At 43.3% G+C, this 72,089-nt stretch overlaps 1 protein-coding gene across 1 annotated transcript; it reads right to left on the minus strand.

Annotated features, from left to right (window-relative positions):
- Positions 1 to 15,159: 15,159 nt before the first annotated feature.
- GBX1 (gastrulation brain homeobox 1) lies at positions 15,160 to 44,473 on the minus strand. The gene is made up of 2 exons (XM_063450873.1): positions 44,046 to 44,473; positions 15,160 to 15,671 (listed from the first exon to the last, which is right to left on the minus strand). Exons 1-2 carry the CDS (start codon positions 44,467 to 44,469, stop codon positions 15,160 to 15,162), a joined length of 936 nt encoding a protein of 311 aa, XP_063306943.1. The 5' UTR covers positions 44,470 to 44,473.
- Positions 44,474 to 72,089: the final 27,616 nt, after the last annotated feature.

Here is a 72,089-nt window from a genome sequence, read left to right on the forward strand (position 1 = left end):
TACCTTTTGTGGTTCTACACACAATACATTTATTGCACTTAAAAAACCCTTTAGGCCTAGATAAAAAATGTTCTTTGTGGGGGCGGAGCCTGGGACTGAACCCGACCAGACGCCATCTCTGTCAGCTCCCGTCCGAAACGAGTGAAAACGGCAAAAAACTGCCCACCAACCTGCAGCAAACTACCTCCGAGACCCCGCACCGACTCAGGGCACAGCGGGGAACGGGCGGATGCCCTTCTTTCAGCCCCCAAAGACCGGGAAGGCAAAGCGCCGAACCAAGGCCTGCTACTCACCGGCCCTCTGCTCCCTGGAGACTCTCCTCGACGACTACCGGGGTTACCACGATCCGGGAGACGGAGAGGTGAGCTCAGCAGTACCCACATACACCTCTGCGACAATGAAACGCCGCACACAAAAAGGTCAGCAGCACATGCCGGCAGAACAACCCGATATCGGGGAAATGCTACAACGCCAGTCGCAATCCAAGATGGCGGCGGCGGCAGCCTCCCATACACCAACGAGGCCTATTCCACCAGCCCCAACCTCGGCCTTGCACAGCACTGATCTACCAGCCCTTCAAACCATAGGGGATCATAATTTGGCTACTAAACAAGACCTCCAACAATGGATGCACGAAATCCAGGCATTGTTAGCCAAAGATATAGGCACTATAAAAGCTGAAGTGCGCCAAAACACTGAAAATATCGATGCAGTGGCAGAGAAAGTAACGGCAACCAACAACGAACTCACCCAGCTTAAAGAGGCAGTGCACACCCTGCAAGCAGCCCACCAGGCGCTAACGGTGCAAGTCTCAAACCAAGGTGATCGCCTGCGCCGCAACCACATAAAGCTCCGCGGAGTGCCCACGACAATCACTCAGACCGAGTTACCGCACTTCCTTAGGAGGCTATTGGCTACAATCCTAACACCAGCGACAGCCCGGAAAATCACATTGGAGAGTTTCTACCGGCTACCAGCTGGACCCAACTCACCACTCACAGAAGCAAGAGACATTATCCTGTGTTGCGCCACGACTCAGGACAAAATCACTATTATGTCGGCAGTGAAGGGCAAGACGCCCCTGACATTTGAGAACGCACAACTTCTTTTTTTCCAAGACCTGACTAGGGCAACGCTGCAGTGGCGGAAAACTATGTACGAACTAACTAGCCGCCTGAGACGTGCTGGAATACAATATCGCTGGGGGGCACCCAGAGTTGTGACACTCACCCACAATGGCAACACCTACAGGGTCACATCCGAGACCGAAATCCCCACTATACTCACCTCACTGGGACTTACCAACCTACCCACACCTGGAACAGCGAGTAACTCGTCTCAGATGGGACACCCTGCCACGACGAGCCCATTTACACCTAGATCCCCTGGAAGCGCATCCACAACACCTTGACAGGGACTGCATATCTCGGCTAGCCATAGCCGAAACAGCCTCTCAGGACTCAGAGAGAGATATAGGGCACTGATATGTCCCCCGTGACAAATGCCACAGAAGTTATCTAAATGTTATTTGTTTTATGTTATATGTTTGGCTCATACATGTCCACATGCAGTAGATAACAAAGTCGGGTTCACCAGTCAACTCGTACCACACTCTACCGAACTCACTCCCCCCCCCCCCCCACATGCCCCCTGGGTTAAGGGCAACCACTAACTTGTAACTGCACTTTAGCCCCCCAAATTTTATACATAGCACGGCACTCTTAGCTCACACAAGTGCACACAGACAAAATATCCCTCCCTCGGCACTTACACCACTACAGCCAAATCTAACAACCACGCAACACCGGAGGAGCCACGACACCAACACAGGGTAACACACCATCGCTTACCACACCTAAAGCTAACAGAAGAGAAGCACGCGCTAAAACTTGTTCTACTATTGTAATGTAACTTGTTTAAAAAATTATAAAATGTGTGCAAACCTATGTGACAGAGGAACTAACCAATTTTCTATTCTACCAGGTACAATGCATAACTCTTGTCGCTGATTGAAATGTAACCAAGCACATCTAAAATAAAGAATAAAAAAAAAAAAAAAGTTCTTTGTGATGTACGTTTTTTTTAGTGTCATTTTTAGTTAGAATTGATCTAAAATTAGGGGCTCCTCTAAAGATAACCTTAGGTTTGTCTGGAACTTGATCCTTTAAAAGGTCGTCCTGTTTCAAGATGTGCCAGTGTTTATTTATGATTTTTTTTAAAATTGTATTCTTATTATTAAAATCTAAAATGATGGGGAGTTGTGGAGGGTCTACTTTTTTAGCTTTGTATTTTAAAAGCTCCGTTCTGTCCTTCTCTTTTACCACCTCTAATGCTTTATTTAGATTCCCTACTTCGTAATTTTTTTCTAAAAACATATTTTTTAATGAGGTAGATTGGACATCAAAATCGGCAGTTGTTGAACAATTTCGATGGAGGCGGAGAAATTGGCTTTTTGGAATGCCGTCCAACCAAGGTTTATAATGACAGCTTGTTTGGTCTATTATTGTATTGGTGCAAACCTCTTTAAAAAAAGTTTTGGTTCGAATGCATCCATCTTGAATAAAAATATTTAAATCTAACAAGTTGACTGACACATTGCTAAATTCTGATGATAAAACAATACCCCTATCATTGATGTTTAAGTGATCTAAAAACAGTTTAAGAGACGTATCAGAACCTTGCCAAATAAAAAACAGATCATCGATATAACGAAAGAAGACAAGTTATTACCTTTTACAGACACTCATTCTTATAAACAAAACACAGTCCTAATACAAAGCAAAATCGAAAAAGTGGAAACAGACACAAAACATATCAAAATAAAAAAATATGTTAGAGATAAACAAGATTACAGTAATGATCAAGTGAGGACATATAACTTCAACAAAAAATACACTACTGACACATACACTGTAAGAAACAAAGACTTTGAACACACTCGTCACGTTAATTCCCACCGCTATAACAAACCACAACATCACTTTTCCCCACCGCCACCACACCGTCACCGTCAAGTAAATTACTATCCTCACAACAGACAAAGACCTTCCACGTATTCACATAAAAATAATGACAGGAGACACTCTTCACCGAATAGACAAAGAGTATCACACAACTACAAGTCATCTAATTACCAAACTCACAAACATCACGATTCACCTGACTACCAAAATTTTCCTCACCGCACTACTACAAACAAATTTAGTTATACCCAACCTTCAACACCTACACCCAGACCGCAGAGGCCCAGATTTGGCCACAAATACTCAGACATTCCTAAGTCACCACCGAATTACACCCACAATAATAGATACCAATTATTGTCTATCGATTCAGAGATTGAGGAGAATTTTTTAGACATACGCACACAGAATCTACCTCACACACAAACTCCATACCTACCCAGAGCAAGGAAAAGAAGCTTAAGTATAGAGGAGGGAGAGGTGGCAGAAGACTACTAAAGAGAAAGGAAGGAAAGACAATAAGTACGATAGATGAGAAAAAATTCTGAATTTTTAACCTCTCTCATAAAGTTTTAACCTCTACCCAGATTCTAGTTTTAAGCAAAGGTCTAAAATATGCTCCCACTAATTCTTTCAAACCCTTCCAAGCATTTCTGGACATCAACAAATTTGTTAGGAAAGCTACTATAAAAAGATTTTTCACTCAACATAATAATGTTACCACCACATCAAATCCAGTTCCGCAAATTCAGAATTCAGACACCTCTACCGAATGCCCTATAACACATACTGTTTTAAAAAATCCCTCTAAATTTTATCCTTCTAATTTTAAGTCAGGGCCCATAGAAGTCTTTGAAAAATTGGTCCTAAAGGACTTCGAAAAGATCAAACACAATAAGTATGACCCACAGAACCTTACCCAGAAGGAATGGAGAGCCCTAAAGGAACTCCAAAAAGATGATGAAATTGTTATTAAACCCGCCGATAAAGGTGGAGGCTTAGTCATTTTATCAAAATCCATGTACACAAAAGAAGCTAATCGTCAACTTAATGATCCTGAGGTATATAATAAATTATCCTCTGACCCCACCTCCAATATTAAAGAGATTTTAAATGAATTCCTACAAAAAGGACTAGATAAGGGTATTCTAACCAAACAAGAATTTAACTATCTTAATATTCTTTATCCCAAAATCCCAGTAATTTATTTTCTCCCCAAAATACACAAAAATGCAACAGAACCCCCTGGAAGACCCATAGTATCTGGTAATAATTCTGTTTTATCCAATCTCTCCGAATATATTGACATTTTATTACAACCCTTTGTCAAAGAAACTAGGTCATATCTGAAAGACTCCCTTACTCTCTTATCCTTTTTAAGTGATTTTAATTGGTGCCAAGATTACATACTAGTAACTTGTGATGTGCAATCACTGTACACCATAATTCCCCACAATATTGGTTGCCAAGCAGTTGAAAGGATTTTAAAACAAAACAGTTCAATTCCAAATTCTCAAATTGATTTTATTATACAAGGTATTAACATTATACTCACCAACAACTATTTTTGGTTTTTCGATTCATTTTATATACAAAAGAAGGGTACAGCTATGGGGACCAGGTTTGCCCCCAGCTATGCTAACCTCTTCATGGCAGACTGGGAGTCTTCGGCCGTCTGGGGTGATCATGGTTGGCGGGCAAACCTGGTCTCATACTTTCGTTATATCGATGATCTGTTTTTTATTTGGCAAGGTTCTGATACGTCTCTTAAACTGTTTTTAGATCACTTAAACATCAATGATAGGGGTATTGTTTTATCATCAGAATTTAGCAATGTGTCAGTCAACTTCTTAGATTTAAATATTTTTATTCAAGATGGATGCATTCGAACCAAAACTTTTTTTAAAGAGGTTTGCACCAATACAATAATAGACCAAACAAGCTGTCATTATAAACCTTGGTTGGACGGCATTCCAAAAAACCAATTTCTCCGCCTCCATCGAAATTGTTCAACAACTGCCGATTTTGATGTCCAATCTACCTCATTAAAAAATATGTTTTTAGAAAAAAATTACGAAGTAGGGAATCTAAATAAAGCATTAGAGGTGGTAAAAGAGAAGGACAGAACGGAGCTTTTAAAATACAAAGCTAAAAAAGTAGACCCTCCACAACTCCCCATCATTTTAGATTTTAATAATAAGAATAAAATTTAAAAAAAAATCATAAATAAACACTGGCACATCTTGAAACAGGACGACCTTTTAAAGGATCAAGTTCCAGACAAACCTAAGGTTATCTTTAGAGGAGCCCCTAATTTTAGATCAATTCTAACTAAAAATGACACTAAAAAAAACGTACATCACAAAGAACATTTTTTATCTAGGCCTAAAGGGTTTTTTAAGTGCAATAAATGTATTGTGTGTAGAACCACAAAAGGTACTACAAACTCCAAATCTACTAATTTTTCTTCCACCAAAACCAAAATCTCCTACCCTATTAAAGATTTCATTGGATGTAACACTAAAGGTGTTATATATCTTTTGGAATGCCCATGTGGACTACAATACGTGGGCATGACCAAAAGATGCCTTAAAGTAAGATTGGCAGAACACTGCCGTAACATTAAGAGAGGCTATGATAATCACTCAGTTTCCAAACATTTCATCAGTCACAACAAAGACCCGACACTTTTAAAAATGATAGGGATAGAACAGGTTACCCTCCCTTGGAGAGGTGGAGATATTACAATCATTTTAGGAAAAAGGGAAATGTATTGGGTTTTCCAACTAAAAACTCTTGCTCCAGAAGGACTTAATGCTGAATTCGACCTTTTCAACTTCTTATAATAGTCATTTTTTTTACTATTTTTTAATACTTCTGTACCTTTTTATCTTACTTTTTTAATTTTATTTTTATTTATTATAATTTCTCTTTTAATATCATGTTTTAATTCTTTTAAAAATACTTTTTAATTAGTCCATCATTTACCATCTCTCCATATATGAATATATATCCCATACATTATCTTTTTATTTTATTTCTAATATAGTATGCTTTACTTATCCATATACCTTTCTGCTCTATATCTCCATCCTTACACCTTTTTCTACCTTTATATATCTTTTACACCTGTATCCTCTAAAACCTACACATATAGTCACTTTTAGCCTTTTATTTTTATTATTTCTTTCTTTTGCAGTTATATTATATTTCGTTTTGCTGATATCTAGCATTCTGTTCCATATATTTTTTGTTTCTTCTAAGATAAATGCTTCTTTCAGATTGGGGCTTGCCCTTTAAGGCACTACATTCCCCATGATGCTTGGCGCCAGGACACGTGACCGCGCGCGATCGCGCTCACGTGTCTCGCACGCCCACTTGCCGACATGGGACGGAGGCGTGCCTTTTGTAGCCGACCTCCGTCCTGACACTCCATTTCCCATAAGCCCAACACTACACCACGTGACCGCGAGCGATCGCGGTCACGTGCTCTCCACCTCTCTCCCCCCTTCCGGTCTCCCTGAACGCCTACTGTAATACTACATTTCCCAATAAGCATTGGGACACACCATGTGATCGCGGTAGCTCGCGATCACATGACTATCTATTGTACCTTCATTTACCATCAAAAACACTAGTTTTTAAGATATTTATAAAACGTTTAGCTATATTTTTAATGACTAATCTATGTTCTTGCCACATTTATGTTTCTCAATATCCTTATATGATTCTCTCTGTATTGATGACGTCATTTTGGCGCCAAAATTCGAATAACCATGTATCTCCTAAGTTTATATAAGCTTCTATGTACCAGGTTAATACCTATTATTGCCAGTTGATAAAGCCCTGTGTGGCGAAACGCGTTTTGGCTATTTTTATATATATTTTTTACTGTATTAATAAAGGAATATTGGCTTTTTTACCATTTATTTGCCATATACATTTTATTTTATTTTATTCATTTATTTTTAACCTGGTTACACGTCACTTTGGAGCCGACCATCGTTTAAAGAATCCTAGGTGGGGATTGTACCACCCACGCCATCATATTGAGCAGTATATCCTGCTCATGCAAATGTGAGTACACCCTTTACTTCTTAGACTTATTTATAATCATACAGTGAGCACTATATTTGGTCTCTATCTTTTTTTCATATCGAGAAATTATCCACACCTTTATCCCGACAGTGGGGGGTCAACGCCACTGAATGCCAACTACACTTGAGCGAGTACACGCTCTTGGATAGGTGAGTGTAATACCTCCCGAATACACACTTTATTTTATCTACTCAATCACAGTTTACACTATTGGAATTTCCTCTATCCTTTAATTTACATGTCCGTCATTGAGACAAGATCCCCTCAGCTATAGAAGACCCAGCCTCTCATTGATATCACCATCAAGTCTCTACTATCCTACTGGAACCTACAAGAATTTTACCATATATTGGGACTTTTATACACATATCTATTTTTATTCTCTGTTTGCCTATTTATTAAATGTGAGTACATATATATTTTTATCTACTTATTGTTATACTTTCTGTATAGCGCGACCTATTATTGTATTTTTGCTATTTCTCTTTTGAGGACGTTGGAGGGAACCTCATATCCTTAGGTTGCAGCTTTTCTTTTCTTGTTTATTCCCCTCTAGAGCACTCAGCGCTGATCCTATACCCTTTCTTTGACCACACCGAGTACTACCTCCTCCTGCTCATCACTTAACCTGAAGAGGATCACCTTCACCTGTCCTCGCTCTCACCTGAAACACCACACTGAGTACTACCTCTTCCTTCTCATCGCTTCCCCTGACCAGGATTCATCTTCACCTGTCCTCGCTCTCACCTGAAACACCACACTGAGTACTACCTCTTCCTTCTCATCACTTCCCCTGACCAGGATTTGTCTTCACCTGTCCACGAAATCACCTGAAACACCACACTGAGTACTACCTCTCCCTTCTCATCGCTTCCCCTGACCAGGATTCGTCTTCACCTGTCCTCGCTCTCACCTGAAACACCACACTGAGTACTACCTCTTCCTTCTCATCACTTCCCCTGACCAGGATTCGTCTTCACCTGTCCTCGCTCTCACCTGAAACACCACACTGAGTACTACCTCTTCCTTCTCATCGCTTCCCCTGACCAGGATTCGTCTTCACCTGTCCTCGCTCTCACCTGAAACACCACACTGAGTACTACCTCCTCCTGCTCATCACTTAACCTGAAGAGGATCACCTTCACCTGTCCTCGCTCTCACCTGAAACACCACACTGAGTACTACCTCTTCCTTCTCATCACTTCCCCTGGCCAGGATTTGTCTTCACCTGTCCACGAAATCACCTGAAACACAACACTGAGTACTACCTCCTCCTGCTCATCACTTAACATGATGAGGATCGCCTTCGCCTGTCCTCGCTCTCACCTGAAATGCAAAACTAAGTACTACTTCCTCCTGCTCATAACTTCCACTTACCAGGATTCATCTTCACCTTTAACACAACACTGAGTACTGCCTCCTCTTCATCACCTACCCTGACCAGGATTCATCTTCACTTGTTGTAACTCTCACCTGAAACACAACACTGAGTACTACCTCTTCCTTCTCATCGCTTCCACTGACCAGGATTCATCTTGACCTGTCCACGCTCTCACCTGAAACACAACACTGAGTACTACCTCCTCTTCATCACCTACCCTGACCAAGATTCATCTTCACCTGTTCTATCTCTAACCTAAAACACCTGAGTACTACCTCTTGCTACTCATCACTACCACTGATGAGGATCATCTTCACCTGTCCTCGCTCTCACCTGAAACGCAAAACTGAGTACTACCTCCTCCTGCTCATAACTTCCACTGGCCAGGATTCATCTACACCTGTCCACACGCTCACCTGAAACATAACACTGAGTACTACCTCCTTCTGCTCATAACTTCCCCTGACCTGGATTCACCCTCACCTGTCCTTGCTCTCACCTGAAACACAACAATGAGTACTACCACCTTTTCATCACCTACCCTGACCAGGATTCATCTTCACCTGAAACACAAGACTAAGTACTACCTCTTGCTACTCATCACTTCCACTGATGAGGATCATCTTCACCTGTCCTCGCTCGCACCTGAAACGCAAAACTGAGTATCACCTCCTGTTCATCACTTCCGCTTACCAGGATTCATCTACAACTGTCCACATTCTCATTTGAAACACAACACTGAGTACTACCTCCTCCTGCTCATCACTTTCCATAACCAGGATTTATCTTCACCTGTCCTCGCTCTCACCTTAAACACCACACTGAGTACTACCTCTTCCTTCTCATTGCTTCCCCTGACCAGGATTCGTCTTCACCTGTCCACAAAATCACCTGAAACACAACAGTGAGTACTACCTCCTCCTGCTTATCACTTAAAGGGACACTCTAGGCACCTGGACCACTTCATCTCATTTGAGTGGTCTGGGTGCCTTGGCCCTCTACCCTTAACCAAGTTTGTCAAAACACTGTGGTTTTTGCTAAACCGCAGTGTTTTGATTAAATTGAAAATCCCACCTCCAGCTGCCTTCTCTTACCTAGCCGCTAGATGGTGCTTCCGCATCCATAGGAGAGGAAAGGTGAGTTACGACGTGCGACGACCCCACGCACTGTATGAGGGGGGGATTCAATGAATCTCTGCGTGAAGCGTGCGAGGGGCGGGGCGCTGCGTTAGATGCGCATGCGCTCTTGCTTCCCAATGATTCCCAATGAGTATGAGCTCATTGGCGGAGGGAAGGAGAGTGGGTCAGCTGATCGGATGACGCGGAAGGGGGTGTAGACGACGGAGGATGGATGTGTGACGCGGCGCTGGAAATAAGGTAAGAATTATAATATTTATTGAAGTTTATATGTCTTGCAAGGGGGGTTACAGAGGTGCAGGGGATGGGTAGAATTTAGTTTGGGAGGAAAATAAGCTGTATTTTCGGTGAGTAGAGTTTCCCTTTAACCTGACCAGGATTCATCTTCACCTGTCCACACTCTCACCTGAAACACAACACTGAGTACTACCTCCTCTTCATCACCTACCCTGACCAGGATTCATCTTCACCTGTTGTAACTCTCACCTGAAACACAAGACTAAGTACTACCTCTTGCAACTCATCACTTCCACTGATGAGGATCATCTTCACCTGTCCTCTCTCTCACCTGAAACGCAAAACTAAGTACTACCTCCTCCTGCTCATCACTTCCACTTACCAGGATTCATCTACAACTGTCCATATTATCATCTGAAACACAACACTGAGTACTACCTCCTCCTGCTCATCACTTCCACTTACCAGGATTCATCTACAACTGTCCATATTATCATCTGAAACACAACACTGAGTACTACCTCCTCCTGCTCATCACTTTCCATAACCAGGATTCATCATCACCTGTCCATGCTCTCACCTGAAATGCAACACTGCGCAAAACCTCCTCCTGCTCATCGATTACTCTGACCAGGATTCATCTTCACCTGTCCACGCTCTCACCTGAAACACAACACCGACTACCATCTCCTCCTGCTCATCACTTCCACTGACCAGGACTCAAACTCACCTGTCCTCGCTCTCATCTGAAACACAACACTGAGTACTACCTTCTCCTGCTCATCACTTCCACTGACCAGGATTCATCATCACCTGTCCACGCTCCCACCTGAAACACATCATTGAGTACTACCTCCTCCTGCTCATCGCTTCACCTGACCAGAATTCATCGTCACCTGTCCACACTCCCACCTGAAACACATAATTGAGTACTACCTCCTCCTGCTCATTGCTTCCCCTGACCAGGATTCATCTTCACCTGTCCACGCTCTCACCTGAAACACATAATTGAGTACTACCTCCTCCTGCTCATCGCTTCCCCTGGCCAGGATTCATCTTCACCTGTCCTCGCTCTCACCTGAAACACAACACTGAGTACTACCTCCTCCTGCTCATTACTTCCACTGACCAGGATTCATCGTCACCTGTCCACGCTCTCACCTGAAACACAACACCAACTACCATCTCGTCCTGCTCATCACTTCCACTGACCAGGACTCAAACTCACCTGTCCTCGCTCTCACATGAAATGCAAAACTGAGTACTACCTCCTCCTTCTCATCGCTTCCCCTGACCAGGATTCATCTTCACCTGCCCTCGCTCTCACCTGGAACACAGCACTGAGTACCATCTCCTCCTGCTCATCCCTCCCCTTGACGTAAAGCTCAGGTGTCATGGCACATTGAACAAGGATAATTTGATCTGTGTTAATGGGTGCTTGTCACTGTGTGTGAAAAATTAAACCATTCTGTGTTTATCACTTCAGCCTATTTCTTCTTGCTTTGACAAAGCCAACTCTTTGTATTGGGTATAACTGATTCTTATATATACTCTACTATACTCTACTATCCTTCCTTAATTCAAATTTAAACTGTTACCAATATATTACTCTGTCTTCCTTTACTAGGTTCGGACTGGAATTTCCCGGTGGGCTGGTTCTTAGGCCGTGCAGCCACAATGCTGAAAATATTGTTTTAAAGTAATCAGGGGCTCACGGATCTTTAACATTGCACTGGACAAGCCCCTGTCACTTTGTATATTACCCCGCAGCATGCTGAGAAACAGTAAGTTTAGATCCACGTAATTTCCTCACACCTAACGGGTGCTGCATGGAAAGGAGGAGAGGGACTGAGGAAGCCATCAGCCTAGGTTAGCCAGCTCCCACTGAACCTGCGGAAAGCCAGCCTTCTGTACTCGAAAGGTAAGGAAACAGGAGGTGGCTAAACCATGTAAATTGTTATTTATAACGTGTGTCAGTGTACTTGTATTTTCAGGTCTTGATGGTAAGGTATGTCTTTTTGCTGATGATACTAAGATATGTAACAGGGTTGATGTTCCAGGAGGGATAAGCCAAATGGCTAATGATTTAGGTAAACTAGAAAAATGGTCAGAGTTGTGGCAACTGACATTTAATGTCAGATAATGCATCTTGGACGTAAAAACCCAAGGGCAGAGTACAGAATATTTGATAGAGTCCTAACCTCAACATCTAAGGAAAGGGATTTAGGGGTAATTATTTCTGATGACTTAAAGGTAGGCAGACAATGTAATAGAGCAGCAGGAAATGCTAGCAGTATGCTTGGTTGTATAGGGAGAGGTATTAGCAGTAGAAAGAGGGAAGTGCTCATGCCATTGTACAGAACACTGGTGAGACCTCACTTGGAGTACTGTACACAGTACTGGAGACCGTATCTTCAGAAGGATATTGATACCTTAGAGAGAGTTCAGAGAAGGGCTACTAAACTGGTTCATGGATTGCAGGATAAAACTTACCAGGAAAGGTTAAAGGATCTTAACATGTATAGCTTGGAGGAAAGACGAGACAGGGGGATATGATAGAAAGTTTTAAATACATAAAGAGAATCAACACAGTAAAGGAGGAGACTATATTTAAAATAAGAAAAACTACCACAGCAAGAGGACATAGTCTTAAATTAGAGGGACAAAGGTTTAAAAATAATATCAGGAAGTATTACTTTACTGAGAGGGTAGTGGATGCATGGAATAGCTTTCCAGCTGAAGTGGTAGAGGTTAACACAGTAAAGGAGTTTAAGCATGCGTGGGATAGGCATAAGGCTATCCTAACTATAAGATAAGGCCAGGGACTAATGAAAGTATTTAGAAAATTTGGCAGACTAGATGGGCCGAATGGTTCTTATCTGCCGTCACATTCTATGTTTCTGTGTACCTACGTATCTCGGTGTATCTTAGTGTGTGTGGAACTCTGTGTAAATGTGTATCTGTGTGTGTGGGACAATGCATACATGCCAGCATTTCAACACTAACACTCCACACAAATACACCCCTGCATTATATACTCCTTACAAAAATATGCTTACATCCAAACATGCAGACACTGCTTACAAATACAACAAAGCAAGAATTGCAAATAGTAGATTCCCAACAGGCCAAACATCATGGGAGTCGTGGGAGAGTTGAAGATCTCTATTTTGGCCTCCCTTGCACCATGGTTCTCTCTATACTCGTTCCACCACTGACTAGTATAATAGATATCAAGAAGGGGTGATTTGATTTTAGGAAGTACTAAACATCTCTTCTATAGTTGGTGAATTAATCATTTTGATTTTTAAATAAGTCACTGGAGAAATAGTCTGTGTGTATGAGTGAGCTTGTGTGTTTGAGTCAGTGAGCTTGGCTGTTTCATGCGAGATTGTCAGTGAGCCTATCTGTGTGTATAAGTGAGCTTTTGTGATTGTGTCAGTGAGCTTGGCTGTTTCATGTGAGATTGTCAGTGAGCCTATCTGTGTGTATTAGTGAGCGTGTGTGTTTGTGTCAGTGAGCTTGGCTGTTTCATGCGAGATTGTCAGTGAGCCTATCTGTGTGTATAAGTGAGCTTTTGTAATTGTGTCAGTGAGCTTGGCTGTTTCATGTGAGATTGTCAGTGAGCCTATCTGTGTGTATTAGTGAGCGTGTGTGTCTGTGTCAGTGAGCTTTGCTGTTTCTGCGAGATTGTCAGTGAGCCTATCTGTGTGTATAAGTGAGCTTTTGTGATTGTGTCAGTGAGCTTGGCTGTTTCATGGTTCAGAGTGTGAGATGAGAGAGAGAGAGAGTGTGTGAAAAAAACTGCCCAGTATCTCACGCTCTGACATAATGAATTATGGGGCCTGCATACATTTTTTTTCCAGGAGTGCTTTGTATTCGCAGTGCAGCCCTGTCCTTTACTCTGTACACCTAGCAGGCATTATCTTGCTCCTCTAGCTTCCACTGTTCTTACTTGACTCTGACATTTATCTCTCTAATCCTATCCTGCGCACCGTTTACCAAACACTATTCTGTTCATTACCATATGGGATTCTAGGCATGTCTGTCAGTTTTCCGATTCCATGCTTTCGTTGACTTTATCCACATCAATCAAGACTTGTGAAAATTTTAATTTTTGTTAATTTCGGCCAAAAACTAATAACGAATCAAAAACGGAACAAATTTCATTTGGCGACATTTGCTCATTCGTTAACTGGCTGATGCTCTTCTGGGCGCATGAGTAAGTATTTTCACATATACACATCTCTTTCCAGCCCCAAGACTGCTGCCGCCTTCTCCACTTCCTGCGATGTCATCATGGAGCTGTGGTCCAATCCAATGCTTCTCATAGAAGGTCCCTGCAAGCGCCATGCACATCTCCAGTCAACTGCTTCTTATAGGAAAACATTGAATTCAGTGCTTTCCTATGAGAAGCATTTGGTTACTGGTCATTGTGGAGGAAGCCGTACATACTGACAGCCACTAAAGGTGGATTTAATCTGCACTTCCTACAAATCGTCAATGTTATACATTGTGGGTCCACTGCATCCAGACCACTTCATTGAGACAGTCCTTTAACTTTCCCCCTAGGGGGCTCTTGTACCACATTCTGAATTCATTCTTTCCCCATAGGGATTTACCATTTGCACCAATATTTGTTAAATTAATGGAACATTTTAGCTTTTCTGTTTGAACTGAGTCGATAACTGAACTCATTTTGGTTGAACCAAAAATGAGAATTTATCACTCAAACCAAAACCAAACAAAATAAAAATGATTTCCATCCACATCTCTAGTACGTACTGTACCTTGTGATGTAATTAATGTGCCAGCAATCACCACTGTACATAATGCAGCTCTACATCTGTTCAGATTAACAATAAAACATAGAAAGATACAATTTCTTCCCTCAGCAGCCACTGGCCACACACACAATCTTTCCTGTTTACCAGGTTTGCTGTAGGTGCAGTCTTTTACCGGTATCACCACCCAACATGTCCCTATTACCCTCCCACAATTCCCGTGTAAATTGCCTATTGTGTTCTGCTCATATATATTTTTTGTTATTATTGTTTTGTACCATTTTTATTAAACCGGTAAGCTCGGAAGTTTTTTTCATTACCAGCTATAATTTTTTTTTCCATATCAGCCATTTATAACTGCGAGCTCAGACTTTAACAAAGTCATATATTTAACGGTTTGCAAATGGGGGAGTTTTCCCAAACTCATGATCTAATTTCAGGATCTTTCACACCTTTTTACGTTACACCATGTCCAATTTCATCCTATCTTATCCCTACAGTGCCACCTATCTTCTGTCTCATTTCTCCAATATATGTTTTTATTCCATCTCATCCATCTTCTAGGGCCGCCCACCCTCCATCTGCTGTGTCCGGACCGTGAAACGGTTGACATGTACTGGGATGGGAACCACAATCTTGGGATTTCGGACTGGTTCACCAGCACGACTGCTGATGTTTCCAGCCTTGATCCGTTTCCATTTGGCCCTTCGGTTCTGGAACCAGATCTTCACCTGAACCTCACTGAGCTTCAAAGTGTGAGCAATCTGGGATCTCTCTGTGAGAGAGAGGTACTTCTTGCAGTGAAACTCCTTCTCTAATTCCAGGAGCTGCTCACTAGTAAATGCTGTCCTGCGCCTCCGGCTTTTCCCAGATGTTACCATTACACCTCCCACTGAGTCCTGATTACCCCCCTTTCCTTTCACCCTTGGCCTTGTGGGACTGTGGGCATTATCTGGTAGACTTTCATCACAGCTGTCCCCAGTGCTTTCCTCATCTTCGCGATCACTACAGCCAAGATCTGAGGTTTTGCTGTCCACCTTTTCTTCATCTGAGCTGTACAGCTTTCCTTCTCCTGGAAGATGTCAATAGAGAGGATGTGTGTAAAGGCAGGTGCATGAAATAGACAGTGGGATATGGAGGGTAGGATATAAAGGGATGAATGTAAGGTGAATAATGGGGCAGTTCAGACAGTGAATGTTGGGGCAGTGCAGACGGTGAATGATGGGGCAGTGCAGACGGTGATTGACGGGGCAAAGCAATCGGTGAATGATGGGGCAGTGCAGATGGTGAATGATGGGGCAGTGCAGATGGTGAATGATGGGGCAGTGCAGATGGTGAATGACGTGGCAGTGCAGAGAGCAAATGATGTGGCAGTGCAATCGGTGAATGATGGGGCAGTGCAGACGATGAATGACGTGGCAGTGCAGAGAGTGAATGATGGGGCAGTGCAGATGGTGAATGACGGGGCAGTGCAGACGGTAAAAGACGGGACAGTGCAATCGGTGAATGATGGGGCAGTGCAGACGATGAATGATGGGGCAGTGCAGACGATGAATGATGGGGCAGTGCAGACGGTGAATGACGGGGCAGTGCAGACCGTGAATGACGGGGCAGCGCAGACGGTGAATGATGGGGCAGTGTAGATGGTCAATGATGGGAAAGTGCAATCGGTGAATGATAGGGCAGTTCAGCCGGTGAATGATGGGGCAGTGCAGAGGGTGAATGATGGGGCAGTGCAGACGATGAATGACGTGGCAGTGCAGAGAGTGAATGATGGGGCAGTGCAGATGGTGAATGACGGGGCAGTGCAGACGGTAAAAGATGGGACAGTGCAATCGGTGAAGGATGGGGCAGTGCAGACGGTGAATGATGGGGCAGTGCAGATGGTCAATGATGGGAAAGTGCAATCGGTGAATGATAGGGCAGTGCAGACGGTGAATGACGGGGCAGTGCAGATGGTGAATGATGGGGCAGTGCAGATGGTGAATGATGGGGCAGTGCAGACGGTGAATGACGGGGCAGTGCAGACCGTAAATGACGGGGCAGCGCAGACGGTGAATGATGGGGCAGTGTAGATGGTCAATGATGGGAAAGTGCAATCGGTGAATGACGGGGCAGTGCAGATGGTGAATGATGGGGCAGTGCAGACGGTGAATGACGTGGCAGTGCAGAGAGTGAGTTATAGAAATGCAGAGAGTGAATGTTGAGGATAGAAAGATGACAGGGAGACAAGGAAAAGAGACAAGTTAAATATTGAACAACAAATTAAATAATTTGACAAACGGGTGATGAAACAAAGGTGTTTAAAAATAATTGTGATAAATAGCTGCGGAAAACACTCTGTGGATACCCCAAATAAACCACAAAATAAACATAACATGCAAAAAAACTTAAACCCAATGTTTACGTGATAAGTCCTACCACCTAAATCATAAAGCGTGAGTGCAACGTTGACATTTTTAACACTCACCCCTCAAACAGTATGGGGTTATCTACATGTAAAAAAAGTGAGAGAGATACAGTGGTGTATTATTGCATTAAAAAAATGTGAATTCCCAACCAAACTAATGATTACAAACTCAAATCTATTCGAGCCTTTTGGTGATATAGGCTCTAAGCCTTTTGGTGATATAGGCTCTAAGCCTTTTGGTGATATAGGCTCTAAGCCTTTTGGTGATATAGGCTCTAAGCCTTTTGGTGATATAGGCTCTAAGCCTTTTGGTGATATAGGCTCTAAGCCTTTTGGTGATATAGGCTCTAAGCCTTTTGGTGATATAGGCTCTAAGCCTTTTGGTGATATAGGCTCTAAGCCTTTTGGTGATATAGGCTCTAAGCCTTTTGGTGATATAGGCTCTAAGCCTTTTGGTGATATAGGCTCTAAGCCTTTTGGTGATATAGGCTCTAAGCCTTTTGGTGATATAGGCTCTAAGCCTTTTGGTGATATAGGCTCTAAGCCTTTTGGTGATATAGGCTCTAAGCCTTTTGGTGATATAGGCTCTAAGCCTTTTGGTGATATAGGCTCTAAGCCTTTTGGTGATATAGGCTCTAAGCCTTTTGGTGATATAGGCTCTAAGCCTTTTGGTGATATAGGCTCTAAGCCTTTTGGTGATATAGGCTCTAAGCCTTTTGGTGATATAGGCTCTAAGCCTTTTGGTGATATAGGCTCTAAGCCTTTTGGTGATATAGGCTCTAAGCCTTTTGGTGATATAGGCTCTAAGCCTTTTGGTGATATAGGCTCTAAGCCTTTTGGTGATATAGGCTCTAAGCCTTTTGGTGATATAGGCTCTAAGCCTTTTGGTGATATAGGCTCTAAGCCTTTTGGTGATATAGGCTCTAAGCCTTTTGGTGATATAGGCTCTAAGCCTTTTGGTGATATAGGCTCTAAGCCTTTTGGTGATATAGGCTCTAAGCCTTTTGGTGATATCTTTTGTTCTTTTGTCTTGGTCTTTTTCTTTCCTTTTTTTACTTTTTGGGGTTATGGATCACAACAGGTATAGGAATTCTCTAATTTGTCCATGGTGTTTTCAACATTCTTGTGTAAGGAACAATACCGTATGGGAGCTGTTTTCTGGTGGGATTTTTTATTAGACTCATTATGGATAAATTTATATTCCATTTATTCATGTCATTGATGAGGTTCATATAATTTACCAAAATAAAATATAAAAATATGTGAAAAATATTTTGGGAATATAAACCCCTTTAACCATCATAATCACATACATTCCCCTTATAGGGAATTTTATATTCCAATAATAAAAATGAATAGGTAATTTCTATCAACTTTGTTCCAGACAGATATATGTCTATTATTATAATATGGTTACATAAAGATGTATCTTATTATATGGGTCAGTTTTAATTTTGAATCTATTTTTTACATATTTTTAACCATTCATCAATGCTCAAATTGCTCATTGTATGGTCAGTAAATTATTTTCCATCCCCCTCTCTCACATGCTCCCATTCATCTAATACATACGATTATCTCCTCAGAAAACTGACTTTTACCGAGATGAAACGCATGGTGGAACGCACACGTCCCTATACAAGCTGGGTGGACGTCAACATGAAGTTGAAACGCACACGCGGACCGCATGACGTCATCTCGTACGGAACGTGATGACGCAAGTTAACCAGGAAGTAATGAGGAGATTACGATCCGCTGGAATATACACAGATGAACACCTTTGAAAGAAGATGTGAACTGATTGTGGGGTGTATATAAGTGGGATGATTCCCGAGGAAGTCCCTAAAAGGGATGAAACGCGTTGAATTGATGTTATCTTTTATCTGATGCCAGCTGTTATTAACTTCTGTGTAAGTAAATACATTTTTGTACTACACAATTGTTTAACAGTCACCTTACTTTGTTGCACTTTATCTTTACATATAACCGAGACCCACAATTTCAAGAATTAAGAAGATATACATCTAAAATATTTCTGAATGCCTAAACTTTGACTACAAAGTGTGAGTGACCCATTGGCACTTTACAAATTTTCCTATTGGGTTCCAGTGTTGCACTTTATTCTATTTTTGTCTCCCCTAGCTGGACTCTATATACTATATATACGTTGGACTCTATATACTATATATACGTTGATTGAAGATTTGAGGAGATCTTCAGGTTAATCCTAAGCTAGAAGGGAAGTCAAGTATTCATATATTGTTACATGCACTTTCAATTCACTTAAGTACTTTTTCACTAATCAGTGTAATTAAAGACATAGGCACTTTATTCTAATTAACACATTGTAACCTATTTGTGATATAGTGAAAGATCTTTTCTATATATTTTTCCACACAAGAGGAAAGAATGCTGACAGAATCATTAGTTTAAATGGGAATTCACATTTTCGTATGCAATAAGACACTATTGTATTTTTCTCTTCTTTTACATATTTTTTTACATGAATATAAACCCTATACTGTTTGAGGGGTATGTGTTAAAAATCTCAGCACTACACTTTCTGATTTATGGCCAGCTTGGCCCATAGGCAACAATGCGCCAGCTCATCTATAGAACCCACAGTATGTCAGCTTGAACCAGGAACTCACAGTATGTCAACTTGGCCATAGGACCCACAGTATGTCAGCATGGCCATGGATATCACAGTGTGTAAGCGTGGCCATGGAACCCACAGTATTTCAGCTTGAACCAGGAACTCACAGTATGTCAACTTGGCCATAGGACCCACAGTATGTCAGCATGGCCATGGATATCACAGTGTGTAAGCGTGGCCATGGAACCCACAGTATTTCAGCTTGAACCAGGAACTCACAGTATGTCAACTTGGCCATAGGACCCACAGTATGTCAGCATGGCCATGGATATCACAGTGTGTAAGCGTGGCCATAGAACCCACAGTATGTCAGCTTGAACCAGGAACTCACAGTATGTCAACTTGGCCATAGGACCCACATTATGTCAGCATGGCCATGGATATCACAGTATGTCAACTTGGCCATAGGACCCACACTATGTCAGCATGGCCATGGATATCACAGTGTGTAAGCGTGGCCATGGAACCCACAGTATTTCAGCTTGAACCAGGAACTCACAGTATGTCAACTTGGCCATAGGACCCACACTATGTCAGCATGGCCATGGATATCACAGTGTGTAAGCGTGGCCATGGAACCCACAGTATGTCAGCTTGAACCAGGAACTCACAGTATGTCAACTTGGCCATAGGACCCACACTATGTCAGCATGGCCATGGATATCACAGTGTGTAAGCGTGGCCATGGAACCCACAGTATGTCAGCTTGAACCAGGAACTCACAGTATGTCAACTTGGCCATAGGACCCACACTATGTCAGCATGGCCATGGATATCACAGTGTGTAAGCGTGGCCATGGAACCCACAGTATGTCAGCTTGAACCAGGAACTCACAGTATGTCAACTTGGCCATAGGACCCACACTATGTCAGCATGGCCATGGATATCACAGTGTGTAAGCGTGGCCATGGAACCCACAGTATGTCAGCTTGAACCAGGAACTCACAGTATGTCAACTTGGCCATAGGACCCACACTATGTCAGCATGGCCATGGATATCACAGTGTGTAAGCGTGGCCATGGAACCCACAGTATGTCAGCTTGAACCAGGAACTCACAGTATGTCAACTTGGCCATAGGACCCACACTATGTCAGCATGGCCATGGATATCACAATGTGTAAGCGTGGCCATGGAACCCACAGTATGTCAGCTTGAACCAGGAACTCACAGTATGTCAACTTGGCCATAGGACCCACACTATGTCAGCATGGCCATGGATATCACAATGTGTAAGCATGGCCATGGAACCCACAGTATGTAAGCTTGAACCAGGAACCCACAGTATGTCAACTTGGCCATGTAAATCACAGTATGTCAGCATGAACCAGGAACCCACACTATATCAGCATGGCCATGGAACCCACAGTATGTCAGCTTAAACCAGGAACCCATAGTGTTTCAGCTTCGCCATGGAAATCACAGTATGTCAGCTTGGCCATGGAACCCACAGTATGTCAGCTTGGCCTGTGAAGCTATAGTATGCCATCTGGAACCAAGAATCCAACAGCAGCAGCACATAGACTTTAACTAATTTTAACAGATCATTGCTACAAAAGGAATCTCAGTAGATTTATTATCGTCTACACTTACTTGATCCTGCCACTATAATTACCCTCTGGCTTTTAAATACTGTGTACGGTAACTTATTTCATCAATGTACGCATTTGATATGTAGTCAGTGGTACTCATATTTGGGGCGTATTACCACACTGGTACAATATCTTATTTACACCACGCATCCAATTTACCGTTTAGTCGATCTTCCACTCAACCGGTTACCTGGTGCCTAATACAGCCTTATATATATTCGCCATCTCTAGCATTCACTACTAGTCCTACATCACAGTGTTACGTGGTGCACCAGACTTTTACCGTAAGATACATTCAAGTGCTAATATAATTTGTAGCAACTGTTTGTCTACAGAGTTCCCCTCCATCGGTATCGACTCTTCACTATACTTGTATCTTTAGCATCGTAGAAACTCGTTCGGGTATTTTCACCCTCCAGCTCTTCTTTACCCAGATTGTGTCTGTTGTCATGTTTTTCTCCCCTCCTCTATTATCATTTAGCCCTAGGTTTATTTATTTAAAACACGTGTGTTGTCATTATTTTTAGTATATTACCAATAAACATTCAAGTTTTATCTTTGTCCTGGGACAGATTTCTCCTTCTACCTTGTATTATCCAACCAATGGTAACCCTCTCATCCGACCCTACTCTACTACATTTGGACTGTTATTTTCCTTCCTATTTATTAGTAGACTTTTAACTAATTATTATCTAATCAAAGAAAATTGAAGATTATGCTAGCGTTAGTGTACTTATAATCTTAATTTTAGTAATGACAGGAGGCGAGTATTTTGCATAAACTCTCTTTACTAACTCCACATAGCAGTAAAGAAAAAGGTGAAAAACATTAACCAATCAAAAGAAGTAGGAGGCATAGTATTCACAGTGATGAGGCTCCTCCCCCTCTTTCGAAAGCGACATCAAATACAAAGACATTTTTCAAAAAACGGATAAAGTCTTGAAACATGCACCAACGGGTGACTTTCCAAAGTACAAAGTCCTAGAGGTTGGAGGGTGGTCCAAACATGCACCAACAGATGACTTGCCCAAGTACGAAGTCCTGGTGGCTGAAGGAAGGTCCAAACATGTCCATACTGAGCGTAAGCTGTAATGTCTTGAAGTTATGCTGAAAAAGAGCGTGGAAAAGGTTAGGAACCGGTCTGGCAACTGTTTGCAGTAATGTAATAAACCCAACACAAACTCTACCGAAATGTAAAACTAGTCCAAGTATGACAGTGAACAGTAACAAAGCTGTAGCTAAACAAGGTACAAGTCTGATATATACAAGGTGAGTAGGGAGATAGAGAAAGGAAGGAATACTCAGAGTATAGGTATACTTACATGAGATCTCATCCCTCGAGGGTGCGGAGGGTGGGAAAATACTCGCCTCCTGTCATTACTAAAATTAAGATTATAAGTACACTAACGCTAGCATAATCTTCAATTTTACAACATGACAGGAGGCTTCATATTTTGCATTTTTAACGCTGATGAAGGAGAGACGCGGCTGCCCCCGAGTTCGGGCGGAAATAGAAGGTCCGAAAGGTCGCTTCGCGTGACCAATCCGCGGCTCGTAGGATGTCTGCCAGCGATGCGCCCGCGGAGAAAGCCGACGAGGCCGCCGCTCCGCGTACGGAGTGGGCACCGAAGGTGTCTTCCACTCCTGCTAGAGACAGGATCCATCGTACCCATCTGGCAAGGGTGGTAGTAGAGACGGGTACATGAGGTCTAACGTAAGACACCAATAGTTGTCCCGAAGATGAGACCCGAAGTAGGGAGGTGACCTGTACGTAGCGACGCAGAGTAGAAACCACGCAAAGCAGCGGTTCCGTAGGGAAAAAGGGGTAGAAGACCGACGAGGAATCCGATTTCGTACGACGTGACACTTGGAAGGTAACTCCCTCGCGGGAGACCAAAAAGGCGTCAATGTCGAAAGCCCGCACGTCCGAAACTCTGCGGAACGAGACCAAACAAAGTAGAAGTGTTAGTTTGGCCGACAGTTGTCGAAGTGAGAGTCTGTCGTTATCTGGCCAGTCTCGCAGAAACTGTAGGACGACTTCAACGTCCCATAACCGGGTGTATTTGGGCTTGGGGGGCCTTTGGAGTCTGATGCCCCTGAGGAGGCGGCATACCAGAGGGTCTTTCCCGACGGGTACCCCAAGGCCGGAAAGTGAGCCGCCGAAATCGCGGAGCGCACAACGTTGAGGGATTGGTAAGACCGGCCCGCGGAGTATAGATGGGAGAGAAAATTCAAGATGGCTGTTACAGGTGCCATAAAGGGATCAAAGTTCCGCTCACTGCACCAAGCGGACCAGGAATTCCATTATACAAGATAGCATCGTCTGGTTCCTGGCGCCCATGAATCCCATAAGAGGTCTCGAGCTGTCTGCGATAGGTCATCGGTTTGCCAAGCACCCCTGAAAGAGTCCAAGCTACTAGAGTGAGGCGGTCTTCCAGAATGAGGGCATGGGGGTTCCCTCTCGGGTCTGTGAGGAGTGTCGGGTAGGACGGTATGAGGAGAGGGTCCCTGTAGGATGACGCCAGAAGGTCTGGAAACCATGGTTGGCCCTGCCATAGGGGGGTGATGAGGAGCAGAGACCCGCGTTGTGTCTTCAGGTATTGTATCGTCCTTGCCACCATGGCGAATGGGGGAAAGGCATAAGCGCCCCTGGGTGGCCATGGTTGGAGAAACGCATCTACTGCTTTGATCTCTGGATCTGGTAGCCAGCTGAAGTACTCGTCCGTCTGCCTGTTGTTGCGAGATGCAAAGAGGTCTAGGTGGAGGGGGCCCCTCCTGACCGAGAGGCGATGGAAGATCGTTGGGTCCAGTCGCTGCTGTCCCGCCAGTGGCGAGAGAACCAGTCCGCTGTCAGGTTCGTTTCGCCCGGGAGATATTCTGCCATGAGGGAGATTTTCCGGGGTAGGCAAAACTCGAATATTTATTTCGTAATCTCTGAGAGGAGTCTGGACCGGGCCCCTCCCAGTCTGTTGATGTAACGGACTGCTGAGACGTTGTCCATCCGGAGGAGGATGCAGCAGTTCGTCCGGTCTCTCGCTAGGCTGCGGATTGCAAACGACCCCGCTAGGAGTTCCAGGCAGTTGATGTGGAGGTTGAGTTCCTGGGAAGTCCAAGTGCCTCCCGTCGAACTGCCTTCACAGGTGGCGCCCCATCCCTAGAGGCTGGCGTCTGATTCCAGTACTATGTCGGGCGTGTTCCCGAAGATGGCTCGGCCGTTCCACGCTTCCATGCTGTCCAACCACCATCCGAGTTCTTCTTTGACTTCCTCCGTCACCGGAATAGTTTGGTCGTACGAAGGGTTCTGGCAGAGAAAAGAAGCCTTCAAGCGCTGCATCGCTCTGTAGTGGAGTGGGCCCGGGAATATCGCCTGGATAGATGCGGATAGCAAGCCCACAATCCAAGCCAGGTTGCAGAGTGGAATGGTGTGGCAGCGAATTGCTCTGCGTAGTTCCTTCTTGATGGTTGTGATCTTTGAGGTCGGGAGCCGTAGTGTGCTGGTCTTGGAATCTATCTCGAAGCCCAGAAAATGTATCGTCTGGGCTGGGGATACTTCCGACTTCTGAAAATTCACCACGAAACCTAGGGACGTGAGGAGTCGGGTGGTATATTGTGTGTGTTGCGTTAGACTGTACCTGTCTGAGGAAAACAGTAGCAGGTCGTCCAGGTATATAATGCACCGAATTCCTTGAGTTCGTAGTCGAGACACTACTGGCTTCAGTAGTTTGGTGAAGCACCACGGTGCTGAGCTGAGGCCGAAGGGGAGGCATGTGAACTGCCAGGGGCGACCTTGCCATCGGAATCTGAGGAATTGTCAGTAGGATGTATGGACGGGTACCGATAGGTAGGCGTCTTTGAGGTCCAGTCTTGAGAACCAGTCCCCGTCTTGGAGCAGATCTCTTAGAAGATGGATGCCTTCCATCTTGAAATGTCTGTACATTACGAAGGCATTGAGCTTGAGTTTATAACTGTCCGGAAGTCTCCGGATTTCTTCTTCACTAGGAAAATGTTGCTGAAGAAGCCGTTTTGGTCGTGAGCGGGTTCTATCGCTCCTTTGGCCCTGAGTTCCCGTAGTTCGCCATCCATTAGGTGAATGGGGTGAATGGGGTGCGGAGGGGCGGTCTGGGACGGGGTTTCCACAAAATCTATGATGTAGCCCCGAACCGTGGGCATCCGTGGAGATGGCTGTCCAGTTCTGAAAAGACAGAGCGATACGACCTGCAGTATACAGGGTAAGTGGACATTGAGACACTATGTTGCTTACCTGTGGGGAAGCGTGCTCTGCCACGGCTACGAGGTCCTCTGCCTCTGTCGGCTCCTCGGGTGTAGGAGAAGGGCTGCCTGAAACCCACTTCCGGGTAGAAGGGTTGGGGTCTGTGTGAGCGGGGGGCCAGAAGGCCAAAAACGGCTGGCTGCTCGGCCCCTGTAGCGGCCAGCCCGTCCAAAAACACCCCGACTGGGGTAGCCCTTGAAGACTCGCTTCATGGAAGTTTGAGCCTTATTTAGCGAGGTGAAAATGTTTACGTGCTTGTTCAGTTCTTTGAGGAAGGCTTCCCCAAACAATTTGCCCTGTGCAAGCGGTCCCAACTCCTTGGTGCCCAATTCCACCAGCTTTCCGTCAATACGGAGCAGCACTGCTTTACGCCTCTCAGAAGAGAGGGCTACGTTGGTGTTGCCCACAAAACAGAAGCACCTCTGTGCCCATTCTCTTATATCATGTGCCCACTCTTTAACCATGCTGGCATCAAATTCGTCAGCCCTTGTAAAAGCATCGTCCGCCAAAAACATGATGCGGGAAAGTGGACCAATAGAGTCTAGGAGTTTGTCCTGAACTCCGTGGAATCCTTTCTCCACTCCTCTCCTGGGGTCACGGCCACCCCGAGACATGAATGTGTTCATGACCTGGTCGAATTTGGGGGTCTGAGCCACGTGGTCGGGAAGCGAAGGGCGAGGGCATTCAGAACGTAGTCGGTTGCGCACCGTTTTGTCCAGGGGTTTGCAGAGCCAACGATGGATAAATTTGGAGAGATGGTCGGGGGGGAGGTCCAGTCGAATAGACGTTGACCCGTGGGGTCCAGAATGGCTTCCCCTTCTTCTTGGACCGGTGTGGGGTCGTCCGGCAGTTGGATGTCGTCCAAGAAGGTGCCTTGCAGGAAACCCGTATGGGATCCCGTGTCCGAACCCCAGTCATTGTCTTGATCGGAATCTGCGGCCTGCCACACGTCCAACACGGTCATGGAGCGTGTGTGTTCTTCCCCCTCGTCCGAGGAGTAGTGGGCGGGAGTGAGTGGGGCTGGCCTGTGGCGTTTGGAAGGTGCCTTGCCTTTGCCCGGGTTGTCATCCCTTTCTTTGCCCTTCCAGTGGCGTTTGCTGGGCCGTGAGTCGGTCTGGGCATGGGATTCTGAAGCCTCAGAATCGTAGTCATGGGCCTTGGGCCTTTGTGACTTTTTTAGTCTGATCGGCAGTTGCCGTCATAACCCTGGATAACGCTTTCTCCATAGAGGCGGAGATGGCTTCCACAATCATGGTTTGGAAGTCCGCAGGGTTTTGGGGTGTATCCATAATGATAGGAGTAGGGCCGCTGTAATAGATAAAGCACAGGAAACGTTGGGCTAGGGGTCCGTCCCAGTTAGTGAAAAGGTACCTGCAGCACCCAGGTAACCCCAGCAGGCTAAATTATAGATATATAGAAAATGGAATAGGCACCCCAGCAGAGTGAATATGATAAATCTGGTAATAAAAGCACCATTTTCCCCAGCAGGGAATATTGGGATTTTTCCTCTGGGCCTCACCCAGTTATATATGCATGTATATATAGGTGGCACGAAATCCACCTGATAGCAGCGGTAATAGATATAGGGCCTCACCCTGTATGTAGCATGAGTGCACACAAACACACTGGTAGCCAGTAATAACAGTAAGTATGGGGCCACACCCCGAAGCACAGGGTTAATAACCGTATTCAGTTCTGAATGACTGACCTGGGGACCCCTGCCTGATTGCGTCCGGTTACTGGGTGATCGGGCGCCGGAATGAGGAGATCGCAATGCTCCCAAGATGGCGGCCGTGGATCTCGCGAGACGCGAGATCCAAGATGGCCGCCGGAGGAACGGGAAAACGGTTTCCCGTCGTGCGGCTACAGTGAATGCGGCTGTGAAGCCGCGAGGTAGGAAAAGGGTGGAGGAGGGTGAGCGTTACCCTCAGCAAAGGTGGTCGACAGTCGGTCCGACGGCGGAGAAAGACGGCGGACTGAGAGAGAGGGAAAAGAGATGAAAGACCCTGGGAAGAAAAAAGGGGGGGGGGGGAAAGACTCCCCAAAGGAGCAAAGCCCAAGGGGGCAGATGAAAAGAGGAAATAAAGGAAAAAATAATAAAGCAAACCACCTATAAGTAGTATGTCTAGAACTACATATATATAAAAAAATACAGCACATAGAAAAAAGTACATATAGTAACCAATACAGTAAGTAAAAGGGAAGAGCCAACACTCTGACCTGTCTGCTGATGGAGCAGTAAAGAAAGAGGGGGAGGAGCCTGATCTCTGTGAATACTATGCCTCCTGCATTTTGATTGGTTAATGTTTCACTTTTCTTTACTGCTGTGTGGAGTTAGTAAAGAGAGTTAATGCAAAGTATGAAGCCTCCTGCCATGTGCTAAAATTCAAGAACAAAAGCTGGTACTGGTTAGTTTTACATGTTTTATCTATGATGTATTAGCTAAAATGTAACGGTTAATAAAAAAAATAAATCGTTATAAATCTAATAAATCATTCCCTTTTATTAGCAGATAGTAATCATTTCCTGGGTGCGCATCCTAATGCAATCTGTGCACTCCCGTCATGAAATCGCTGTCAGCAAACGTAATACATTGCTACAAGGAGAAAGCAATTCAGCTGACGATTGTCTTTAAAAATGATAAATGATGTAAGTTTACACAGTTTCTATGTTCCTCCTTCACAGGAATATAGCGAAAGGGATTTTCTTTTTTTGCGATTGTAAGTTTTATTTGACAAAGCCCTCAATTCCATATCAGCCCATCACCTGTATCCATCAGTGTCTCTGCTCCTTATAAACCATTTCATGGTTCAGATTGATTTCATTCCAACAGTTCAATGTTTATCCCGTGCAGAAAAATATCATTTCTAATATGGAATCCAAAACCTATATTTTACATTAAAAATCAGCAATTCATTTCCTGGCTCCTGTTTTTACTAATTGTTCTCTCGCAGAACCAGCAGCCAAGTGGGCAAATATAAATATATCAATAGAAAAGGTAGTGCCCACTTTAGGGTATTTAAACAGATTGGTGAATTTATACCTTTAATACTGAGATTTCTATAGTACACTTGGTGTTACGAGAACATGAGAAGGTATTTTGAGGTGTGGATTACATGTTATTGAGGGGAAAAAATGAGCACATTCACATTTGTGAAATAGTTAAAATAAATCCTATGGGGTCAATATGTCCTTACATTAGTACGAGGGGGGGTTATACACAGAATCCGGAGCCATCGCAAGTTTATTAACTTTCACGAGCTAGGCACATGGAACTGCAGCACAGACTGCGAAATGCGTTAGTCTATGCTCCCCCTGTGCTGCAATTCCATGTGCCTACCTCGCACATGTTAATAGACTTGTGATGGCTCTGAATTCTGACTGAATGTGGCATTTGTTGAATTAACTGGCAGTTCATGCTGTTATGCAATGTTTATACACCTCGCCAATGCTGCAAATAGATGTCTACTAATCATCTTATAGTCAATGGCTGCTCACTTTATTAAAATACTAGTGACTGGGTCTCCTCTTGTGCTACCTCCCTTGGGCATTAGGTGAGGGCTCACATTAAAAAATGAGGGGGATGAACAGGTCACTGTCTTCTCTTCCGTGCCCTCACTAGTTAACAGCAGGTGGGTCGCCATTAAAATAAAAAGCTACAGGGGACATCCTTGTCCCCATTTGTGAGCAAATGAATAAATCAAAATACACAAGGGGACATAGTGTTTAGCAGCTGGGGACTATAGCAATAATAAAGCAGGGGTAACCTATTGTTCCCCAGATCCACTCCACCTAATTGCAGCAGAACATTCTCCCCAACCCCTCTCTGTTGGTGTTCCCCAAGGGTCTGTCCTTGGTCCCCTACTGTTCTCCATCTATACCGCCTCCCTTGGTAAACTCATCAGCTCCTTTGGTTTCTGTTATCATTTCTATGCGGATGATACACAAATCTACCTGTCCACTCCTGATCTCTCTCTGACTGCCTCTCGGACATTTCCAACTGGATGGCTGCTCACTTCCTTAAACTCAACCTGTCCAAAACAGAGCTTCTGGTCTTTCCTCCCTCAAGTGTTGCTACTCCCGTGTCTGTCTCCCTCCAAGTCAACGGCATCACTGTCGCCTCTACCTCGCAGGCTCGCTGCCTGGGTGTTCTCTTTGACTCTGACCTCTCCTTCACCCCTCATGTCCAGTCAATCACCAAATCCTGCCGCTTCCATCTCAAAAACATAGCTCGCATCCGTCCCTATTTAACACCAGACACAGCTAAGGTGCTAGTCCATGCCATTGTTCTTCTCACCTTGACTACTGCAATCCCCTTCTCAGTGGTCTTACATGTTCCCAGCTTGCACTGCTGCAATCTGTAATGAATGCGTCGGCGAAGCTCATTTTCCTGTCCGCTCGCACCTCCCATGCCTCCCCGCTCTGTCAGTCCCTACATTGTCTTCTAGTTAGATATAGGGCACATTTAAGATTCTGGTGCTCGCCTCCAAGACTTCTTCAGGGCTGCACCTTTTCTGTGGAACTCCCTTCCCTTCTCCGTTAGACTTTCACCCAGTCTCCACTCCTTCAAAAAATCTTTGAAAACTCACTTCTTCAGGAAAGCTTATCATTTGAACTGCTAGCGGGTTTTCATCCCACCCCCCCATGACTCCTCTCCTGCAACTGTCAAAAATAACCTCAGTGAATACTTTTCTAGCAACCTATTTTATTACCCCTACTTATTCCCTTTGTGTCACTATACTCCACTCCTTCTTGCATGTAATCTCATTGAGCAGGGCCCTCAACCCCTCTGTTCCTGTGTATCTATTTGTCTGATTACAATTACGTGTCCACCCATTGTACAGCGCTACAGAATTGGCTGGCGCTATATAAATAATAAAATAATAATAATAATAATAACAAATAATCACAATCTCCCCCCAATCTCACACCCACAGCCAGTAGGTGCATTCTCTAATTAATTAGGGTTGGAGGACCCTAGTTCCCAAGCCCCTACCTACTCCCAAACCAATATTAAAACCCTGTCAATTGTGTAATACCGTAAAAATGAAAATCCAGCGCACTCCCTTATCTACTAAGCAGCTACTTGGTGCTGACCGATTTTGTTAGTTTTATTAAAAACACCTAATCTAGGCAAAAAATTATTGGGGTTTAGCTACATTATATGATCATACATTGCATAATCCGCCACAAGGTCAATGTACCCCATCTTTGGCAGATCCTACTCTAACAGCCAGATGTCTGCTAAATGGCTTATACAATGTATGCTCATATAATGTAACACAGTGTATTATAACTGCAGCTATAAGGTTATGGTGTAAGGAGGTCCCCTGTCTCCCCTCACACAGTGTATTATAACTGCAGCTATAAGGTTATGGTGTAAGGAGGTCCCCTGTCTCCCCGCACACAGTGTATTATAACTGCAGCTATAAGGTTATGGTGTAAGGAGGTCCCCTATCTCCCCGCACACAGTGTATTATAACTGCAGCTATAAAGTTATGGTGTAAGGAGGTTACCTGTCTCCCTGCACACAGTGTATTATAACTGCAGCTATAAGGTTATGGTGTAAGGAGGCCCCCTGTCTCCCGGCACACAGTGTATTATAACTGCAGCTATAAGGTTATGGTGTAAGGAGGTCCCCTGTATCCCCGCACACAGTGTATTATAACTGCAGCTATAAGGTTATGGTGTAAGGAGGTCCCCTGTCTCCACGCACACAGTGTATTATAACTGCAGCTATAAGGTTATGGTGTAAGGAGGTCCCCTGTCTCCACGCACACAGTGTATTATAACTGCAGCTATAAGGTTATGGTGTAAGGAGGTCCCCTGTCTCCCCGCACACAGTGTATTATAACTGCAGCTGTAAGGTTATGGTGTAAGGAGGCCCCCTGTCTCCCCGCACACAGTGTATTATAACTGCAGCTATAAGGTTATGGTGTAAGGAGGTCCCCTGTCTCCCCGCACACAGTGTATTATAACTGCAGCTGTAAGGTTATGGTGTAAGGAGGCCCCCTGTCTCCCCGCACACAGTGTATTATAACTGCAGCTATAAGGTTATGGTGTAAGGAGGTTCCCTGTCTCCCCGCACACAGTGTATTATAACTGCAGCTATAAGGTTATGGTGTAAGGAGGTCCCCTTTCTCCCCGCACAGTGTATTATAACTGCAGCTATAAGGTTATGGTGTAAGGAGGTCCCCTGTATCCCCGCACACAGTGTATTATAACTGCAGCTATAAGGTTATGGTGTAAGGAGGTCCCCTGTCTCCACGCACACAGTGTATTATAACTGCAGCTATAAGGTTATGGTGTAAGGAGGTCCCTTGTCTCCCTGCACACAGTGTATTATAACTGCAGCTATAAGGGTATGGTGTAAGGAGGTCCCCTGTCTCCCCACACACAGTGTATTATAACTGCAGCTATAAGGTTATGGTGTAAGGAGGTCCCCTGTCTCCCCGCACACAGTGTATTATAACTGCAGCTATAAGGTTATGGTGTAAGGAGGTCCCCTGTCTCCCCGCACAGTGTATTATAACTGCAGCTATAAGGTTATGGTGTAAGGAGGTCCCCTGTCTCCCTGCACACAGTGTATTATAACTGCAGCTATAAGGTTATGGTCTAAGGAGGTCACCTGTCTCCCCGCACACAGTGTATTATAACTGCAGCTATAAGGTTATGGTGTAAGGAGGTCCCCTGTCTCCCCGCACACAGTGTATTATAACTGCAGCTATAAGGGTATGGTGTAAGGAGGTCCCTTGTCTCCCTGCACACAGTGTATTATAACTGCAGCTATAAGGGTATGGTGTAAGGAGGTCCCCTGTCTCCCCACACACAGTGTATTATAACTGCAGCTATAAGGTTATGGTGTAAGGAGGTCCCCTGTCTCCCCGCACACAGTGTATTATAACTGCAGCTATAAGGTTATGGTGTAAGGAGGTCCCCTGTCTCCCCGCACAGTGTATTATAACTGCAGCTATAAGGTTATGGTGTAAGGAGGTCCCCTGTCTCCCTGCACACAGTGTATTATAACTGCAGCTATAAGGTTATGGTGTAAGGAGGTCACCTGTCTCCCCGCACACAGTGTATTATAACTGCAGCTATAAGGTTATGGTGTAAGGAGGTCCCCTGTCTCCATGCACACAGTGTATTATAACTGCAGCTATAAGGTTATGGTGTAAGGAGGTCCCTTGTCTCCCTGCACACAGTGTATTATAACTGCAGCTATAAGGTTATGGTGTAAGGAGGTCCCCTGTCTCCCCGCACACAGTGTATTATAACTGCAGCTATAAGGTTATGGTGTAAGGAGGTCCCCTGTCTCCCCGCACACAGTGTATTATAACTGCAGCTATAAGGTTATGGTGTAAGGATGTCCCCTGTCTCCCCGCACACACAATGTATTATAACTGCAGCTATAAGGTTATGGTGTAAGGAGGTCCCCTGTCTCCCTGCACACAGTGTATTATAACTGCAGCTATAAGGTTATGGTGTAAGAATGTCCCCTGTCTCCCCGCACACAGTGTATTATAACTGCAGCTATAAGGTTATGGTGTAAGGAAGTCCCCTGTATCCCAGCACACAGTGTATTATAACTGCAGCTATAAGGTTATGGTGTAAGGAGGTCCCCTGTCTCCCCGCACACAGTGTATTATAACTGCAGCTATAAGGTTATGGTGTAAGGAGGTCCCCTGTCTCCCTACACACAGTGTATTATAACTGCAACTATAAGGATATGGTGTAAAGAGGTCCCATGTCTCCTGAGCACACACACAGCCAAAAAGATACAGGCACGATGATACATATAGATACCCCAATGACATAAACAGACACACAAACACACACCAATAAGCTGTTCACCTTACTGTGGAACTGGGGTGATCACACTGTCCAGACCTCCAGTTCTGCCCCTGGAATGTGGGAGAGGTCCTGGGACGTATTTTTCCATGTATAAGACTGTTTTTTTCTAAAAGAAAATGAGTCTAAAATTGATGGTCGTCTTATACACGGAATGTCATTACAGGGGTTAGAAGAAAAAAAAACACTTGTGTGCGGGGTCTGACAGCTTAATTAGGTATGTGCTTGAGTAAGTGGCTAATAAGGTGTGTACAAGAATCTGGGAGATCTTGCGCAACCGCATACTTCCTCAGATCACTCTGGACCATGTCAAGACCTCATAGCTACGGACTACAAATAGACGCCGCAGGGTGAGGCCTGGCCGGACATCCCCTGTAGGGTACCGTGGAAGTGCAGGAGCAGGCAGACGCATGAGTCCCAGGCCTGCTTCCACACACCCGAACGAAAGGTCCACCGGGGTAATTCCCCTCTGTGGGCACGTGCATCGTTGCCGCCAACAGCAGAACAGCGGTCCAGTGGAACCAGTGTCTGAACATGGTCGGACTTCGGGGAGCGGCCTACCGGAGAGTGAGGACGCCAGGGATCGGAGGTGCATCCTGATCAGCCAAACTGGACTTCAGTGCTATACATGATAAAAATATGTATTTCTTAATTTGGGGTTTAAAAATAAGGGTTGTCTTATACATGGGGCTGTCTGGAACAGGAGCCTAAAACATGGGACTGTCTCAGCAAATTTGGGACAGTTGTCAACTATGGTAGGGTTATGGTGTCCATTTCTCCCCTTTAACGTGATCTGTTATTTCTTAGATTTATTTTGTGTTGATTGAGGCGCTGTATTTACTGTTATGCACCAAAACCACGAGAGCCTGTTATAGTGGTTCTGATGGCACCAACCCATAGAGCCATGTACCCCAATAAATGTCCACTCTGTACAATAAATGTTGGCTTTATTGTCTTGTTGTGTATTACAACCTGTGCTACAGCAGCTGCACTCTCTCTAGAACCTGTAAACGTACAGTATAAGGTTCGTTCAGAGGCTTCCTCAGTTGCAACTATTTACTATTGTCAGCGATCCTCCACCTTATACTGTATGTATATTTAGGTTTGTTGTGAGGATAAAGGGAAACTCACGAAGGTGTTTTGAGTATCTATTATTTCCCGTGTGTCTCACTGGGATACTGTTATTGTTCACCCTCTCTAGATTCTGTTTGCTGGATTTTTTAATTCTGTGTTCGTGGAATGGGGCAGTTTTGTTCCTCACTAGCCAAGTGTGCTAACTACTAGCCCTCTATGCTGGACGCCCCCCTACCTATTGATAACCAGCTCCCTGCTAAACATTATCCTCCTATCTACTGATAGCCACCTACCTACTTACTGTCACCCACCAGCTAAAAATTATCATCCTACCTAATGATAGCCACCTACCTGCTTACTGTCACCCACCTGCTTACTGTCACCCACCAGCTAAACATTATCGTCCTACCTAATGATAGCCACCTACCTGCTTACTGTCACCCACCAGCTAAAAATTATCCTCCTACCTAATGATAGCCACCTACCTGCTTACTGTCACCCACCTGCTTACTGTCACCCACCAGCTAAACATTATCCTCCTACCTAATGATAGCCACCTACCTGCTTACTGTCACCCACCAGCTAAAAATTATCCTCCTACCTAATGATAGCCACCTACCTGCTTACTGTCACCCACCTGCTTACTGTCACCCACCAGCTAAACATTATCCTCCTACCTACTGATAGCCACCTACCTGCTTACTGTCACCCACCAGCTAAACATTATCCTCCTACCTAATGATAGCCACCTACCTGCTTACTGTCACCCACCAGCTAAAAATTATCCTCCTACCTAATGATAGCCACCTACCTGCTTACTGTCACCCACCAGCTAAACATTATCCTCCTACCTACTGATAGCCACCTACCTGCTTACTGTCACCCACCAGGTAAACATTATCCTCCTACCTAGTGATAGCCACCTACCTGCTTACTGTCACCCACCAGCTAAACATTATCCTCCTACCTACTGATAGCCACATACCTGCTTACTGTCACCCACCAGCTAAACATTATCCTCCTACCTACTGATAGCCACCTACCTGCTTACTGTCACCCACCAGCTAAACATTATCCTCCTACCTACTGATAGCCACCCACCTGCTTACTGTCACCCACCAGCTAAACATTATCGTCCTACCTAATGATAGCCACCTACCTGCTTACTGTCACACACCAGCTAAACATTATCCTCCTACCTAATGATAGCAACCTACATGCTTACTCTCACCACCAGCTAAACATTATCATCCTACCTACTGATAGCCACCTACCTGCTTACTGTCACCCACCAGCTAAACATTATCATCCTACCTAATGATAGCCACCTACCTGCTTACTGTCACACACCAGCTAAACATTATCCTCCTACCTAATGATAGCCACCCACCTGCTTACTGTCACCCACCAGCTAAACATTATCGTCCTACCTAATGATAGCCACCTACCTGCTTACTCTCACCCACCAGCTAAACATTATCATCCTATCTACTGATAGCCACCTACCTGCTTACTGTCACCCACCAGCTAAACAATATCATCCTACCTACATATAGCCACCTACTTGCTTACTGTCACCCACCAGCTAAACATTATCATCCTATCTACTGATTGCCACCTACCTGCTTACTGTCACCCACCAGCTCAACAATATCATCCTACCTACATATAGCCACCTACCTGCTTACTGTCACCCACCAGCTAAACATTATCCTCCTACCTACTGATAGCCACCTACCTGCTTACTGTCACCCACCAGGTAAACATTATCCTCCTACCTAGTGATAGCCACCTACCTGCTTACTGTCACCCACCAGCTAAAAATTATCCTCCTACCTACTGATAGCCACATACCTGCTTACTGTCACCCACCAGCTAAACATTATCCTCCTACCTACTGATAGCCACCTACCTGCTTACTGTCACCCACCAGCTAAACATTATCCTCCTACCTACTGATAGCCACCCACCTGCTTACTGTCACCCACCAGCTAAACATTATCGTCCTACCTAATGATAGCCACCTACCTGCTTACTGTCACACACCAGCTAAACATTATCCTCCTACCTAATGATAGCAACCTACCTGCTTACTGTCACCCACCAGCTAAATATTATCATCCTACCTAATGATAGCCACCTACCTGCTTACTCTCACCACCAGCTAAACATTATCATCCTACCTACTGATAGCCACCTACCTGCTTACTGTCACCCACCAGCTAAACATTATCATCCTACCTAATGATAGCCACCTACCTGCTTACTGTCACACACCAGCTAAACATTATCCTCCTACCTAATGATAGCCACCCACCTGCTTACTGTCACCCACCAGCTAAACATTATCGTCCTACCTAATGATAGCCACCTACCTGCTTACTCTCACCCACCAGCTAAACATTATCATCCTATCTACTGATAGCCACCTACCTGCTTACTGTCACCCACCAGCTAAACAATATCATCCTACCTACATATAGCCACCTACTTGCTTACTGTCACCCACCAGCTAAACATTATCATCCTATCTACTGATTGCCACCTACCTGCTTAATGTCACCCACCAGCTCAACAATATCATCCTACCTACATATAGCCACCTACCTGCTTACTGTCACCCACCAGCTAAACATTATCATCCTACCTAATGATAGCCACCTACCTGCTTACTGTCACCCACCAGCTAAACAATATCATCCTACCTACATATAGCCACCTAACTGCTTACTGTCACCCACCAGCTAAACATTATCATCCTACCTAATGATAGCCACATACCTGCTTACTGTCACCCACCAGCTAAACAATATCATCCTACCTAATGATAGCCACCTACCTGCTTACTGTCACCCACCAGCTAAACAGTATCATCCTACCTACATATAGCCACCTACCTGCTTACTGTCACCCACCAGCTAAACATTATTATCCTACCTATTGTTTGCCATCTATGTGCTTACTGTCACCCACCAGCTAAACAATATCATCCTACCTAATGCTAGCCACCTACCTGCTTACTGTCACTTACCAGCTAAACAATATCATCCTACCTAATGCTAGCCACCTACCTGCTTACTGTCACCTACCAGCTAAACATTACCATCCTATCTACTTATAGACACCTACCTGCTTACTGTCACCCACCAGCTAAACAATATAATCCTACCTACATATAGCCACCTACCTGCTAACTGTCACCCACCAGCTAAACATTATCATCCTACCTAATGATAGCCACCTACCTGCTTACTGTCACCTACCAGCTAAACATTATCATCCTACCTAATGATAGCCACCTACCTGCTTACTGTCACTTACCAGCTAAACAATATCATCCTACCTAATGCTAGCCACCTACCTGCTTACTGTCACCTACCAGCTAAACATTATCATCCTATCTACTTATAGACACCTACCTGCTTACTGTCACCCACCAGCTAAACAATATAATCCTACCTACATATAGCCACCTACCTGCTTACTGTCACCCACCAGCTAAACATTATCATCCTACCTAATGATAGCCACCTACCTGCTTACTGTCACCTACCAGCTAAACATTATCATCCTACCTAATGATAGCCACCTACCTGCTTACTGTCACCCACCAGCTAAACAATATCATCCTACCTACATATAGCCACCTACCTGCTTACTGTCACCCACCAGCTAAACATTATCATCCTATCTACTGATAGCCACCTACCTGCTTACTGTCACCCACCAGCTAAACAATATCATCCTACCTACATATAGCCACCTACCAGCTTACTGTCACCCACCAGCTAAACATTATCATCCTACCTAATGATAGTCACCTACCTGCTTAATGTCACCCACCAGCTAAACAATATCATCCTACCTACATATAGCCACCTACCTGCTTACTGTCACCCACCAGCTAAACAATATCATCCTACCTGCTTACTGTCACCCACCAGCTAAACAATATCATCCTACCTACATAGCGCCACCTACCTGCTTACTGTCACCAACCAGCTAAACATTATCATCCTACCTAATGATAGCCACCTACCTGCTTACTCTCACCCACAAGCTAAACAATATCAACCTACCTAATGATAGCCACCTACCTGCTTGCTGTCACCCACCAGCTAAACAATATCATCCTACCTACATTTAGCCACCTACCTGCTTACTGTCACCTACAAGCTAAACATTATCATCCTACCTACTGATAGCCACCTACCTGCTTACTGTCACCCACCAGCTAAACAATATCATCCTACCTACTGATAGCCAGCTACCTGCTTACTGTCACCTACCAGCTAAACATTCTCATCCTACCTACTGATAGCCATCTACCTGCTTACTGTCACCCACCAGCTAAACAATATCATCCTACCTACATATAGCCACCTACCTGCTTACTGTCACCTACCAGCTAAACATTATCCTCCTACCTAATGATAGCCACCTACCTGCTTACTGTCACCTACCAGCTAAACAATATCATCCTACCTACATATAGCCACCTACCTGCTTACTGTCACCTACCAGCTAAACATTATTCACCAACCTACATATAGCTACCTACCTGCTTACTGTCACCTACCAGCTAAACATTATTCACCAACCTACTGATAGCCACCTACCTGCTAAACATTATCCACCAACCTACTGATAGCCACCTACCTGCTAAACATTATCCACCAACCTACTGATAGCCACCTGTATGCTACTCATTATTCATCTCCTACTGATAGCCACCTACCTGCTAAATATTATCCACCTAACTACTGATAGCACCTACCTGCTAAACATTATCCATCTACCGATATCCACCTACCTACTAAACTTTATCCTCCAACCTACTGATAGCTACCTACCTGCTTACTGTTACCTACCTGCTAAACAATATCCTCTTACCAATTGATAGCCACCTACCTGCTAAAAATTATCCACCTATTTGCTTACTGTTAACTTTCTGCTAAACATTATCCTCCAACCTACTGATAGCTACCTACCCTCTAAACGTTATCCTCCTACCTACTGATAGCCACCTACCCTCTAAACATTATCCTCCTACCTACTGATAGCCACCTACCTGTTTATTGTCACCTACCTGCTAAATATTATCCACCTAACTACTGATAGCCACCTACCTGCTAAACATTATCCTCCTATCTGCTATCTGCTAGACATTATTCATCTACCTACTGATAGCCACCTACACCCTCACTGTCACCTACCTGCTAAATATTATCCACCGAAATACTGCTAGCCACATACCTGCTAAGCAATATCATCCTACCGATAGCCACCTACCTGATAACCATTATCCACTTACCTACTGATAGCACCTATCTACTGATAGCCACCTACACCCTTACTGTCACCTACCTGATAAACATTATCCGCCTGCCTACTGATAGCCACCTAACTGCATACTGTCACCTACCAGCTAAACATTATTCACCAACCTACATATAGCCACCTACCTGCTTACTGTCACATACCAGCTAAACATTATTCACCAACCTACATATAGCCACCTACCTGTTTACTGTCACCTACCAGCTAAACAATATAATATTATCTACTGATAGCCACCCACCAGCTTACCGTCACCTACCTGCTAGAAATTATCCACGAACCTACCCTCTAAACATTATCCTCCTACCTACTGATAGCCACCTACCCTCTAAACATTATCCTCCTACCTACTGATAGCCACCTACCTGTTTATTGTCACCTTCCTGCTAAATATTATCCACCTAACTACTGATAGCCACCTACCTGCTTACTGTCACGCATCTGCTAAACATTATCCATCCACCTACCCTCTAAACATACCACTTACCAGTTTATTGTCACCTACCTGCTAAACATTATCCACCAACCTTCTGATAGCCACCTACCTACTAAACATTGTCCTCCTACCTACTGATAGCCACCTATCTGATAATCATTATTCATCTCCTACTGATAGCCACCTACCTGCTTCTGTCACCTACCTGCTAAATATTATCCACCTAACTACTGATAGCCATCTACCTGCTAAACATTATCCATCTACCGATCTCCACCTACCTACTAAACATTATCCTCCAACCTACTGATAGCTACCTACCTGCTTACTGTTACCTACCTGCTAAACAATATCCTCCTACAAATTGATAGCCACCTACCTGCTAAACATTATCCACCTATTTGCTTACTGTCACCTATCTGCTAAATATTATCCACCTAATTACTGATAGCCACCTACCTGCTTACTGTCACCTACCAGCTAAACATTATCATCCTATCTACTGATAGCCACCTACCTGCTAACCTGGTAAACATTATCCTCCTACCTACTGATAGCCACCTACCCTCTAAACATTATCCTACTACCTACTGATAGCCACCTACCCTCTAAACATTATCCTCCTACCTACTGATAGCCACCTACCCTCTAAACATTATCCTCCTACCTACTGATAGCCACCTACCTGCTTACTGTCACACATCTGCTAAACATTATCCATCCACCTACCCTCTAAACATACTCCTACCTACTGATAGCCACTTATCAGTTTATTGTCACCTACCTGGTAAATAGTATCCACCTACCTACTGATAGCCAACTACCTGCTAAACATTATCCTCCTATCTGCTATCTGCTAGACATTATTCATCTAGCTACTGATAGCCACCTACACCCTTACTGTCACCTACCTGCTAAACATTATCCACCTGCCTACTGATAGCCACCCACCAGCTTACCGTCACCTACCTGCTAAACATTATCCACCAACCTACTGATAGCCACCTACCTGCTAAACATTATCCACCAACCTACTGATAGCCACCTACCTACTAAACATTGTCCTCCTACCTACTGATAGCCACCTATCTGCTAAACATTATTCATCTCCTACCGATAGCCACCTACCTGCTTCTGTCACCTACCTGCTAAATATTATCCACCTATCGATAGCCACCTATCTGCTAAACATTATCCATCTACCGATATCCACCTACCTACTAAACTTTATCATCCAACCTACTGATAGCTACCTACCTGCTTACTGTTACCTACCTGCTAAACAATATCCTCCTACCAATTGATAACCACCTACCTGCTAAACATTATACACCTATTTGCTTACTGTTAACTATCTGCTAAACATTATCATCCTACCTACTGATAGCCACCTACCCTCTAAACATTATCCTCCTACCTACTGATAGCCACCTACCTGTTTATTGTCACCTTCCTGCTAAATATTATCCACCTAACTACTGATAGCCACCTACCTGCTTACTGTCACGCATCTGCTAAACATTATCCATCCACCTACCCTCTAAACATACCACTTACCAGTTTATTGTCACCTACCTGCTAAACATTATCCACCAACCTTCTGATAGCCACCTACCTACTAAACATTGTCCTCCTACCTACTGATAGCCACCTATCTGATAATCATTATTCATCTCCTACTGATAGCCACCTACCTGCTTCTGTCACCTACCTGCTAAATATTATCCACCTAACTACTGATAGCCATCTACCTGCTAAACATTATCCATCTACCGATCTCCACCTACCTACTAAACATTATCCTCCAACCTACTGATAGCTACCTACCTGCTTACTGTTACCTACCTGCTAAACAATATCCTCCTACAAATTGATAGCCACCTACCTGCTAAACATTATCCACCTATTTGCTTACTGTCACCTATCTGCTAAATATTATCCACCTAATTACTGATAGCCACCTACCTGCTTACTGTCACCTACCAGCTAAACATTATCATCCTATCTACTGATAGCCACCTACCTGCTAACCTGGTAAACATTATCCTCCTACCTACTGATAGCCACCTACCCTCTAAACATTATCCTCCTACCTACTGATAGCCACCTACCCTCTAAACATTATCCTCCTACCTACTGATAGCCACCTACCTGCTTACTGTCACACATCTGCTAAACATTATCCATCCACCTACCCTCTAAACATACTCCTACCTACTGATAGCCACTTATCAGTTTATTGTCACCTACCTGGTAAATAGTATCCACCTACCTACTGATAGCCAACTACCTGCTAAACATTATCCTCCTATCTGCTATCTGCTAGACATTATTCATCTAGCTACTGATAGCCACCTACACCCTTACTGTCACCTACCTGCTAAACATTATCCACCTGCCTACTGATAGCCACCCACCAGCTTACCGTCACCTACCTGCTAAACATTATCCACCAACCTACTGATAGCCACCTACCTGCTAAACATTATCCACCAACCTACTGATAGCCACCTACCTACTAAACATTGTCCTCCTACCTACTGATAGCCACCTATCTGCTAAACATTATTCATCTCCTACCGATAGCCACCTACCTGCTTCTGTCACCTACCTGCTAAATATTATCCACCTATCGATAGCCACCTATCTGCTAAACATTATCCATCTACCGATATCCACCTACCTACTAAACTTTATCATCCAACCTACTGATAGCTACCTACCTGCTTACTGTTACCTACCTGCTAAACAATATCCTCCTACCAATTGATAACCACCTACCTGCTAAACATTATACACCTATTTGCTTACTGTTAACTATCTGCTAAACATTATCATCCAACCTACTGATAGCCACCTACCTGGTAAACATTATCCTCCTACCTACTGATAGCTACCTACTAATAGCCACCTACCCTCCAAAAAATATCCTCCTACCTACTGATAGCCACCTACCTGTTTATTGTCACCTACCTGCTAAATATTATCCACCTAACTACTGATAGCCACCTACCTGCTTACTGCCACCAACCAGCTAAACATTATCATCCTAGCTACTGATAGCCACCTACCTACTTACTGTCACCTACCAGCTAAACATTATCCACCTGACTACTGATAGCCACCTAACTGCTTACTGTCACCTACCAGCTAAACATTATCCACCAACCTACTGAGAGCCACCTACCTGCTAAATAGTATCCAAATACCTACTGATAGCCACCTACCTGCTAAACATTATCCATCTACCTACTGATAGCCACCTACCCTCTACACATTATCCTCCTACCTACTGATTGCCACCTCACTGCTTACTGTCACCTACCTGTTAAATATTATCCACCTAACTACTGATAGCCACCTACCTGATAAACTAATACTAACCAGCAGCCACCTGCCAGCTATATGATAGCCACCTACCGGTTACTTACAGTCATCTAGCCTCTTACTGATTGCCAATAACTTACTAGCTGCTAAGAAATAGCTAAACCAATCGCTTTGTACATTATGCCAAGTGAATGCCACTTACCTGCTAACTGATAGTCATCTGCCTGTTAACCTATAGCCACCTACCAGCTATATCTTGCCACCTGTCCTCTAATAGCAACCCACCTGTTAAGCAATAGCTACCTACCTGCGTACTTATAGTGACCGAGCTGCTGGTAGCCAATGTTAGTCTAGCAATAGCCACCAGTCTGCCTGTGTTCCTCTGGAAGGATGGTTGCCTTTTGCTAGTTAACTGACAGAGTTAGAGGACATCTCTCTGTATTACCATTCCATACCATCTGGGGGTTAGTTCAGCTTTGTAGGTTCTGCTTACCTGCCAGGCTGGTGCATGTGTGTGGGTATTGGATGGACTCTGAAATGTTGTCTTGGTTCTCAGGAAGTTCCTGCTGCTTGCTTCCACCCATGGGGTCTGGAGTAGAAGGTCTGCAGGGCTCATTTAGTGAGTAGAAGTCCTCTGGTGTGTCCCTAAAGCTGGGCAAAGTAGTGGTCAGGGCCAACATAGAAGGAAGCCCTTGTCCCAAACCAGCACAAAAAGTGTTCGTCAAACGGCCGGCGAAAGATGCCAAAGGTCCAAGAGGAGGAAGTGGAGAAGGAGGTAAACTCTGAGGGATAACCAGGGGACGATAAGGCAGAAACATGGGATATCCTGTATAGAGCACATGCCCTGATTGTGTTGGGGGGTTTCCTATCAGAGAGTCTATGGAGAAGGCACTACCCATCCCACTCGATCTCTGCATGGTCCAGCCTTGGCTGCCAGGATCTAGCAGGAGGTCTGTGACTTTGGAAGTGACTGTCAACGTGTGAACAGTGAGCTTCAGATTGAGAGGAGGGGGTTACTGATGGGGGAGGTGTGAACCACTCATCTATCTCCACTCCTTCTGCATCACTTCTTCATTCAACCTCTTGTGATCTCTCTGGGCAAGAAACGGGACACAGACAGAGGAGAAATAAAGACAACAATGGAAGAAATTGTGCAATAACCACATTCTCTTGGGGAGTCAGAAAGGGCATTGAACATCAGGAGTCTTTATATATCTCAGCGAGCCCTGCTTCTATCTATGGATTTATATAGTGTATAAACAGAGCGAGCCCTGCTTCTATCTATGGATTTATATAGTGTATAAACAGAGCAAGCCCTGCTTCTATCTATGGATTTATATAGTGTATAAACAGAGCGAGCCCTGCTTCTATCTATCTATGGATTTATATAGTGTATAAACAGAGCGAGCCCTGCTTCTATCTATGGATTTATATAGTGTATAAACAGAGCGAGCCCTGCTTCTATCTATCTATGGATTTATATAGTATATAAACAGAGCGAGTCCTGCTTCTATCTATCTATGGATTTATATAGTGTATAAACAGAGCGAGCCCTACTTCTATCTATCTATGGATTTATATAGTGTATAAACAGAGCGAGTCCTGCTTCTATCTATCTATGGATTTATATAGTGTATAAACAGAGCGAGCCCTGCTTCTATCTATGGATTTATATAGTGTATAACAGAGCGAGCCCTGCTTCTATCTATCTATGGATTTATATAGTGTATAAACAGAGCGAGTCCTGCTTCTATCTATCTATGGATTTATATAGTGTATAAACAGAGCGAGCCCTGCTTCTATCTATGGATTTATATAGTGTATAACAGAGCGAGCCCTGCTTCTATCTATGGATTTATATAGTGTATAAACAGAGCGAGTCCTGCTTCTATCTATGGATTTATATAGTGTATAAACAGAGTGAGCCCTGCTTCTATCTATCTATGGATTTATATAGTGTATAAACAGAGCGAGTCCTGCTTCTATCTATGGATTTATATAGTGTATAAACAGAGCGAGCCCTGCTTCTATCTATCTATGGATTTATATAGTGTATAAACAGAGTGAGCCCTGCTTCTATCTATCTATGGATTTATATAGTGTATTAACAGAGCGAGTCCTGCTTCTATCAATCTATGGATTTATATAGTGTATAAACAGAGCGAGCCCTGCTTCTATCTATGGATTTATATAGTGTATAAACAGAGCGAGCCCTGCTACTATCTATCTATGGATTTATATAGTGTATAAACAGAGCGAGCCCTGCTTCTATCTATCTATGGATTTATATAGTATATAAACAGAGCGAGTCCTGCTTCTATCTATCTATGGATTTATATAGTGTATAAACAGAGTGAGCCCGGCTTCTATCTATCTATGGATTTATATAGTGTATAAACAGAGCGAGCCCTGCTTCTATCTATGGATTTATATAGTGTATAAACAGAGCGAGCCCGGCTTCTATCTATCTATGGATTTATATAGTGTATAAACAGAGCGAGCCCTGCTTCTATCTATGGATTTATATAGTGTATAAACAGAGCGAGCCCTGCTTCTATCTATCTATGGATTTATATAGTGTATAAATAGAGCAAGCCCTGCTTCTATCTATGGATTTATATAGTGTATAAACAGAGCGAGCCCTGCTTCTATCTATGGATTTATATAGTGTATAAACAGAGCGAGCCCGGCTTCTATCTATCTATGGATTTATATAGTGTATAAACAGAGCGAGCCCTGCTTCTATCTATCTATGGATTTATATAGTGTATAAATAGAGCAAGCCCTGCTTCTATCTATGGATTTATATAGTGTATAAACAGAGCGAGCCCTGCTTCTATCTATGGATTTATATAGTGTATAAACAGAGCGAGCCCGGCTTCTATCTATCTATGGATTTATATAGTGTATAAACAGAGCGAGCCCTGCTTCTATCTATGGATTTATATAGTGTATAAACAGAGCGAGCCCTGCTTCTATCTATCTATGGATTTATATAGTGTATAAACAGAGCGAGCCCTGCTTCTATCTATCTATGGATTTATATAGTGTATAAACAGAGCGACTCCTGCTTCTATCTATGGATTTATATTGTGTGTAAACAGAGCGAGCCCTGCGTCTATATATGGATTTATATAGTTTATAAACAGAGCAAGCCCTGCTTCTATCTATCTATGGATTTATATAGTGTATAAACAGAGCAAGCCCTGCTTCTATCTGTCTATGGATTTATATAGTGTATAAACAGAGCTAGCCGTGCTTCCATCTATGGATTTATATAGTGTATAAACAGAGCGAGCCCTGCTTCTATCTATCTATGGATTTATATAGTGTATAAACAGAGTGAGCCCTGCTTCTATCTATGGATTTATATTGTGTATAAACAGAGCGAGCCCTGCTTCTATCTATGGATTTATATAGTGTATAAACAGAGCGAGCCCTGCTTCTATCTATGGATTTATATAGTGTATAAACAGAGCGACTCCTGCTTCTATCTATGGATTTATATAGTGTATAAACAGAGCGACTCCTGCTTCTATCTATGGATTTATATAGTGTATAAACAGAGCGAGCCCTGCTTCTATCTATGGATTAGTGTATAAACAGAGCGAGCCCTGCTTCTATCTATCTATGGATTTATATAGTGTATAAACAGAGCGAGCCCTGCTTCTATCTATCTATGGATTTATATAGTGTATAAACAGAGCGAGCCCTGCTTCTATCTATCTATGGATTTATATAGTGTATAAACAGAGCGAGCCCTGCTTCTATCTATCTATGGATTTATATAGTGTATAAACAGAGCGAGCCCTGCTTCTATCTATCTATGGATTTATATAGTGTATAAACAGAGCGAGCCCTGCTTCTATCTATGGATTTATATAGTGTATAAACAGAGCGACTCCTGCTTCTATCTATGGATTTATATTGTGTGTAAACAGAGCGAGCCCTGCGTCTATATATGGATTTATATAGTTTATAAACAGAGCAAGCCCTGCTTCTATCTATCTATGGATTTATATAGTGTATAAACAGAGCAAGCCCTGCTTCTATCTGTCTATGGATTTATATAGTGTATAAACAGAGCTAGCCGTGCTTCCATCTATGGATTTATATAGTGTATAAACAGAGCGAGCCCTGCTTCTATCTATCTATGGATTCATATAGTGTATAAACAGAGTGAGCCCTGCTTCTATCTATCTATGGATTTACATAGTGTATAAACAGAGCAAGCTCTGCTTCTGTCTATGGATTTATATAGTGTATAAACAGGACAAGCCCTGCTTCTATCTATCTATGGATTTATATAGTGTATAAACAGATCGAGTCCTGCGTCTACCTATGGATTTATATAGTGTATAAACAGAGCGAGCCCTGCTTCTATCTATGGATTTATATAGTGTATAAGCAGAGCGAGCCCAGCTTCTATCTGTCTATGGATTTATATAGTGTATAAACAGAGCGAGTCCTGCTTCTATCTATGGATTTATATAGTGTATAAACAGAGCAAGCCCTGCTTCTATCTATCAAGGGATTTATATAGTGTATAAACAGAGCAAGCCCTGCTTCTATCTATCTATGGATTTATATAGTGTATAAACAGAGCGAGCACTGCTTCTATCTATCTATGGATTTATATAGTGTATAAACAGAGCGAGCCTTGCTTCTATCTATGGATTTATATAGTGTATAAACAGAGTGAGCCCTGCTTCTATCTATGGATTTATATAGTGTATAAACAGAGCTAGCCCTGCTTCTATCTCTCTATGGGTTTATATAGTGTATAAACAGAGCGAGCCCTGCTTCTATCTATGGATTTATATAGTGTATAAACAGAGCGAGTCCTGCTTCTATCTATGGATTTATATAGTGTATAAACAGAGCGAGCCCTGCTTCTATCTATCTATGGATTTATATAGTGTATAAACAGAGCGAGCCCTGCTTCTATCTATCTATGGATTTATATAGTGTATAAATAGAGCAAGCCCTGCTTCTATCTATGGATTTATATAGTGTATAAACAGAGCGACTCCTGCTTCTATCTATGGATTTATATTGTGTGTAAACAGAGCGAGCCCTGCGTCTATATATGGATTTATATAGTTTATAAACAGAGCAAGCCCTGCTTCTATCTATCTATGGATTTATATAGTGTATAAACAGAGCGAGCCCTGCTTCTATCTATGGATTTATATAGTGTATAAACAGAGCGAGCCCTGCTTCTATCTATCTATGGATTTATATAGTGTATAAATAGAGCAAGCCCTGCTTCTATCTATGGATTTATATAGTGTATAAACAGAGCGAGCCCTGCTTCTATCTATGGATTTATATAGTGTATAAACAGAGCGAGCCCGGCTTCTATCTATCTATGGATTTATATAGTGTATAAACAGAGCGAGCCGTGCTTCTATCTATGGATTTAAATAGTGTATAAACAGAGCGAGCCCTGCTTCTATCTATCTATGGATTTATATAGTGTATAAACAGAGCGACTCCTGCTTCTATCTATGGATTTATATAGTGTATAAACAGAGCGAGCCCTGCTTCTATCTATGGATTTATATAGTTTATAAACAGAGCAAGCCCTGCTTCTATCTATCTATGGATTTATATAGTGTATAAACAGAGCAAGCCCTGCTTCTATCTGTCTATGGATTTATATAGTGTATAAACAGAGCTAGCCGTGCTTCCATCTATGGATTTATATAGTGTATAAACAGAGCGAGCCCTGCTTCTATCTATCTATGGATTTATATAGTGTATAAACAGAGCGAGCCTTGCTTCTATCTATGGATTTATATTGTGTATAAACAGAGCGAGTCCTGCTTCTATCAATCTATGGATTTATATAGTGTATAAACAGAGCGAGCCCTGCTTCTATCTATGGATTTATATAGTGTATAAACAGAGCGAGCCCTGCTACTATCTATCTATGGATTTATATAGTGTATAAACAGAGCGAGCCCTGCTTCTATCTATCTATGGATTTATATAGTATATAAACAGAGCGAGTCCTGCTTCTATCTATCTATGGATTTATATAGTGTATAAACAGAGTGAGCCCGGCTTCTATCTATCTATGGATTTATATAGTGTATAAACAGAGCGAGCCCTGCTTCTATCTATGGATTTATATAGTGTATAAACAGAGCGAGCCCGGCTTCTATCTATCTATGGATTTATATAGTGTATAAACAGAGCGAGCCCTGCTTCTATCTATGGATTTATATAGTGTATAAACAGAGCGAGCCCTGCTTCTATCTATCTATGGATTTATATAGTGTATAAATAGAGCAAGCCCTGCTTCTATCTATGGATTTATATAGTGTATAAACAGAGCGAGCCCTGCTTCTATCTATGGATTTATATAGTGTATAAACAGAGCGAGCCCTGCTTCTATCTATGGATTTATATAGTGTATAAACTGAGCGAGCCCTGCTTCTATCTATCTATGGATTTATATAGTGTATAAATAGAGCAAGCCCTGCTTCTATCTATGGATTTATATAGTGTATAAACAGAGCGAGCCCTGCTTCTATCTATGGATTTATATAGTGTATAAACAGAGCGAGCCCGGCTTCTATCTATCTATGGATTTATATAGTGTATAAACAGAGCGAGCCCTGCTTCTATCTATCTATGGATTTATATAGTGTATAAATAGAGCAAGCCCTGCTTCTATCTATGGATTTATATAGTGTATAAACAGAGCGAGCCCTGCTTCTATCTATGGATTTATATAGTGTATAAACAGAGCGAGCCCGGCTTCTATCTATCTATGGATTTATATAGTGTATAAACAGAGCGAGCCCTGCTTCTATCTATGGATTTATATAGTGTATAAACAGAGCGAGCCCGGCTTCTATCTATCTATGGATTTATATAGTGTATAAACAGAGCGAGCCCTGCTTCTATCTATCTATGGATTTATATAGTGTATAAACAGAGCGACTCCTGCTTCTATCTATGGATTTATATTGTGTGTAAACAGAGCGAGCCCTGCGTCTATATATGGATTTATATAGTTTATAAACAGAGCAAGCCCTGCTTCTATCTATCTATGGATTTATATAGTGTATAAACAGAGCAAGCCCTGCTTCTATCTGTCTATGGATTTATATAGTGTATAAACAGAGCTAGCCGTGCTTCCATCTATGGATTTATATAGTGTATAAACAGAGCGAGCCCTGCTTCTATCTATCTATGGATTTATATAGTGTATAAACAGAGTGAGCCCTGCTTCTATCTATGGATTTATATTGTGTATAAACAGAGCGAGCCCTGCTTCTATCTATGGATTTATATAGTGTATAAACAGAGCGAGCCCTGCTTCTATCTATGGATTTATATAGTGTATAAACAGAGCGACTCCTGCTTCTATCTATGGATTTATATAGTGTATAAACAGAGCGACTCCTGCTTCTATCTATGGATTTATATAGTGTATAAACAGAGCGAGCCCTGCTTCTATCTATGGATTAGTGTATAAACAGAGCGAGCCCTGCTTCTATCTATCTATGGATTTATATAGTGTATAAACAGAGCGAGCCCTGCTTCTATCTATCTATGGATTTATATAGTGTATAAACAGAGCGAGCCCTGCTTCTATCTATCTATGGATTTATATAGTGTATAAACAGAGCGAGCCCTGCTTCTATCTATCTATGGATTTATATAGTGTATAAACAGAGCGAGCCCTGCTTCTATCTATCTATGGATTTATATAGTGTATAAACAGAGCGAGCCCTGCTTCTATCTATGGATTTATATAGTGTATAAACAGAGCGACTCCTGCTTCTATCTATGGATTTATATTGTGTGTAAACAGAGCGAGCCCTGCGTCTATATATGGATTTATATAGTTTATAAACAGAGCAAGCCCTGCTTCTATCTATCTATGGATTTATATAGTGTATAAACAGAGCAAGCCCTGCTTCTATCTGTCTATGGATTTATATAGTGTATAAACAGAGCTAGCCGTGCTTCCATCTATGGATTTATATAGTGTATAAACAGAGCGAGCCCTGCTTCTATCTATCTATGGATTCATATAGTGTATAAACAGAGTGAGCCCTGCTTCTATCTATCTATGGATTTATATAGTATATAAACAGAGCGAGTCCTGCTTCTATCTATCTATGGATTTATATAGTGTATAAACAGAGTGAGCCCGGCTTCTATCTATCTATGGATTTATATAGTGTATAAACAGAGCGAGCCCTGCTTCTATCTATGGATTTATATAGTGTATAAACAGAGCGAGCCCGGCTTCTATCTATCTATGGATTTATATAGTGTATAAACAGAGCGAGCCCTGCTTCTATCTATGGATTTATATAGTGTATAAACAGAGCGAGCCCTGCTTCTATCTATCTATGGATTTATATAGTGTATAAATAGAGCAAGCCCTGCTTCTATCTATGGATTTATATAGTGTATAAACAGAGCGAGCCCTGCTTCTATCTATGGATTTATATAGTGTATAAACAGAGCGAGCCCTGCTTCTATCTATGGATTTATATAGTGTATAAACTGAGCGAGCCCTGCTTCTATCTATCTATGGATTTATATAGTGTATAAATAGAGCAAGCCCTGCTTCTATCTATGGATTTATATAGTGTATAAACAGAGCGAGCCCTGCTTCTATCTATGGATTTATATAGTGTATAAACAGAGCGAGCCCGGCTTCTATCTATCTATGGATTTATATAGTGTATAAACAGAGCGAGCCCTGCTTCTATCTATCTATGGATTTATATAGTGTATAAATAGAGCAAGCCCTGCTTCTATCTATGGATTTATATAGTGTATAAACAGAGCGAGCCCTGCTTCTATCTATGGATTTATATAGTGTATAAACAGAGCGAGCCCGGCTTCTATCTATCTATGGATTTATATAGTGTATAAACAGAGCGAGCCCTGCTTCTATCTATGGATTTATATAGTGTATAAACAGAGCGAGCCCGGCTTCTATCTATCTATGGATTTATATAGTGTATAAACAGAGCGAGCCCTGCTTCTATCTATCTATGGATTTATATAGTGTATAAACAGAGCGACTCCTGCTTCTATCTATGGATTTATATTGTGTGTAAACAGAGCGAGCCCTGCGTCTATATATGGATTTATATAGTTTATAAACAGAGCAAGCCCTGCTTCTATCTATCTATGGATTTATATAGTGTATAAACAGAGCAAGCCCTGCTTCTATCTGTCTATGGATTTATATAGTGTATAAACAGAGCTAGCCGTGCTTCCATCTATGGATTTATATAGTGTATAAACAGAGCGAGCCCTGCTTCTATCTATCTATGGATTTATATAGTGTATAAACAGAGTGAGCCCTGCTTCTATCTATGGATTTATATTGTGTATAAACAGAGCGAGCCCTGCTTCTATCTATGGATTTATATAGTGTATAAACAGAGCGAGCCCTGCTTCTATCTATGGATTTATATAGTGTATAAACAGAGCGACTCCTGCTTCTATCTATGGATTTATATAGTGTATAAACAGAGCGACTCCTGCTTCTATCTATGGATTTATATAGTGTATAAACAGAGCGAGCCCTGCTTCTATCTATGGATTAGTGTATAAACAGAGCGAGCCCTGCTTCTATCTATCTATGGATTTATATAGTGTATAAACAGAGCGAGCCCTGCTTCTATCTATCTATGGATTTATATAGTGTATAAACAGAGCGAGCCCTGCTTCTATCTATCTATGGATTTATATAGTGTATAAACAGAGCGAGCCCTGCTTCTATCTATCTATGGATTTATATAGTGTATAAACAGAGCGAGCCCTGCTTCTATCTATCTATGGATTTATATAGTGTATAAACAGAGCGAGCCCTGCTTCTATCTATGGATTTATATAGTGTATAAACAGAGCGACTCCTGCTTCTATCTATGGATTTATATTGTGTGTAAACAGAGCGAGCCCTGCGTCTATATATGGATTTATATAGTTTATAAACAGAGCAAGCCCTGCTTCTATCTATCTATGGATTTATATAGTGTATAAACAGAGCAAGCCCTGCTTCTATCTGTCTATGGATTTATATAGTGTATAAACAGAGCTAGCCGTGCTTCCATCTATGGATTTATATAGTGTATAAACAGAGCGAGCCCTGCTTCTATCTATCTATGGATTCATATAGTGTATAAACAGAGTGAGCCCTGCTTCTATCTATCTATGGATTTACATAGTGTATAAACAGAGCAAGCTCTGCTTCTGTCTATGGATTTATATAGTGTATAAACAGGACAAGCCCTGCTTCTATCTATCTATGGATTTATATAGTGTATAAACAGATCGAGTCCTGCGTCTACCTATGGATTTATATAGTGTATAAACAGAGCGAGCCCTGCTTCTATCTATGGATTTATATAGTGTATAAGCAGAGCGAGCCCAGCTTCTATCTGTCTATGGATTTATATAGTGTATAAACAGAGCGAGTCCTGCTTCTATCTATGGATTTATATAGTGTATAAACAGAGCAAGCCCTGCTTCTATCTATCAAGGGATTTATATAGTGTATAAACAGAGCAAGCCCTGCTTCTATCTATCTATGGATTTATATAGTGTATAAACAGAGCGAGCACTGCTTCTATCTATCTATGGATTTATATAGTGTATAAACAGAGTGAGCCCTGCTTCTATCTATGGATTTATATAGTGTATAAACAGAGCTAGCCCTGCTTCTATCTCTCTATGGGTTTATATAGTGTATAAACAGAGCGAGCCCTGCTTCTATCTATGGATTTATATAGTGTATAAACAGAGCGAGCCCTGCTTCTATCTATGGATTTATATAGTGTATAAGCAGAGCGAGCCCTGCTTCTATCTATGGATTTATATAGTGTATAAACAGAGAGAGCCCTGCTTCTATCTATCTATGGATTTATATAGTGTATAAATAGAGCAAGCCCTGCTTCTATCTATGGATTTATATAGTGTATAAACAGAGCGAGCCCTGCTTCTATCTATGGATTTATATAGTGTATAAACAGAGCGAGCCCGGCTTCTATCTATCTATGGATTTATATAGTGTATAAACAGAGCGAGCCGTGCTTCTATCTATGGATTTAAATAGTGTATAAACAGAGCGAGCCCTGCTTCTATCTATCTATGGATTTATATAGTGTATAAACAGAGCGACTCCTGCTTCTATCTATGGATTTATATTGTGTGTAAACAGAGCGAGTCCTGCGTCTATATATGGATTTATATAGTTTATAAACAGAGCAAGCCCTGCTTCTATCTATCTATGGATTTATATAGTGTATAAACAGAGCAAGCCCTGCTTCTATCTGTCTATGGATTTATATAGTGTATAAACAGAGCTAGCCGTGCTTCCATCTATGGATTTATATAGTGTATAAACAGAGCGAGCCCTGCTTCTATCTATCTATGGATTCATATAGTGTATAAACAGAGTGAGCCCTGCTTCTATCTATCTATGGATTTATATAGTGTATAAACAGAGCAAGCTCTGCTTCTGTCTATGGATTTATATAGTGTATAAACAGGACAAGCCCTGCTTCTATCTATCTATGGATTTATATAGTGTATAAACAGATCGAGTCCTGCGTCTACCTATGGATTTATATAGTGTATAAACAGAGCGAGCCCTGCTTCTATCTATGGATTTATATAGTGTATAAGCAGAGCGAGCCCAGCTTCTATCTGTCTATGGATTTATATAGTGTATAAACAGAGCAAGCCCTGCTTCTATCTATCAAGGGATTTATATAGTGTATAAACAGAGCGAGCCCTGCTTCTATCTATCTATGGTTTTATATAGTGTATAAACAGAGCAAGCCCTGCTTCTATCTATCTATGGATTTATATAGTGTATAAACAGAGCGAGCACTGCTTCTATCTATCTATGGATTTATATAGTGTATAAACAGAGTGAGCCCTGCTTCTATCTATGGATTTATATAGTGTATAAACAGAGCAAGCCCTGCTTCTATCTATCTATGGATTTATATAGTGTATAAACAGAGCGAGCCCTGCTTCTATCTATCTATGGATTTATATAGTGTATACACAGAGCGAGCCCTGCTTCTATCTATCTATGGATTTAAATAGTGTATAAACAGAGCGAGCCCTGCTTCTATCTATCTATGGATTTATATAGTGTATAAACAGAGTGAGCCCTGCTTCTATCTATGGATTTATATTGTGTATAAACAGAGCGAGCCCTGCTTCTATCTATGGATTTATATAGTGTATAAACAGAGCGAGCCCTGCTTCTATCTATCTATGGATTTATATAGTGTATAAACAGAGCGAGCCCTGCTTCTATCTATCTATGGATTTCTATAGTGTATAAACAGAGCGAGCCCTGCTTCTATCTATCTATGGATTTATATAGTGTATAAACAGAGCGAGCCCTGCTTCTATCTATGGATTTATATAGTGTATAAACAGAGCGAGCCCTGCTTCTATCTATGGATTTATATAGTGTATAAACAGAGCGACTCCTGCTTCTATCTATGGATTTATATAGTGTATAAACAGAGCGAGCCCTGCTTCTATCTATCTATGGATTTATATGGTGTATAAACAGAGTGAGCCCTGCTTCTATCTATCTATGGATTTATATAGTGTATAAACAGAGCGAGCCCTGCTTCTATCTATCTATGGATTTATATAGTGTATAAACAGAGCGACTCCTGCTTCTATCTATCTATGGATTTATATAGTGTATAAACAGAGCGAGCCCTGCTTCTATCTATCTATGGATTTATATAGTGTATAAACAGAGCGAGCCCTGCTTCTATCTATCTATGGATTTATATAGTGTATAAACAGAGCGAGCCCTGCTTCTATCTATGGATTTATATAGTGTATAAACAGAGCGACTCCTGCTTCTATCTATGGATTTATATTGTGTGTAAACAGAGCGAGCCCTGCGTCTATATATGGATTTATATAGTTTATAAACAGAGCAAGCCCTGCTTCTATCTATCTATGGATTTATATAGTGTATAAACAGAGCAAGCCCTGCTTCTATCTGTCTATGGATTTATATAGTGTATAAACAGAGCTAGCCGTGCTTCCATCTATGGATTTATATAGTGTATAAACAGAGCGAGCCCTGCTTCTATCTATCTATGGATTCATATAGTGTATAAACAGAGTGAGCCCTGCTTCTATCTATCTATGGATTTATATAGTGTATAAACAGAGCAAGCTCTGCTTCTGTCTATGGATTTATATAGTGTATAAACAGGACAAGCCCTGCTTCTATCTATCTATGGATTTATATTGAAGCCCATGGAACAGTGAAACAGGGGAGTGGGCCTTGACAAGGCCAGGAAGTAGGCAGGTGGAAAGGTTTGGGATGTTCAGGGCGGGGCTAAGTAGGGGAGGAGTCAGGTAGTGTAAATAGGCGGCCATCTTAAGTGAGGAGCCAGTTAATCTGAATTGCACTGACCTGTCACTTGTGGCTGGTCGGCGGAGTTCTTTTTCTTTTTCTCCCTCTGCAGGTAATGGCGTCCCTAGAGGAGATTTTGGACGGAGTTCGGGCGGCGGTTCGTGATCGAGGGCTGGCGTGGCTGCATGAACAGATCGGGGCTGCTGCCACACACGCGGAGGGACCGGAGAGGAGGTCGGCGCGGAGGACCAGGCCGCCACAGAGGTTGAGCCCGGGAGAGGCCCCAGCGGCCCGGCGGCGGAGGAGCCCTTCAGCGGTCGGCGGTTCGGAGGCCGGACCGAGCACGGCGACGGCGGAGGGAATGCGGCAGGCGCCTTCGGGCGGACCCGCCGGGCAGGCGACTGTGGGCGCAAAACGGAGGCCACGAAGTCAGAAGGCGCCCCGCGTAATGGCGGCCGGCGGGACAGCGGAAAGAGGGACTGCGGCACCTCCAGTGGACCATGCGGCTGCGGATGGGTTCACCCACGCGGCCAGTGGGCAACGGACTGAGCGTCCCGGTGAGTCAACCTCCAGCGGTATCACTGAGGGGCAAGGTGGGAATACTAGTCGGGTTACTACAGCACCAGCGGTCCGCCAGGCAGTGCGGGGAGACCAGGCCAGCAAGGGATCCGAAGGGGCGGCCGGAGGGAGGGCCAGGACTGAGAGCAGTAGACTAGGAGTAGAGGACAGCGGAGCGGGTCGGGCGGCTCAGAGGGTCTCTGGAGCTAGGAAAGCGACGGGCGGCCTATCCTTAGGGGCTAGGGCAGAGTCAGACGGGGCGGCCGGTGGGGGGCCAGGCGCAGCGGCTGTGGGAGAGCCTGTGGTGTCAGCACGATACCGGGGAACTAGAGATGGCAGTATAGAGCGGGGGGGCCCATCCGGCTGCCCTCAGGTACGGCCTAGTGAAAAGGAAGCGGCCGCAAAGGGCCGGGGCGGCCAGCGGCGCAGCAGCAGCGCCAGGTGCAGCAGTGACAGGAGCTGGTCGGGAGGACGGGACAGCAGGGACAGGAGCCATTCACGGCTAGGCCGCAGCGAGTCCAGGTTCAGCGTCAGAGAGAGGAGAAGGAGGTCCAGGTCAGAGGAGGGGAGGCGGAGCAGAAGGCACAGTGGATCGAGATCTTCAGAGAGGAGCTTCAGGGAGCAGCGACGGGGAGAGCTCAGCAAGGGAGGTCGGAAAGAGCAGTGGAGAGGATCCAGGGCAGTCGGAGAAGAGCGTAGGGAGGAAGGGCGGGTAGGGAGCTACTCGGGCAGACTACCCAGGATATCTTCTCCTTACAGGTCGCGGAGTAACTCACCAGCGGTTCCGAGGAGGGACCAGGCGGGCAGGAGTCGGCGTCTACTGGGAGCTCCAGTGTCAGAAATGGCGGATGGAGGGACAGCAACCCCGCGGCCTGCGGCGGCCAGGGGCATCAGCGGTGAGTCTACCTCTACACCACACCCGGGGACATTGATTTGAAATCATTTATAGATTCGTGGTCAGAGGATAGGGAGCCACTTAGGTTCGATAGGGTTTGGTCAGCAGGTGAAGGCAGTGGGTCGGGGTTGGTGGGGGTATCCTCAGGAGTGACAGGTGGTACTAGGAAGGAAACGCGTCCCACTGATAAGCCTGACGGATCATCGGTGGGGGACGGGGTACTCGACGTGACGGGGGGGACATTACGGAGGCAGCACGTCAGAATGTACATGTGTCCTTCGCGGGGCCGTTGGGTTGCCATTTGAAAGGGGAGGTGAAAGAGAAGATTGCGAAAGGGGAATTCGTGGAAATATTTTCCCTTCTTCCCCTGGAGGAATTCTTAGATTTAAAAGAGGAGGACAAAAAAGACGCCAAGAAGGAGGAGGAGGAGAAAAGGCGGAGGTATCGCAAGATACCGAAAACCTTCGGCAATTGGCTGCGAGCCTTTTGCATTTTGGCCAGTGTTATTGGGGAGAAGCGGCCGGAGTGCTGCTCCCAGTTGTTTTGTTACTTGGACGGAATCGGGGACGCATACCGCACCTATGGAGGGTTGGCATGGTGGAGGTATGACGAGCAGTTCCGCCAGCGACTGGCGGCCAACCCTTCCATGCGCTGGGACCAAATGGACCTGCCGCTTTGGATGCGGTTAATGATGGCGCAAAAGAGTGCGCCCTTTCCAGGGACTGCCGGCACCGCTCCCGGGGGGGCGGTGGCGGCAGGTCAAAAGAAAGGTGCCTGCTGGGCCTTCAACGAAGGACAGTGTAAGTGGGGATCCGCTTGTAGATTCCGGCACGAATGCTCAGGGTGCGGCGGGAACCACGGGGTCAACAGGTGCTTCAAGAAAGGTAAGTCGGCCACAGGGGGAGGAGCAGCGGGAGCGGCCGCTCCCACAGCTCCCGCTGGGGGTGTCACCAGTGAAGGTAGGCGCGATGTTGCCTTGGCTAAGGCAATACGCTGATCAGGCCGTGGCAGAATTCCTTCGGGCGGGATTTGCCGAGGGTTTCAAAATTCCCTTCAAAGCCACGGGGCCGGGGGCACCTTGTGAGAACCTCAGGTCGGTCAGGGAACACCCGGGGGTTGTGCGGGAGAAGTTGGCCAAGGAGGTGCAAGCTGGGAGGATGGCAGGGCCATTTCCGGCTCCGCCCTTGGCGAATTTGAGGTTGTCTCCATTGGGGGTGGTTCCCAAGAAGGAAGAGGGAAAGTTTCGTCTGATTCATCATTTATCGCACCCGAAAGGGTCTTCGGTGAATGATGATATCGACGCCGACCTATGCTCGGTCTCCTACACGTCATTCGACAACGCCGTCGAGCTGGTTAGGAGAGCGGGGCGTGGGGCGCTGATGGCCAAGGTGGACGTGGAGGCGGCTTTTCGGCTGCTGCCCATACACCCGGACTGTCACCACCTGTTGGGGTGTCACTTTGAGGGTGCAATCTTCGTGGACTTGTGTCTGCCTATGGGTTGTTCCATCTCTTGTGCTTACTTCGAGAGGTTTAGTACCTTCTTGGAATGGGTGGTGCGCACGGAATCGGCCGGGGGTGCTGTAGTGCATTACCTGGATGATTTTCTGTGTGTCGGCCCACGGGACTCGGAGCGGTGTGCTCAGGTACTGAAAGTTTTTCAGCGGGTGGCGCATACCTTTGGGGTGCCGTTGGCGGGGGACAAGACGGTGGGCCCCACCACGTGCCTTAGCTTCTTGGGTCTCGAAATTGATTCGGAGCTCGGGGAATGCAGGCTGCCTAGGGATAAGCTGCGGCATCTGCGACAGCTAGTGGACGTGGTCAAGGGGGCAAGGAAGGTGACCTTGCGGGGGCTCCAGTCCCTCGTGGGGAGCCTTAATTTTGCGTGCAGGGTGATCCCCATGGGGAGGATATTTTGCCGGAGGTTGGCGCAGGCAACGAGTGGGGTGCGGCGGCCGTCGCACTACATTCGGGTGTCGGCCGAGATGAAGGACGATTTGGGGGTTTGGGAACAGTTTTTGGGCAACTTTAACGGGACAGTGTTCTTTCGGGAACCGACGGTGTCGTCGGCAGCAATGAAGTTGTTTACGGACGCTTCCGGCAGTGTTGGTTTTGGGGCCTACTTGGCAGGTAAGTGGTGCGCGGAGGCGTGGCCGGAACCGTGGAAGGTGAGTCCTCTGATTAAGAACTTGGCGTTCTTGGAGTTGTTTCCCATCGTTGTAGCGGTGGTACTCTGGGGTACGGAGTTGGCTGACAAAAAGGTGGTATTCTACTCCGATAACATGGCGGTAGTGCAAGCGATCAATAGCTTGACCGCCTCGTCGCCCCCGGTAGTACGCCTGCTTCGACAACTAGTACTTAGTTGTATGTCATTCAACATAGTGTTCAGGGCTAGGCACATCCCGGGGCTCCAGAACGTGGTGGCTGACTCACTGTCTCGTTTTCAGTGGGAACGCTTCCGGGAGGCTGCGCCGGACGCGCTGGCCCAGGGTCAGGAGTGCCCGGGTGTGATGTGGCAACTCGGGACGGCCTGCTTGGAGACTGTGTGAGGAGGTCACTGGCGCCGAGCACGTGGGCGTCCTACGTAAAGGTTTGGAAACTGTGGGACGAGACGGTGGCTCAGGTGAGTAGCGCCCCTACGGAGGGGCAACGCTTGGATGCACTTTTGTGGTTACTCTGTCGACTGTTCGCGGCTCAGGCGTCGCCTGCCATGGTGGATAGGCATCTCTCTGCCTTGGCTTTCCTGTTTAAGTTCAATGGCTGGGTTGATGATACCAAACACTTCCTGGTCCGTCAGGCAGTGAAGGGATTCAAGAGGGGGAAGAAAACGGTAGACTCGCGTAGACCAGTGTCCTTTGAATTGTTGCGGGAGCTGGTGGGCGTTCTTCCGGGTATTTGCAGCTCCTCATTTGAAGTGTCGTTGTTCACGGTGGCATTTGTGTGGGCTTTTTTCGGGGCTTTTCGGATCGGGGAGTTGGTGAGCGCAAACAAGAAGGGCCTTGGGGGTCTTCAGCTCACAGATGTGGAGGTTCGCGAGGACAGGGTGCGAATTCAGTTACGCCGTTCGAAGACGGACATTTTTGGCAAAGGTTGCGCAGTTGTGTTGTTCGGGTTGCCTGGGTCAGGGGTGTGCCCAGTTGAAAAGGGGTCGGAGTACCGGGCATTGCGCCCGGGGGGTGATGGTTGCTTCTTGGTGCACCAGGATGGCTCGGCCCTGTCGCGCTTCCAGTTCGCGAGGGTGTTTAGGATGGGGGTAAGTAAGCTGGGCCTAGAGCCTGGGCAATTTGGGACTCACTCCTTTAGAATTGGGGCGGCAACTGAGGCCGCACGGCTGGGACTGGGGGACGAGAGGATTAAACGCATAGGGAGGTGGGAATCCTTGCGTTTTAGATCATACGTTAGACCAGATAGGCTGGTGTGAGCAGGGCGATGGGATGCTGTGATGGAAGTGGAATCCATCTGTTTGGTATTAACGTGTTTTTCTTTGCAGGATGGAAAGTGTGGATCTGGGGCCACTCGTATGTCTATTGGGCTCAGAAGAGGGCTGCTGTTCGGAGAAGTGGAGCACAGCTGGGTTTTACTCAAGGAGAAGTGTCGATTTCTTGGTTTGGCTTTAGGGGGTTTAGCTGGCAAAGCCTTAGTAGTTTGTTGTTTAGCAGGTTGGCCGGGGGGTCTGCTCCGGACATAGTTTTATTACACGGGGGTGGGAATGATTTGGGTCTGATTCCGCAAAGGGAGTTGGTTAGACGGATGAAGAGAGACGTGGATCGGCTGTTGGACCTGGTACCTGGCGTGGTGGTAGTGTGGTCGGAAATGGTCCCCCGTTTCACGTGGCGGCACGCCAGGGATCCAGCTGCAGTGGCTCGATGCAGGGGCAAGGTTAACAGGGCAATGGCGAGTTTTGTGCGGCGAGTGGGGGGTGTTGTAGTTCGGCATAGGGAACTGGAGGACATGCTCCCGGGCTATTTTAGGAGAGACGGGGTACACTTGTCAGACGTGGGTTGTGACTTGCTCAATCTAGGCTTTCAGGAAGGGATTAGCTTGGCCCTGTTTCAGGGTGGTGGGGGGCGCACATGTCCTTAAGGGATCAAGTCATGTGCTATGGCGGAACAGGGCGTGTTAAAGCCAGGAGTTAGATGGAATTGGGAATGGACAGGCCAAGGCCTAGGCTGGAGTAGGCCAGATGGATTAGATGTTGGTAGGTTCAAGCTCTTCGGTGGCTACGAACCTAGGGGGTAGGGGTGTCTGGGTACACCCCTACAGTTAACAGATGGTTTTGGGGCCTCTCTGGTAGGCCGTGTGTTTCTGGTTATATGTTAAGTGAATGTTAATTATTGTTCAAAAGATAGGGTCATTGTCAGGGGTATTGTACGGGGGGATAGTAATATAATGTTAGATGGACAATGACCCTAAATTGTTAATTTATTTATTTACATATTTAATAATTAATAAAGCTGTGGACGTTATAATCCAACAGATAAATTCGGTGTCAGTGTTTTATTTAAGGTAAACTAAAATGGCACCTGCCGAATAACGACGGTGCATATGTCATGAAGCCCATGGAACAGTGAAACAGGGGAGTGGGCCTTGACAAGGCCAGGAAGTAGGCAGGTGGAAAGGTTTGGGATGTTCAGGGCGGGGCTAAGTAGGGGAGGAGTCAGGTAGTGTAAATAGGCGGCCATCTTAAGTGAGGAGCCAGTTAATCTGAATTGCACTGACCTGTCACTTGTCCCACCCTCCCTCCCTATAGTTGAGTTTGATCCCGTTTGGTCACAGCGGCGGGAACAGGGCGTGTTAAAGCCAGGAGTTAGATGGAATTGGGAATGGACAGGCCAAGGCCTAGGCTGGAGTAGGCCAGATGGATTAGATGTTGGTAGGTTCAAGCTCTTCGGTGGCTACGAACCTAGGGGGTAGGGGTGTCTGGGTACACCCCTACAGTTAACAGATGGTTTTGGGGCCTCTCTGGTAGGCCGTGTGTTTCTGGTTATATGTTAAGTGAATGTTAATTATTGTTCAAAAGATAGGGTCATTGTCAGGGGTATTGTACGGGGGGATAGTAATATAATGTTAGATGGACAATGACCCTAAATTGTTAATTTATTTATTTACATATTTAATAATTAATAAAGCTGTGGACGTTATAATCCAACAGATAAATTCGGTGTCAGTGTTTTATTTAAGGTAAACTAAAATGGCACCTGCCGAATAACGACGGTGCATATGTCAAGTGTATAAACAGATCGAGTCCTGCGTCTACCTATGGATTTATATTGTGTATAAACAGAGCGAGCCCTGCTTCTATCTATGGATTTATATAGTGTATAAGCAGAGCGAGCCCAGCTTCTATCTGTCTATGGATTTATATAGTGTATAAACAGAGCAAGCCCTGCTTCTATCTATCTATGGATTTATATAGTGTATAAACAGAGCGAGCACTGCTTCTATCTATCTATGGATTTATATAGTGTATAAGCAGAGCGAGCCCAGCTTCTATCTGTCTATGGATTTATATAGTGTATAAACAGAGCAAGCCCTGCTTCTATCTATCTATGGATTTATATAGTGTATAAACAGAGCGAGCACTGCTTCTATCTATCTATGGATTTATATTGTGTATAAACAGAGCGAGCCCTGCTTCTATCTATCTATGGATTTATATAGTGTATAAACAGAGCGAGCCCTGCTTCTATCTATCTATGGATTTATATAGTGTATAAACAGAGCGAGCCCTGCTTCTATCTATCTATGGATTTATATAGTGTATAAACAGAGCGAGCCCTGCTTCTATCTATCTATGGATTTATATAGTGTATAAACAGAGCGAGCCCTGCTTCTATCTATGGATTTATATAGTGTATAAACAGAGCGAGCCCGGCTTCTATCTATCTATGGATTTATATAGTGTATAAACAGAGCGAGCCGTGCTTCTATCTATGGATTTAAATAGTGTATAAACAGAGCGAGCCCTGCTTCTATCTATCTATGGATTTATATAGTGTATAAACAGAGCGACTCCTGCTTCTATCTATGGATTTATATTGTGTGTAAACAGAGCGAGTCCTGCGTCTATATATGGATTTATATAGTTTATAAACAGAGCAAGCCCTGCTTCTATCTATCTATGGATTTATATAGTGTATAAACAGAGCAAGCCCTGCTTCTATCTGTCTATGGATTTATATAGTGTATAAACAGAGCTAGCCGTGCTTCCATCTATGGATTTATATAGTGTATAAACAGAGCGAGCCCTGCTTCTATCTATCTATGGATTCATATAGTGTATAAACAGAGTGAGCCCTGCTTCTATCTATCTATGGATTTATATAGTGTATAAACAGAGCAAGCTCTGCTTCTGTCTATGGATTTATATAGTGTATAAACAGGACAAGCCCTGCTTCTATCTATCTATGGATTTATATAGTGTATAAACAGATCGAGTCCTGCGTCTACCTATGGATTTATATAGTGTATAAACAGAGCGAGCCCTGCTTCTATCTATGGATTTATATAGTGTATAAGCAGAGCGAGCCCAGCTTCTATCTGTCTATGGATTTATATAGTGTATAAACAGAGCAAGCCCTGCTTCTATCTATCAAGGGATTTATATAGTGTATAAACAGAGCGAGCCCTGCTTCTATCTATCTATGGTTTTATATAGTGTATAAACAGAGCAAGCCCTGCTTCTATCTATCTATGGATTTATATAGTGTATAAACAGAGCGAGCACTGCTTCTATCTATCTATGGTTTTATATAGTGTATAAACAGAGCAAGCCCTGCTTCTATCTATCTATGGATTTATATAGTGTATAAACAGAGCGAGCACTGCTTCTATCTATCTATGGATTTATATAGTGTATAAACAGAGTGAGCCCTGCTTCTATCTATGGATTTATATAGTGTATAAACAGAGCAAGCCCTGCTTCTATCTATCTATGGATTTATATAGTGTATAAACAGAGCGAGCCCTGCTTCTATCTATCTATGGATTTATATAGTGTATACACAGAGCGAGCCCTGCTTCTATCTATCTATGGATTTATATAGTGTATAAACAGAGCGAGCCCTGCTTCTATCTATGGATTTATATAGTGTATAAACAGAGCGAGCCCTGCTTCTATCTATGGATTTATATAGTGTATAAACAGAGCGACTCCTGCTTCTATCTATGGATTTATATAGTGTATAAACAGAGCGAGCCCTGCTTCTATCTATCTATGGATTTATATGGTGTATAAACAGAGTGAGCCCTGCTTCTATCTATCTATGGATTTATATAGTGTATAAACAGAGCGAGCCCTGCTTCTATCTATCTATGGATTTATATAGTGTATAAACAGAGCGACTCCTGCTTCTATCTATCTATGGATTTATATAGTGTATAAACAGAGCGAGCCCTGCTTCTATCTATCTATGGATTTATATAGTGTATAAACAGAGCGAGCCCTGCTTCTATCTATGGATTTATATAGTGTATAAACAGAGCGAGCCCTGCTTCTATCTATGGATTTATATAGTGTATAAACAGAGCGACTCCTGCTTCTATCTATGGATTTATATAGTGTATAAACAGAGCGAGCCCTGCTTCTATCTATCTATGGATTTATATGGTGTATAAACAGAGTGAGCCCTGCTTCTATCTATCTATGGATTTATATAGTGTATAAACAGAGCGAGCCCTGCTTCTATCTATCTATGGATTTATATAGTGTATAAACAGAGCGAGCCCTGCTTCTATCTATCTATGGATTTATATAGTGTATAAACAGAGCGAGCCCTGCTTCTATCTATGGATTTATATAGTGTATAAACAGAGCGACTCCTGCTTCTATCTATGGATTTATATTGTGTGTAAACAGAGCGAGCCCTGCGTCTATATATGGATTTATATAGTTTATAAACAGAGCAAGCCCTGCTTCTATCTATCTATGGATTTATATAGTGTATAAACAGAGCAAGCCCTGCTTCTATCTGTCTATGGATTTATATAGTGTATAAACAGAGCTAGTCGTGCTTCCATCTATGGATTTATATAGTGTATAAACAGAGCGAGCCCTGCTTCTATCTATCTATGGATTCATATAGTGTATAAACAGAGTGAGCCCTGCTTCTATCTATCTATGGATTTATATAGTGTATAAACAGAGCAAGCTCTGCTTCTGTCTATGGATTTATATAGTGTATAAACAGGACAAGCCCTGCTTCTATCTATCTATGGATTTATATAGTGTATAAACAGATCGAGTCCTGCGTCTACCTATGGATTTATATTGTGTATAAACAGAGCGAGCCCTGCTTCTATCTATGGATTTATATAGTGTATAAGCAGAGCGAGCCCAGCTTCTATCTGTCTATGGATTTATATAGTGTATAAACAGAGCAAGCCCTGCTTCTATCTATCTATGGATTTATATAGTGTATAAACAGAGCGAGCACTGCTTCTATCTATCTATGGATTTATATAGTGTATAAGCAGAGCGAGCCCAGCTTCTATCTGTCTATGGATTTATATAGTGTATAAACAGAGCAAGCCCTGCTTCTATCTATCTATGGATTTATATAGTGTATAAACAGAGCGAGCACTGCTTCTATCTATCTATGGATTTATATTGTGTATAAACAGAGCGAGCCCTGCTTCTATCTATCTATGGATTTATATAGTGTATAAACAGAGCGAGCCCTGCTTCTATCTATCTATGGATTTATATAGTGTATAAACAGAGCGAGCCCTGCTTCTATCTATGGATTAGTGTATAAACAGAGCGAGCCCTGCTTCTATCTATCAAGGGATTTATATAGTGTATAAACAGAGCGAGCCCTGCTTCTATCTATCTATGGTTTTATATAGTGTATAAACAGAGCAAGCCCTGCTTCTATCTATCTATGGATTTATATAGTGTATAAACAGAGCGACTCCTGCTTCTATCTATCTATGGATTTATATAGTGTATAAACAGAGCGAGCCCTGCTTCTATCTATCTATGGATTTATATGGTGTATAAACAGAGTGAGCCCTGCTTCTATCTATCTATGGATTTATATAGTGTATAAACAGAGCGACTCCTGCTTCTATCTATCTATGGATTTATATAGTGTATAAACAGAGCGAGCCCTGCTTCTATCTATGGATTAGTGTATAAACAGAGCGAGCCCTGCTTCTATCTATCTATGGATTTATATAGTGTATAAACAGAGCGAGCCCTGCTTCTATCTATCTATGGATTTATATAGTGTATAAACAGAGCGAGCCCTGCTTCTATCTATCTATGGATTTATATAGTGTATAAACAGAGCGAGCCCTGCTTCTATCTATCTATGGATTTATATAGTGTATAAACAGAGCGAGCCCTGCTTCTATCTATCTATGGATTTATATAGTGTATAAACAGAGCGAGCCCTGCTTCTATCTATGGATTAGTGTATAAACAGAGCGAGCCCTGCTTCTATCTATCTATGGATTTATATAGTGTATAAACAGAGCAAGCCCTGCTTCTATCTATCTATGGATTTATATAGTGTATAAACAGAGCGAGCCCTGCTTCTATCTATCTATGGATTTATATAGTGTATAAACAGAGCGACTCCTGCTTCTATCTATCTATGGATTTATATAGTGTATAAACAGAGCGAGCCCTGCTTCTATCTATGGATTAGTGTATAAACAGAGCGAGCCCTGCTTCTATCTATCTATGGATTTATATAGTGTATAAACAGAGCGAGCCCTGCTTCTATCTATCTATGGATTTATATAGTGTATAAACAGAGCGAGCCCTGCTTCTATCTATCTATGGATTTATATAGTGTATAAACAGAGCGAGCCCTGCTTCTATCTATCTATGGATTTATATAGTGTATAAACAGAGCGAGCCCTGCTTCTATCTATCTATGGATTTATATAGTGTATAAACAGAGCGAGCCCTGCTTCTATCTATGGATTAGTGTATAAACAGAGCGAGCCCTGCTTCTATCTATCTATGGATTTATATAGTGTATAAACAGAGCGACTCCTGCTTCTATCTATGGATTTATATTGTGTGTAAACAGAGCGAGCCCTGCGTCTATATATGGATTTATATAGTTTATAAACAGATCAAGCCCTGCTTCTATCTATCTATGGATTTATATAGTGTATAAACAGAGCAAGCCCTGCTTCTATCTGTCTATGGATTTATATAGTGTATAAACAGAGCTAGCCGTGCTTCCATCTATGGATTTATATAGTGTATAAAAAGAGCGAGCCCTGCTTCTATCTATCCATCTATGGATTTATATAGTGTATAAACAGAGCGAGCCCTGCTTCTATCTATCTATGGATTTATATAGTGTATAAACAGAGCGAGCCCTGCTTCTATCTATCTATGGATTCATATAGTGTATAAACAGAGTGAGCCCTGCTTCTATCTATCTATGGATTTATATAGTGTATAAACAGGACAAGCCCTGCTTCTATCTATCTATGGATTTATATAGTGTATAAACAGATCGAGTCCTGCGTCTACCTATTAATTTATATAGTGTATAAACAGAGCGAGCCCTGCTTCTATCTATGGATTTATATAGTGTATAAGCAGAGCGAGCCCAGCTTCTATCTGTCTATGGATTTATATAGTGTATAAACAGAGCGAGTCCTGCTTCTATCTATGGATTTATATAGTGTATAAACAGAGCAAGCCCTGCTTCTATCTATCAAGGGATTTATATAGTGTATAAACAGAGCAAGCCCTGCTTCTATCTATCTATGGATTTATATAGTGTATAAACAGAGCGAGCACTGCTTCTATCTATCTATGGATTTATATAGTGTATAAACAGAGTGAGCCCTGCTTCTATCTATGGATTTATATAGTGTATAAACAGAGCTAGCCCTGCTTCTATCTCTCTATGGGTTTATATAGTGTATAAACAGAGCGAGCCCTGCTTCTATCTATGGATTTATATAGTGTATAAACAGAGCGAGTCCTGCTTCTATCTATGGATTTATATAGTGTATAAACAGAGCGAGCCCTGCTTCTATCTATCTATGGATTTATATAGTGTATAAACAGAGCGAGCCCTGCTTCTATCTATGGATTTATATAGTGTATAAACAGAGCGAGCCCTGCTTCTATCTATGGATTTATATAGTGTATAAACAGAGCGAGCCCTGCTTCTATCTATCTATGGATTTATATAGTGTATAAATAGAGTGAGCCCTGCTTCTATCTATGGATTTATATTGTGTATAAACAGAGCGAGCCCTGCTTCTATCTATGGATTTATATAGTGTATAAACAGAGCGAGCCCTGCTTCTATCTATCTATGGATTTATATAGTGTATAAACAGAGCGAGCCCTGCTTCTATCTATCTATGGATTTCTATAGTGTATAAACAGAGCGAGCCCTGCTTCTATCTATCTATGGATTTATATAGTGTATAAACAGAGCGAGCCCTGCTTCTATCTATGGATTTATATAGTGTATAAACAGAGCGAGCCCTGCTTCTATCTATGGATTTATATAGTGTATAAACAGAGCGACTCCTGCTTCTATCTATGGATTTATATAGTGTATAAACAGAGCGAGCCCTGCTTCTATCTATCTATGGATTTATATGGTGTATAAACAGAGTGAGCCCTGCTTCTATCTATCTATGGATTTATATAGTGTATAAACAGAGCGACTCCTGCTTCTATCTATCTATGGATTTATATAGTGTATAAACAGAGCGAGCCCTGCTTCTATCTATGGATTAGTGTATAAACAGAGCGAGCCCTGCTTCTATCTATCTATGGATTTATATAGTGTATAAACAGAGCGAGCCCTGCTTCTATCTATCTATGGATTTATATAGTGTATAAACAGAGCGAGCCCTGCTTCTATCTATCTATGGATTTATATAGTGTATAAACAGAGCGAGCCCTGCTTCTATCTATCTATGGATTTATATAGTGTATAAACAGAGCGAGCCCTGCTTCTATCTATCTATGGATTTATATAGTGTATAAACAGAGCGAGCCCTGCTTCTATCTATGGATTAGTGTATAAACAGAGCGAGCCCTGCTTCTATCTATCTATGGATTTATATAGTGTATAAACAGAGCAAGCCCTGCTTCTATCTATCTATGGATTTATATAGTGTATAAACAGAGCGAGCCCTGCTTCTATCTATCTATGGATTTATATAGTGTATAAACAGAGCGACTCCTGCTTCTATCTATCTATGGATTTATATAGTGTATAAACAGAGCGAGCCCTGCTTCTATCTATGGATTAGTGTATAAACAGAGCGAGCCCTGCTTCTATCTATCTATGGATTTATATAGTGTATAAACAGAGCGACTCCTGCTTCTATCTATGGATTTATATTGTGTGTAAACAGAGCGAGCCCTGCGTCTATATATGGATTTATATAGTTTATAAACAGATCAAGCCCTGCTTCTATCTATCTATGGATTTATATAGTGTATAAACAGAGCAAGCCCTGCTTCTATCTGTCTATGGATTTATATAGTGTATAAACAGAGCTAGCCGTGCTTCCATCTATGGATTTATATAGTGTATAAACAGAGCGAGCCCTGCTTCTATCTATCTATGGATTCATATAGTGTATAAACAGAGTGAGCCCTGCTTCTATCTATCTATGGATTTACATAGTGTATAAACAGAGCAAGCTCTGCTTCTGTCTATGGATTTATATAGTGTATAAACAGGACAAGCCCTGCTTCTATCTATCTATGGATTTATATAGTGTATAAACAGATCGAGTCCTGCGTCTACCTATTAATTTATATAGTGTATAAACAGAGCGAGCCCTGCTTCTATCTATGGATTTATATAGTGTATAAGCAGAGCGAGCCCAGCTTCTATCTGTCTATGGATTTATATAGTGTATAAACAGAGCGAGTCCTGCTTCTATCTATGGATTTATATAGTGTATAAACAGAGCAAGCCCTGCTTCTATCTATCAAGGGATTTATATAGTGTATAAACAGAGCAAGCCCTGCTTCTATCTATCTATGGATTTATATAGTGTATAAACAGAGCGAGCACTGCTTCTATCTATCTATGGATTTATATAGTGTATAAACAGAGTGAGCCCTGCTTCTATCTATGGATTTATATAGTGTATAAACAGAGCTAGCCCTGCTTCTATCTCTCTATGGGTTTATATAGTGTATAAACAGAGCGAGCCCTGCTTCTATCTATGGATTTATATAGTGTATAAACAGAGCGAGTCCTGCTTCTATCTATGGATTTATATAGTGTATCAACAGAGCGAGCCCTGCTTCTATCTATCTATGGATTTATATAGTGTATAAACAGAGCGAGCCCTGCTTCTATCTATGGATTAATATAGTGTATAAACAGAGCGAGCCCTGCTTCTATCTATGGATTTATATAGTGTATAAACAGAGCGAGCCCTGCTTCTATCTATCTATGGATTTATATAGTGTATAAATAGAGCAAGCCCTGCTTCTATCTATGGATTTATATAGTGTATAAACAGAGCGAGCCCTGCTTCTATCTATGGATTTATATAGTGTATAAACAGAGCGAGCCCGGCTTCTATCTATCTATGGATTTATATAGTGTATAAACAGAGCGACTCCTGCTTCTATCTATGGATTTATATTGTGTGTAAACAGAGCGAGCCCTGCGTCTATATATGGATTTATATAGTTTATAAACAGAGCAAGCCCTGCTTCTATCTATCTA

The sequence above is a fragment of the Pelobates fuscus genome, chromosome 4 (genome assembly GCF_036172605.1).
Source record: "Pelobates fuscus isolate aPelFus1 chromosome 4, aPelFus1.pri, whole genome shotgun sequence".
In the NCBI taxonomy this organism is placed as follows: domain Eukaryota; kingdom Metazoa; phylum Chordata; class Amphibia; order Anura; family Pelobatidae; genus Pelobates; species Pelobates fuscus.

Bases quoted from the DNA above. Each gene is read 5' to 3' on its own strand.
- GBX1 (XM_063450873.1), bottom strand. From the start codon at position 44,469: ATGCAGAGATCGAGTGGGATGGGTAGTGCCTTCTCCATAGACTCTCTG. The intron at 15,672-44,045 runs GTAAGCAGAACC...GACATCTTCCAG, and splicing joins CACATGCACCAGCCTGGCAG to GAGAAGGAAAGCTGTACAGC.